This window comes from Rhamphochromis longiceps, linkage group LG3 (genome assembly GCF_057381845.1).
Source record: "Rhamphochromis longiceps isolate RC_006_pf linkage group LG3, R_longiceps_female_GT1.1, whole genome shotgun sequence".
Classification (NCBI taxonomy): Eukaryota; Metazoa; Chordata; class Actinopteri; order Cichliformes; family Cichlidae; genus Rhamphochromis; species Rhamphochromis longiceps.
Window position 1 is genome coordinate 20,361,132 of NC_140559.1, and position 72,089 is coordinate 20,433,220.

Sequence of the window (72,089 nt, forward strand, 5' to 3'; positions counted from 1 at the left end):
AGCCAGGAGAACAACTGAGATAATCCATCCACATATGAGGTTAGTCATTCATATACTGCTGCATGTCTGTTGTGATTTATGAGATGAATCATCATCTATTTGTTAGTTCAAAAAACATGCATTGACCACTAAATAATTTAGAGACCTGGAGTATAAACGTGTCTGACTCTAAAGTGCTTTGGTTTAGCTTTTGTTGTTTAAAAGAATATAAACAAACAAAATAAATTTTCCATAGTGCGTCTTTTGTTTTTAATAAATGAAAATATATATTTATTTAACAGATTTCAGTCAGCTACATGCTGAACTTGTGTGATAGAATCAAAGCATCAATCTTTTAACACTAGTCTTTATTTAATACCAATATTAAGATCGTCATCAAAACTTGAGCTCTAGCGCTGATGTAACACCCAGTTTTACCAGTAGGTGGCAGCAGACCTCATATGTGAATCATTCCCTTTTGAAGCTTCACTGTCATCCCTCACAATCTCATTCACAAGCTGGCACGAAGCGGATTATAGGAGAGAGGTCTGGTCTGGTGTCATGGTGTGAGGACAACAACCTCACCCTCAACACTGACAAGACAAAGGAGATGATTGTGGACACGAGGAAGAAGAGGAGGCCTCCACTCCTTGGCGGCCGCTTATCGGGGCCTGGAGCCTGGGGCTCGCTCGGGCCACTTCGGAGGTGGGGTGCCCCCGGCCTCTCGGCCTGGGGCTCGGTCACTCAGGCACGGTTGGCTGCCGGCGGAGCTCACGGGCGCGTCACTGCAACTCCCCCTGGCTTCTGCTCCGCGGCTGCTGAGTGAGCCCTCATCTGGGACTCTCCTCAGCTCTTTCTGGGACAGTGGCGCGGCTGCCCCTCTGTTGGTCTTCCTTGGTCTCTTGTGTTCTGGGGGCCTCTGGATGTCTGGAGTTTTGATCTCCTCCATACCTGCTTCATGCCCGGGCTGTGGCCCCCCCACACCCTCTAGCAGATCATTACATGAAGGAACCTTTAAAAAAAAAAAACAAGCGCGTCCATGCTCACAGGTGTACACACGGGTGATCACACCCACAAACTACACCCTTTTTGGCTCCTACCTCAAAGCACACTGTGTTCTGTTGATCTTATGTGCTGCACAATAATGTTTAATATTTAGTTTAAAAAAAAAAAAAAAAAGGAAGAAGAGGAGGCCTCTGACATCTTGCTTGAAACCCATAGAACCATATGAATATATTTATCATAGTTGTTCAGGTAAGTAAAAAAAAAATTAAAATAAAGAACAACATGTGGATGTCCTCTGCTCTGAGGTGCTGGGGGACCAGTTAGAGACCAGCAGCTGAATGTCAGTGGTTGGACTGGTGGACTACTTCAGTGAAGAGTAGACGACGTCTGGCTCTGGTTTAAAGTCTGAACACAAACACAGTTCAAACAACAGGAAACATGATTACAAGTTTTGTAGTTCAATCAAGACCTCCAGTCTCCACCTCTCTGCATCACACACAGTCCCAGTTCAGACGTTACTGGGAACCAGCTCAGATACATATGACAAAGGTTACACACTGCTTTCATTTTAACTTAAAGTTAAATTAACAAAACCCAAACCTTAAACCCACAGAGCTGAAACAATCAGATAAGCATTTGCATCAAAACGTCCAATATATGCTGTTTTAGTTCACTTCATTGGTTCTTGGTGACTCCATGAACGATTTTCAAAATACATTTGAAAGACTGTTGACATGTAAAAGTGTGTAGTCCACCCAGACAGCTATGATAAGCTCCAGTTCCCATGTGACCCTTAATTTGACAACTCAAAAAGAACACAGCTTTATTGCTGGCGAGGAGGCGACACAAATAACAATACAAAACTAAACTGGGGAAAACTAATGCACAAGGAGACAGGGGGAGAAACACACAGCTATAAGGGCTGATGCAACAGTAACAATGAAAAACACAGGGCTTAAATACATTGAGGGAAAACGAGGGGATTGTGACACAGAAGGAGAGCACAGTTCTCCTGTCTTAGGCTGGACGAGACAAGGGAAGCAAAAAAAACAATGACATGAGACACGGACCTTCAAAGTAAAACAGGAAACACACTGACTGAACTCTAGACATGTAAACTTAACAGACTGGGGAGACACAACATAGGGACCTGAAACATGGGACAGAAAGGCACAGCAGAAACAACACGGGAAGCCATCACACAAAACCTAAGAACTAAATCCTTGACAACCATAACTGAAACCTAGGGAAAAACAATAATCAAAACAGTACAGCCAAGGACTCAGAACATAAACCATAATATGAAAGTACAAGGCTGGTCACAAGGACCCAGAATTTTTAGGTTTCTGTGTGGATGTAAAAATGCAGCACACTACACTTCACTGTGCCCTACAGCAAAGTTTAATAAAACATGTAGAAAGAGACATGGTGTTATTGACTTGTATTTGTTCATTGAAGCTTGTATATGATTTGTACTATGCTTGAATGAGAAACTGCCTGTTTCCACTCTGGAAGGAGATGACAGATAATCTATAATATCTATAATAATCTATCCATATTTACAGTGAAACTCTTCATTTTCAGAGGAGCGTTACATGATACAGGGTTTAAAATAATCATTCTTTATCTTATACTGAACCTTTGTACAGCCTCTGGTTTTATTCTCTGCCTGAAACAAGGTGATTTAATATACCCTTGTTCAAGAAAACATTGTTTTAATTGGCTATTGTGTTTTGTTTTTTGTTTTTTGTTTTTTGCCTGAGATAAGCATATTAGGGATATATCACCTCTCTATGATACTATCCATACAGATTATTGGGAAAAACAACCCGTAAGCAGGCTGCAACCTCAGCTTTTGGCACACAGGAATTACTGTTCACACAATCACCTCATCATTTAAAAGGTTTGATGTGAGCATGGCCTTTCCAAACCAGTAAATGAATGCTTGGCTGCATTTGAATGGAAAGCAACTGTACCTCTTTTTCTCTTTGGTGTGGCAGCATAATTGTTCATAACTGATGTTTCCTGTTCTCAGTACTGAGTAGCCTGCAGCTGAATAAATATCTGCAGAAAAGAAAAACACAGAAATTACTTCACAACAACAACAGTACAGTGAAATAACGTAGCCATGATGGTTATAATGTATGCAGATTAACTAAACATCACCTCTGTCTAAAACTTCAGAGTTAAAGTAAATAAAAAGTGGGGAAACTGCAGTTTAATAGTTTAACTGCAGATTAATGCAAAGTTATGCCACTTTAATATTTTCACATTTTCATAATTGGTGCAAATATGTAAAAAACAAATATGCATAATCAAGGTGTTTGTAAAGTGTTTTGTATGTTTGCGTGAGATTCGGTTTCCTAAGTCCTGATTGGTTGGTCAACCATATTGGAGAAAGGAGGTGGGTGTGGTCAGGCCACGGTGGCCCGTGCTCAGGCCACGGTGGCCCGTGCTCTCCTGGACTGGAGTAAGCTGTTGGATGTCTACAGGTAACAACTAGCTGACAAAGCTTCAGCGACACCCCTGCTGTGGTCTATCCCCACAGTAGCCTCAGTGAAGAAAAAGCCTACTGCTGTGTTTTTCCCGAGGCAGACAGTGGCATGTCTAGAAAATTTTTGTTGGGGGGGCCAGGTAGGGGCACAGAGTTGGAGAAGGGTGGCAGATGTAATTGGCAGATAATGTTAAAAACAATTCTACCAACCGTTAACCATAATTCAATAACCCTATAAACCTAATAACCGAATGCGCTTTTAACTCTTATTAGAATGAGATTTTAACCACTATGGTGCAAAGTTTTTAGATACTGCGTTGATAAAGTACAAGAGATACAATCAGTCAGTGTTTATTCAGCATTCAAGGACATCAATATTTGCATAGTATTTTTACTGACATATAGTGCACATATGTTTTGGGCAAAAACATTTTTGAATATTAAAATACGAACATTTGTAACAAACAATTGACAAATTAGCCAATGCCAATGCAAAACCAATGCCAATGTAAAACTTTATCTGCCTGTTAAAAAAAGAAGATAATCTTCTCACAAACTGGTGTTTGATTTTGAAACAGGAAAAAGTGTGGAAACAAATGAAAAGACTAACATTTGAATAAAACCTGAAAGCAAGTAAATACTTTCTATGCTGCCTTATGGTAAAGCTGGACTGGGACAGAAAATCTGGCATTTTGACTACAGACCGGCCCACCAGGTATTAAAGCCATAAAGCCTTTGAATGAAAACAAATGCTGTTGTGACAGTGATGTACGCTGTCTTTTTGGTATATGTATGATTTCTATACATTTTACGTCAGATAAAAACTTTGTTCGCAAGATTCAGATAATTATTTAATAAAAGCTAGATATTTTAAATGAGAATAAAAAAGAAAAGTATTTCTTTGTGTCCCCCTCTCCCTGTTAATGCCCTACTTGGCCCCCTGGAAACACTTTGCTAGACCCGCCCCTGCACAGTTGCCAGCTGTCAGCTACCTAAAAAAGGATCCTGGTGTTATTTATCTCTCAGAAACAGTTCATAACTTCCCTTCAACTCATTCATGTCACCTAAAAGGTAAACCTGTTCCTCCATCACCTGTTCAGCTCTGATGATTCAGTAAGGACATCTCCTGGTTTCATCTTCATGTTTACAGCTGTGGCTCCAGCTGATACTAGAAATTAATATTAAATAAATTCTAACAACAGCTGATCAAGCTTAAACGTGCTGCTGTTGTTTAGCGCGACATCCGCTGGTTTCCTCTTTCTGGTGCAAAGTGGGCGATAAACAAACAAGAGAGACGATCAGCTGATCATTGATCAGTTTCATGATTGAAGTAGCAATAGAAGAGGCAGCTGTAAAGACAGAATAACTCCAGCTTTGTGTCTTTTTCCATCCTAGCTGAAGTCCGGGACAAACTGCGTCTCTTCTCAGCTCAATACGAAACGTGTAATATTTTCTCTGAATGAGGGACCATTCCATTTTTTAAGGAGCTGTTGGCAACTCTACTAACTAACCTTATGAATAAAATAAAGTTCACTATCAGTACCATCATAGCAACCGAACAGCTGTATAAACTCTCATGCAAGCTCACGCAGTATGAGGTATTGTAACTGACTGTAAAAAGTCAGCATAACGAAAATAAACTCCACATAAACTTGGTTTATATCTGACCCAGAGAGACTGCAGGTCATAACTTCTTACCTGAAGCTCAGTTCACCTGACACTCGGACCGGCGGCTGCCTCAGGACTCTCCTCCTGCCTCACCTTCCCTCATCCACCTGTTGCCTCTGTGGAAGCTCCGCCATAGCCACCACCAAACAACTGAGTTATTTTTACACATCGGCCAGCATCTGGCCAATCGACCACCTCTCATTGTTCATGCCGTTACAAAAAAAAAAAAAAAAGTCATTAGCCCACCATGCAAACGTCCGATGGCTAGTCCAGCTATGTTAACTAGTTAATCTTTCGCCGAAAAAATGTTTTCTGCAGTGCCGTCTTTCGTGCTTGGCTCTCCTACCTTTGCTAATGTAACAGAGTCATAAATCACATTGTTATAATTACACAAAATGTGTTCTAAACCCCCAAACTGCTCCTTCTATACCTGACTTTTAGGACCTCCAAGCCTGTAGTTGTGTTCATTATCAATTAGAGCCCCTCCTCATTCTTTTCTTCTTCTTCTTTGGTGCAATACTATAAATACAGTGTACCCCTTTTGCCTCTCCCCTTTTCCTACAATTCCCCTGTGGGAGAGGTGGGTGTCATTTCTTTCCAACACCCTGAAACACACATAATTCATATTTAGCCACCCTGATGTTTATGATTGCGATGTTAGTTCAGTTATTGTCATTATTAAGCCTGTTTTTGTAAGATGTTATAAGTGTGTAGTATGTGTGTATCATAAATGTGTTTTAGGCGCCATAAATGCTAGCATGAATATATACTCCTTGCTAGCTTGGGAGCTGTGGTGGGTTGAGCTAACCCTCTTCCCCACTGTTTGTATTTGGTCTAGGAGCTGGAGTGGGCAAATTATTTACTTGGAGGTCTTTCTTTCTTTTACCTTTTTTATCAGGTATGTCGGATTTCATGTTGTTGTTTTTGTTTTATCTTATGTCAAATATGTTACGTGTAAATGCATATTTTATGTTTAATGTAAAAATAAATGCCAGCCCCTTTTTCTACAATTCCCCTGTGGGAGAGGAGCTGGAGTGGGCAAATTATTTACTTGGAGGTCTTTCTTTCTTTTACCTTTTTTATCAGACACAACGCAGAATCATACCGGTTACACTTGGTGGCGCTGACCCGTCACATCGCCAATCCGCGATCCACCCCTCCTCCTTCTGCTGCCGCTGTTTTCCCGCCTCCTCTCTGCAGCTGTGTCCCAGAATCCTGTGCCCTGCGCTTTGACTCACAGGTTTTTATAACGATTGTGTGATCGATGCCCTACAATTTGGCTTGCAGGCATCTCTGTCACGTGTGAACTTAAAGGGCAAATACGTAGGTGATCATTTCTGTCACTGTTTCATATTGTTGCTTCAAATTGTACAGGCACGGATTGTAATTTATTTATTTATTTTCTATTGATATTGGCTTTTACAGCCTGTTTTAATTGAGAGGAGAAAACAACATTTTATTTTATTTTCTATGGTGTTTTGATTCCTTGATGTTTTTTTTTCTTCTCCCCACATTTCATTGTTTTGTGAAGTTTTGCATAATTGTGTGTAGGGGTTAGGCTCGTTTTTTTTTTTTTTGCTGTTAAACAGTGATATCTCACTTGGGCCAACATGTTAAGTGAGGAAACTATGGATAGCCCTTTGCCTGATCTGTTCTCTGTGGGGAGTAATATGACCTTTGGTTTGGGGAGGGGTCATCAGATTGCTCCAAAGTGTTTTGGGAGGGGTAGGCCAGTAGTCCCGGGTATTGGTGCCCGCACTGTAGACCAGTCAGTGATGCACTCACCATTAATGCCAGCAGCTAGCTCCACACCAGCTGCTTGCGAACGCCAAACACACACCCAGGCTGTCACTAGTGACATGTTGAGCAGCTTGATCACTGACTTAGCAAAGCAAATTGGGGAAAATATCACATCCTCTCTTAACTCTATGCACCAGCCAGCCCCCACCCAGCCACAGTCTCCCCAGAATGTGCCCTCGAGCTGCAATGACCAGTCCCAGCTGAAGGTTGTTGTTCAGTCAGACACCAAAGCTCCACCATACTTCAAGGGTGACAACACAGATCTATTTCCCATCGGTGAATGGGAGGACATGATGAGATGTTATCTGCACAGAATCAGCTGTGACACAGATGAAGAAATGTTTGCCATATTAATGTCTAGACTGACTGGCAAAGCCAGAGATGTGGTCAAGGTGTCACTTCGTTGCCGCCCTGAGTTGAATCGGAATGATCCTATTACTGCTGTGTTTGACATACTGAGGTCTAACTTCAGCGACTTGACATATTCCAGCCTGCCCATGAAAGATTTCTACAGTACTGTGCCACGTCCAGGTGAGAACGCCATGGATTACTGGATCCGGTTGAACAAGTCTATTGACGCTGCTGATGAGTGTCTCCGCAGGCGCGGCAAGCTGGTAGAGGACCCCAGTAGTGAGGTTGTTTCGATGTTCATTAATCACTGTCCTGACCACAGTCTTGTGTTGTCTTTTCAACTGAAGGCTCCTGAGGAGTGGACTGCAGCTGAGGTTCAGAGCCGTCTGGACAACTATGTGAGGAAAATGAGACAGTCTAGTGTTTTGTCTCATAATACAGCATGTCTGTCCATCCCACAGAGCCCTGTTGCTGTTAACAGCCAGCCCCACTCCAGCAGTGCTCAAGCAGTCCCAGTAACACGTGAGCCAGCCTCGTATCCTATGCCCTCTGTTCCCTCTGCAGCCACATGTCAGCCTCTCTCATCTGATGGCATGGTAAGTGTGCAGCAGCCCTCTGCTTGTCCTCCTTTGACTCCTCATGTCATGCCCCCATCTTTGCCAGTTTCCGGCCCTCCTCCAGCTGAGCCAGATGTTCAACAGATGGTAGCACTGTTTGACAAGGTTCTGTCCATGTGCACTGCATCACTAGACACTGGTCCTAGGTGCCCACAAGCCACAGGTCATTCCCATGGGCACCGCAGTGCTCACCGTGCAGAGTGCAGAGTGTGTGGCTCACATGAACACACAACCCATGTGCATTGTAGGCTGTACAAGCTATGCCACAGCTGCTTTGACCCTGGACACATGAGGCGTGAATGCCCACAGTTGCGCCAGAAACCAAGCATTTCAGTCCCTCCTTCCACCAATGCTGCTTTAAACTAGCCAGCCCATGTAACGAGAGGGGTAGCATGGGCAGTGTTGATGAAACCCTCACAAATGCAACAGACCCAGAAGCCATATATGTTAACTGCTGTAGTAGCCTCTCTGATGAGAAGACTGTTATTATGGGTTCACAAAGAGTTGGCAGGGCTAGTGAGTTGTTTTACACTCCAGTGTCGGTCAGTGGCCGGTGTTCCCTGACAGGCATGCTTGATTCAGGAAGTATGTCATGCACACTAAGTGAAGAGGCTGATAGCAAGCTAAGAGCCGCTGGTGTTGCTCTGATTCCGCAGCATGCCCCTGAAAATGTTATTTTTTCAAAGACCCCTCCACAGCAAAGCGTTCTGACTGCAGGAGACCCGAAGCCTAATTAACTTTCAACTGCAGCTTTGGCAAATGACATCAGTGAGACACCTGACCTCTTGTGCTTAATTTAACCGTGTTTGTTACTGTTTGGGATTTGCCTACGATGAGCCTACAGAAAAGTGTTCCCAGTCTCTGCAAATATGTTCCTATACAGTGCTACCAAATCCCAAGTGCACAATGATTGACGTGGATGACACTGTGCAGTGGATGAATGCTGATTGTTTGACAAATGGGTCCAAACTGCGAGGGTGAAACAGCAGATTTTACAGAGAATGGGACAAACATTTCATTGTTTTAAACACGGTTTCACTTCAGCTGTTTGTATGTTATAAGTTTACCTTTATCTGCAGCTCAGTGAAGGACCAACAACAGCACAAGCATGAGTGGCCCACGGGCAAACTGTACCACATAGATATCTATATCTATCTAGATATCTCGTAACAATATATCTCTTCCAATTAATATTGTGCAAAAGATTGAATAACTCACATCAGTGTCTACTGGTGGTCTACTGTTTACTATCATAGTGTGAGCGTGGATGTACGCATACATGTAGCCTACATATACACATATATAGTTTAGAACTTTGATAGGTTATGTTTTATCCTAAACATAACCTATCAACCCTGATTATGTCATAGTCAGGGTTCACCAGCCTCTGAGTTTAAGATTAGGGCCAGCAATCCTGAATAAAACATATATACACACGTACACACATACGTATATACACACATACACGCATACGTATATACACACGTACGTACATAGATACATACACACATACACATACACATACATACACACATACAGTGGGGCAAAAAAGTATTTAGTCAGCCACCGATTGTGCAAGTTCCCTCACCTAAAATGATGACAGAGGTCAGTAATTTGCACCAGAGGTACACTTCAACTGTGAGAGACAGAATGTGAAAAAAAAAAATCCATGAATTCACATGGTAGGATTTGTAAAGAATTTATTCGTAAATCAGGGTGGAAAATAAGTATTTGGTCAATAACAAAAATACAACTCAATACTTTGTAACATAACCTTTGTTGGCAATAACAGAGGTCAAACGTTTACTATAGGTCTTTACCAGGTTTGCACACACAGTAGCTGGTATTTTGGCCCATTCCTCCATGCAGATCTTCTCGAGAGCAGTGATGTTTTGGGGCTGTCGCCGAGCAACACGGACTTTCAACTCCCGCCACAGATTTTCTATGGGGTTGAGGTCTGGAGACTGGGTTCTCATGATCATTTTGACCCCACGGGATGAGATCTTGCGTGGAGCCCCAGATCGAGGGAGATGATCAGTGGTCTTGTACGTCTTCCATTTTCTGATGATTGCTCCCACAGTTGATTTTTTTCACACCAAGCTGCTTGCCTATTGTAGATTCACTCTTCCCAGTCTGGTGCAGGTCTACAATACTTTTCCTGGTGTCCTTCGAAAGCTCTTTGGTCTTGGCCATGGCGGCGTTTGGAGTCTGACTGTTTGAGGCTGTGGACAGGTGTCTTTCATACAGATGATGAGTTCAAACAGGTGCCATTCATACAGGTAACGAGTGGGGGACAGAAAAGCTCCTTACAGAAGACGTTACAGGTCTGTGAGAGCCAGAGATTTTCCTTGTTTGAGGTGACCAAATACTTATTTTCCACCCTGATTTACGAATAAATTCTTTACAAATCCTACCATGTGGATTCATGGATTTTTTTTTCACATTCTGTCTCTCACAGTTGAAGTGTACCTCTGGTGCAAATTACTGACCTCTGTCATCATTTTAAGTGGGGGAACTTGCACAATCGGTGGCTGACTAAATACTTTTTTGCCCCACTGTATCATTAAAGTGAAAAATGCTTACAAGGGGCTGAAGTTAAAAAAAGACCCCCAAAATTAATTGTATGAACTCAAAATGGTATTCAGTAGTTTGTATGACCTCCACATGTTTGTATCGATCTCTGACAACATCGGGGGATGCTTCTAATTACAGTGTCCTGGTGAAATTCTTTCTTTGTTATAGCTCAGGGGATGAAGCTTGTCATCTAATTGGAAGGTTGTGCGTTCGATCCCTGGCTGTTCTAGTGTGCATGCAAATGTGAATGGGTGAATGAGGCACGTTGTATAAATACTCCTCAGAGTAGAAAGGCACTAAACAAAAAACACTCGATTTACCATATCCAACACTGAGCTCCTGTCCTGCAAAGTCAGAGAGTGAAACATAATGTCCCAGAGCTGTTCTGTTGGATTAAGCAGGAAGGCGTGAGGCCAGTATTGTCATGGTCCTGAGTCTGAGGACTCAGTGTTTTGTGTTCCTTATGCTTTTGTTCATTCAGAGTGTGTATTCTGTTGTGATTTTGCCATTTGTTAGGTTTCTGTTCTTTGCCTGCCTGCTTCCACTTCTCTGTGTTCCCTCTGTCTGTCCATGGTGTTATTGTGTCTGCTCATGAGTCTGCCTGTCAAGTTCAGTGTCCGGTCTGGTTCTCTGTGTCTGTTAGTTTCCTGTTTTATTCTGAAAGTTCATGTCTCATGTCAGTGTGTTCAGTTTTACCTCTCCCCTGTCTCGTTAGCCTTATTGCTCCCAGCTGTGTCTCCCTCCTGTGGCCCATTCCCTGATTACTCCCCGTGTATTTAAGCCCTGTGTTTTCCTGTGCTCTCTGTCGTGTTGTCTGTTTAACTCCATGTCAGTCTGCATTATTCTGTTACCTGGTATTCATTCTGCGTCTCTCTGCCATCTCTCTTTGTGCATTTCGCTCCTCCTCCCGTGAGTGTCTGGTTTAAGTTTTGTTCTTTAGTTTTCCCAGTTTAGGTTTGTTTACTCCCCGCTCTGCTCTTCCTGTTTTGTCACCTTATCACCTCTGCAAATAAATTTTCACTCGCACCCCAGTCAGTGCCTGCATCTTGGATCCTTTTCTCAATTCACCACACGACTGCTGTGCAGCCGTGACAAGTATAAATTCTTTCTTCCTCCTCCAGCAGCTGCCTGCATACTCTCACCACCGCATTGTTGTGCACCAGGACAAACCAAGGACCCACTGCACCAGTGTAGGGTCTGACAGTGAGTCCAAGAATTCCTCTTGATACCTAACGACAGTCAGGGTGCTGCTGACTAACCTGCAGAGGTCTGTGCATCCGTCAGTGGATATGATCTCCATGACCATCACTCACACACCACCAAACCAGCCATGCTGAACAATAAATAACATTCTCTACAGATTCTGCAGACCTTTTTACATCCGTCTCATGTGCACTGACAGGGGCACAGTGTCAGAGCTGCAAATTAACACAATGCAGCTAAAGCTGATTGACAAACCCTGTTACTTAACGAACCAGATCAAAATCACAGATGTTTCACTGACCACAGATCGATAGAAACACACGTGCTGATAATAAGTGAACATAATGTGTGAGAGAAAGCAGCCTCTCATTATAAGACACTGTGAGTCTCTGCATGCTGCCTTTATGGAGCTACAGCTGTTTGTATACACTGAACAAAAAGCTTTGTAGCTGCATACTGACTCCTGAAACTACAACACATCACACTGACACACACATTACACTTTATCTCTGTGCTGGAAACTGCACACAGACACCACCAAACCTCGTGATGTCTTCACACAAGCAGACAAACTGATTAAATATGAAACTAATTGTTTGGGAAGTACCAGGTAAACCAGACTGATGTTTATTCCTCTTCATCTCAGAGGGAAACACCGTTTGGTTTATAAACCTCACCTGCAGAGACAAACACGAACACACCGACAAACAGCAAAGTCGAGCAGAGCGACGCAGTTACAGGAAACATTTCCGTGTTTTTGTTTCTGCTGATCTGACTCTTAGTTTGTTCGAAAAGTCTGAGTCTGTTGGTATTTTCAGTTAATAACAAAACTAGAATTGTAAAACTGCCTACGTGAGGTTAACTTTGAGGTTTAAATAAAGCTGAAACATTAGTTTTTCAGCCACTCGTTCAAACGCCACACTTTCGATATCTCTTAAGGAAGTCGCATTAAAGTCACGTATGTTACGCTGCGCTGTAGGACGACCATAAATAAGTGCGTCATGACTAAAGCAGTGAAATCTAAAGCAGGTCTGAGTGTTTAACAGGTTCAGTTCTAGAATGATCTCCACAGAACAACACAATCATAACCTCTCTCATCATCAACCATCAGCTACATACTAAAGACCATCATCAGCTAAAGGACTTCAACATGACGTCACTGTATAAAAATGTATATTGTACTATGGAAGAGGCAGCATTTAGCTGGAGCCTCCATCAAACCACAGCTGATCTGGAGAACTTTGTCCACCACCTGCAGCTGATGCAGCACTTCCTGTAAATCACATGACTGTAATCAGAGTACAGTGGAGTAACTGAGTACACTTCCTCTTTTTTCTTCTTTATATTGTGTCAGATAAAGTCTGACATCGTTTGGATCTTCAGATTAAATAATAATAATAATAATTTTAATAATGTGTTTTCACAGATGAAACCAGAAAATTAAAATAAAAAAAGAAAATAAAAACCAGTAAATCAAATGCTTCACACTAACTCCAACATTCATCTGTAACCAGTAACCAGTAAAGTGAAGTTTTAATCCTCGTTCAGATGGATTAACATGAACAGTCTGTTAATCGACTGAAGCTCACAGACTTCAGTCAACCTGTCAGATTATCTAAAAGACTGAAAGACGTCATTTTAAACACTTACTGTTGTTCTGAAGGATCTCTGAAATCCTCAAACACTCTTCTGATCATCAGGATGGGAAAATTAAAATTATCCACTGAAAGGTAAAAAAACCCCAAAAGTCTGAGTTCAGTATCAGCTTTTTCAGTATGTAAAAAGGGACACACTGAAGATTTATTCCACTTAATACAATTTTAAAAAGCAAAAAAATAGTTAAGAAATCAAACATTAAAATGTAGCCAGTTAAAGTCTGTGTATAAAGTGGCCTCTGTACCACAGAGCCACAGATCAAACTAACCCACACATCCGTGTGTCATCCTGTTTGGTACAACACACCCTTCACCTGTGTGACATCAGTGCACATAGCAACACCTTAGCAACCACATTCCTATCTTCTCCAAATCTAAGTACACACATGTGACAAACAGCTACCACATATACAAAGAAACAGAGAAGTAATAAAGAAGTGAAGTGTTGCAATAAATCAGGTAGATGTGCAGAGACAACTTCCCACTCCACTCAGTTTATGAAATTAGATCAGCTCAGTCTAATCAATAAAAGTAAAAGGTTGTGATTTCCTCTAAAAGGTGTTTAGGTGCAAAACAAATGAGGACAATTTATTGTTAATAATACACAAACTACATATAAACAAATGTTACGACATATAATTTCAGATGATTCCTTAAATGAAAAATAGAAAGCAGAAGTAAAAAATCAAGCTGATTGTTTACTCAAACTAAAAGACTAAAAATACTTTATAAATGAATCTCCAACAAAAGCTTCTTAAAACACACAGTGTTTATATCCGATACTGTTTTACCTTCATCTGTCGGAGTCATTAATCACTGACATTCTCCCACCTGACTTCCTCAGAATCATCTAACTTTTTGTACAATCCATGCATTTCTTTAAATCATTTAATTAATCCTCTGATCTTCAGCAGCTCTGTGTAAGAGTGTTACGCCCCAGTCTAGGGGTACAGGAACGCAACATAAGTTTGAAAAGACTGCCCCGCCCTGGTCCCCAAAACCATACACAGAGGGAAACCAATTCCTTAGTGAATCGTGTTTTATTATCTACACTGCAAAAATGAAGCTCCAGGGTGAACAAAATAACATACAAAACAAGCTAAGTCAGGAGGAGGTGCTATCTAAAACCCTATGTGAAATCAAACATCAAACAAAAGACAAGCTCCCTAACTGAAATAAACAGGAGAAAACAGTGCAAGGAAAAACAATACGGCAGCTCACCCCTTCTGTTGCAGTGCTATTTACAATGTGCTATGTACAATGAAAGCTAATATACACACTATATACAAAACTCAGAGAAGCCGCACAAATCACAAGCACAAAAGTCTCAGGTTTTGAAGGCCAGGGTCAGATCTGCTGCTGCTGTCAGTGGCTGCCCCGGGACAACAGCCTGCCTCATCAATTCAAACAGTTTGAAACATCAAATTCAACTGAAAAGCATCTGTATTCTTCTCTTTTTTTATTTATATTTTAATAACTTTGTGGATTTAGTGTTCCGTACAAAGTAACACTCATCAGTAACTAACTGCATTTAATCTAGTGAAATTCACTAAAGTTCAACTGTTTTTTTTTTACTATTTTTTTTTCACGTTAATTTATATAGTGGCGTGTTGGGGGAGCAGCTAGTTCTCTCCCATCATGCCTTGGGACATGTGCTGCTGTTTAGATGTTCTTGTTTGATTGTTTATGGTTACATTACTTTTAACTGTTATCTTGAATGTTGTGTTTATATTGCGGCTCAAAGTCACTGACAGTTATTGTTTTATAGAATGAATGCAGTACCATAAGTGAGTTCTGTTATGCTGTTATTGAGGCTCGAAGCACAGTGTAGCATCAGCAGGTATGCAATAAAAAAAAATCTCTCTTCCTGTTTGTGTTGAATCAGCAAGGTCAGTCTTTCTGTGGAGCTTCTTTATTAAGATTTCTCTCCAAGCTGCAATATTGTGTTAACTATAAAAACTGTGGAAACTAAAAACACGAAGACCTCAAATATGGGGATCTTATGCTTTATAGGATGAAACTAAATGATTAAATGTTGAACCCTAAATAACATCAGCAACTACAGTCAACTTTATGTCAGATTTATAGAGAAAAAACAGATTTCATACCTCCAACCCCTCAGAGCGTAGCGGTTGCTTCTTTCCCTGTTTATTCCACTAAGTCGCTTACAGAGACAGAAATACGACTTCAAAGACAACAGGACACATGATGTAAAAAACAAAAGATTAATGGGGAGGAACAAAGTCTGACTGAGAGGAACAATAAAATATTCACTTCCTTTGTCTGGCCTGGTGGTGAGTGAATAGAAGAAAAGAAACTGTCCGTGGTCATCAAACAATCAATAAACAGGGAAGCAGGAACAGTGTTGGATTTTAACACTTGTGCTGACGGCTGTGAGAAGCTGTGACGCTGCAGGTTCAGCAGCACCCTCTGGTGGACGATCGACGCTGCGTGTGACCATAGAGACAAATTAAAAATGGTAATAAATGAACATTTGTCCAGCAGTTTTCAAAATTCCAGTGACTTTAGAAATAATCTTTTATTTATTTATTTTTTTCCTGACCAATCTGTGGTGACCACCATTGTTGCAAGTGTAATTGTTGTTTTCCATCCATCCATTCGCTACAGTTATCTTTATCACAGTCGCTGAGTGATAGCTTTCCTTTTCAAACCACTAGGTTTAAATCTGGGACTCTCCACCATTTGACCTTAGAACTGAAGAAGCTTCTCGGATGAGAGGTGAAACGTCTTCAAGCAACTTAAAGAAGTCCAGACACTTTTCTTTGCAAGCTCCTTTGACTACGATGACCTGGATGACTGAGAACCTTCACAGATATCTTTCCTTTTCTTGTGAATATAACTTATGTCTATCATCACCATATTAAATATTTCTGATCAGTCACTGCAAATCTGCTGTGTAATTTTTGTGTACTCATTGTGTTTCTGTCATCAGTCAATCAGCCTATTTCTGTTGCTTTTTTAGGATTATTTAGATTATTTAGATTATTGTTTTTGTATCATTGTTATGATTGGATAGATATTAGAGTTTTCAATTTAATTTACCACAGATAAAAACATCCATAACAACTTTATCTAACTCTATCTAAGAAACGATAGACCTAACAATAAGACAACACAGTCACCATGAGGGTAAACTGGAACATTGCTCTCAATAATTAAACCATCAGTGGCAATCCAACCACCAAAAAGCCAATTAAGGGAATTTGAAGTCATTTCCAACTCTGGCTCGCCATGGCCAGTACTTTTAACACTTTATTTATTATCTATATCTTAAAAGCAGCAACAAAAACAGAGTGAAAAAAAAAACACATGACATGACCATCAGAACCAACAACCACACAGTTGTAAAACTGTGTAGCTTCCTCTAATAACCTACATCTCTGCCCCTAATGCCACATATCCCCACACAAGGGATGTAAAAGTAAAATAATTATAGGAGGAATACCCCCCCGTCCCCCAAGGAATATCTGACAAACAGTCTTCCACATATCTTTTCAAATCAGCTGTTATTCATCAGGAGAGATGGGCAGTACGCAGCCACTGTAAAGTGCAATTCACAGACAAACTCCCGGATTCTTCCACTGACGTGACCTCTGCGACACACCTGCACCAGGGCAAACCTCCGCCTGCCCCACTCCTGCTAAACACGTGACAACAGAGCAACAGGACCACCGAGTCTTTTATTTTATTTATTTTCTGCTGTGTTTTACTTGCATCTATTTGAAAGAGTGAGTGTAAACTAAAAATAAAATACAATATTTTATTTTATGTGCTGGAATGTGCAAAAAATAAGTTTAAATGTTCTTTCAGTCAGAGAATGTTGCATATAATTTAATTGTTGCTTGATGCATAAAGTTTAAAGATTAAAACTAATAAAATAGTTTTAAATAAATACTTTTTCATTTGATTACATTTTATATGATGGATTATGCAGAAACAGAATTGGGCTGAAAGATCTATCGCCTTATTACCTATTCAGGTTGTAAATCGTGTTTTAAAAAGTAACTAAGTAACTACGGTAAATACTTTTGAAAATAAGTAATCAGAGGGCACCTAGCTCAGCAACCAATCAGAGCCTGCCCAGGCCGCATTGACCCTGTCAGCCAGGAAGTGAGGTGAAGGTGAATGGAGCTCCCGGGTTTTTTCTCATCTCAACAAGAGGAGTGGAGGCATCTGCTACTCAAACCAAGAAATCCACAGACAAAAGAGAGGGAAAACTCAGAAAACTCTGCACTGAGACAAGTTCACAACTGAGACAACTGAGCTGAGAGAAATTAAAATACAGTAGTGTTGCTCCACCATCATCAGCCAGCAGGCCCAGCCAGGCTCCACCACCAGCCAGCAGGCCACAGCCAGGCTCCCCCATCAGCCCCATCAGAGGAACTGGAGGACATAAAGAAATCTTTGAACTTTTTGTCAGAAGAAATTACAACCATTGCAAAACAACAAAAACTGATAATCAACTTAATTGAGGATATTAAAGAATTAAGAAGGCAAAGTGAGGAAAAGGACAAGAAGATTGCTATGTTGGAAGTACGAGTGGCAGAGTTGGAACAATATTCGAGAATAACAGATGTAATAGTAACGGGTCTGGAAACCAAGCACCAGACATATGCATGAGCAGCAGCAGAAGAGAGAGGGGAGCCGCCTGAGCAAGAGTTGCGCTCCCTGGAAGAACAGGTAATGGCCTTTTTCAATAGTAAAGGCATTGAAATAGATAGTAAGAACATTGAGGGGTGCCATACTCTTCCAAGGAAAAACAAGAATCAAAAACCTGCCATTATTATAAGATTTGTTAATAGAAAGCAGAAGAAAGAGCTTCTGAAGCAAGGAAGAAAGTTGAAAGGAACGAATGTGTATGTTAATGAACACCTAATCAAGAAAAACGCAGATATTGCAAGACAAGCAAGATTATTAACAAAACAGAAGAAAATACAGTCAACCTGGACATCAGATTGTAAGGTGTTCATTAAGTTAAATGGAACATTGGAGCAGGCAAAGGTCTTAGTCATTAAAGAGCTGACAGAATTAGAAAAATATGGCTCATAAAATGTAAGGCAAAGCATTGGGATGGTCGATGGTACTTTCAATGAATTGTCAAATTGGTTGGTACTTGGCTTAGACAAAGTATTGTTAAAGGTGATGGTGTGTGGATAAGATATATAATAAAGTCAGATGTCTGACAGATTTCAAGTAACAAATCAAATGGATGTTGAAACTGGGACACTGGGGTATGATAGCAATATAGATCCTGACTGTAATTTTTTTTACCAAAATGTTAAAGGACTGTAATTATTATACAATGGAACAATTTAATAGGAACCTAGAGCGGGGTAAGAATATAGCCATGGTTCATTTCAATAGTAGAAGTCAGTAGAAGTCTATATGTGTTAGAGATTTTCTAGATTATACAATATAACCAAATCTCTATAATACAATATAATCAAGTAAGCCTTATATTCTAACCAAGTTAGCCTTATATTCTAACCAAGTATGCCTTATATTGTATGTGTGTTCATATATTTTCACACGGCTAAAGCTTATTGTTAAAGAGAACATAATGCATTCCTTACTTAAGTGTTTGAGATGTTTGACAAGTAATGATATACCTTGTATTCCTCACCTCAGTATGTGATGTCAGATAAGCATGATATACTTCTGTATTGTTATTTTCAGTATATGTGTGCAAGGTTAGATAAGCTGAGATAATGCCTGACCTCTGCCCTGACAGTTAAAAGAGGAAGTACTATGTAACCCATTTTTGCCTTATAAATAAAGCAAGCAAGCCTGCGCTCAGTGTGTGTGTCTTCTCAGAGGCATTCACCCGTGCGCACGTTTTCTAATACTCTCTGAGTCGGTCTGCAGTTGTCTCATTTCTCTTATTTGTGTTTGAACAAATGTCAACCCCTGACAATATGCAAACTTTCAATTTATTAAAGAATATAGAGCACAGTTTAATCAACCATTTGGTGTGATAGCAATATCAGAGACTTGGATAAACACTGGAAAAGAAGAGGATTTTGAGTTAGAGGGATATGAATTCCTCCACTTAGATAGGAGTAATAAAAAAGGAGGTGGGGTGGCACTCTATGTTGATAAAAATTTAAGGTTTGAAAAAATGAGAAGAATGACGAGGGTGGTAGATGGAGTGATGGAATGTATAACAGTGGAAATAAATATGAAAAAACAGAAATATATGATTGTCAGTTGCATATATAGAACACCAGGGTCAAAGATTGAGACTTTTAAGGACATTACTTGTATACAAATCTGATTGAGAAAAGAATGTTTATCTGTGGAGATACCCAAATCATAATAAGAGTATTGAAGAATTTATTGATTCAATGTATTGTATGGGATTATTTCCCCTGATTATTTCCCCCTGATAACAAGACCGACGAGAATAACCACTCATGGCGCAACTCTATTAGATAATATTTGAATCCATTTGAAGTAGTAAATGGATTCAATGCATTTTTTGTAAATATAGGGCCAAAACTGGCTGCGGAAATAAAGGTTGATATGATAGAAAGGGAGACTGGAGGAAACATCGAAAGGAATGCAAGTTCAATGTTTTTAAGAGCAGTGGAAGAGAAGGAGATATATGATATTGTCAGTGGACTTAAGAACAAAACGAGTACTGACTGTCATGATATTGATATGGTAACGGTAAAGAGAGTAATTGATGGTATTGTAAAACCACTAAAATATATTTTTAATTTGTCTTTCCAGGAAGGGGTTTTTCCACAAAAAATGAAAGTTGCAAAAATGATTCCTATTTATAAATCAGGTGAAAAGCATTGTTTTACAAATTATAGACCAGTGTCGGTACTCTCCCAGTTTTCTAAGATACTGGAAAAACTATTTCTAAAAAGATTTGATAGCTTTGTGGATAAACATGACTTGTTGGCAAATTGTCAGTATGGGTTTAGAAATAATAGATCAACAGTTTTGGCATTGATGGATTTAATGGAAGACATAACAGAATGTATGGATAACAAGAAGTATGCACTTGGAGTCTTTCTAGATCTAAAAAAAAGCATTTGATACTGTTGACCACGAAATTCTAAAAATCAAACTGGAAAGATATGGGTTCAGGGGTGTGGTACTGGATTGGATAAACAGCTATGTGATGAATCGACAGCAATATGTACAAATAAATAAGTTTAAATCTAAATTGATGGATATTGAATGTGGAGTACCTCAAGGATCAGTATTGGGTCCGAAAATGTTTATTATGTATATAAATGATATTTGTAAAGTATCGAAGATACTAAAGTTTGTAATTTTTGCAGATGATACCAATATACTTTGTTCAGGTGCGGAATTTCAACAGGTTTTGGAGGTGATCACACAGGAGTTAAAGATAATAAAGAAGTGGTTTGATAGAAACAAATTGTCCTTAAATTTAAATAAAACAAAATTTATGTTATTCGGAAACTATAAGAAAAACATTAACATTGAAATTTGTGTCGATAATATGTATCTAGAAAGGGTTAATGCCATAAAATTTATTGGTGTGATCATTGATCAAAAGGCCTGTTGGAAATCACACATCACTTATGTGAGGGGAAAGTTAGCACGGGGCATTGCTGTCTTGGGGAAAGTAAAAAAAATTCTGGATAGGAAAACATTGTATATGTTATATTGTGCTTTGCTATTACCATACATGAGTTATTGTGTAGAGGTTTGGGGAAATGCATATAAAAGTAATATTCAGACTATAATCATAATGCAGAAAAGGGCCATTAGACTAATAAATCAGGAGGGGTATAGGGCTCACACAAATGCACTCTTTATTAGGACGCAAGCTATAAAATTCCAGGATCTGGTGAAGTTTAAAACAGTGCAAATAATATATAAGGTAAGGAAAGGGATGCTTCCAATCGAAATAAGTAAATGGTTCTTAGAAAGAAAAGGGAGGTATAATTTTAGAGGGAAGTGGAATTTAAAATTACAAAGAGTAAGAACAACATTGAAAAGGATGTCTATTTCAATAGCGGGAGTTAAATTCTGGAATGAGTTAAAAGAAGAAATAAGGGTCAGTAGTGATATAAACCAGTTTAAAATAAAACTCAAAAAAGAAATATTGAATAAGTATAAGAATGAAGAAAATGCAATTAACCCAAGACAGCAGTCAAACTCATGTTTATTTTCTTCTGCAAATTAGCAAATCTAAATAGTTTTAGTTGAACATGTGAAAATATTTTTTTGAGATGTTATGTTCTAAGTTGAAGGCATTGTACAGTGGGGCAAAAAAGTATTTAGTCAGCCACCGATTGTGCAAGTTCCCCCACTTAAAATGATGACAGAGGTCAGTAATTTGCACCAGAGGTACACTTCAACTGTGAGAGACAGAATGTGAAAAAAAAATCCATGAATTCACATGGTAGGATTTGTAAAGAATTTATTCGTAAATCAGGGTGGAAAATAAGTATTTGGTCACCTCAAACAAGGAAAATCTCTGGCTCTCACAGACCTGTAACGTCTTCTGTAAGAAGCTTTTCTGTCCCCCACTCGTTACCTGTATGAATGGCACCTGTTTGAACTCATCATCTGTATAAAAGACACCTGTCCACAGCCTCAAACAGTCAGACTCCAAACGCCGCCATGGCCAAGACCAAAAAGAGCTTTCGAAGGACACCAGGAAAAGTATTGTAGACCTGCACCAGACTGGGAAGAGTGAATCTACAATAGGCAAGCAGCTTGGTGTGAAAAAATCAACTGTGGGAGCAATCATCAGAAAATGGAAGACATACAAGACCACTGATAATCTCCCTCGATCTGGGGCTCCACGCAAGATCTCATCCCGTGGGGTCAAAATGATCATGAGAACGGTGAGCAAAGATCCCAGAACCACACGGGGGGACCTGGTGAATGACCTGCAGAGAGCTGGGACCAAAGTAACAAAGGTCACCATCAGTAACACACTACAACGGCAGGGAATCAAATCCCGCAGTGCCAGACGTGTTCCGCTGCTGAAGCCAGTGCATGTCCAGGCCCGTCTGAAGTTTGCCAGAGTGCACATGGATGATACAGCAGAGGATTGGGAGAATGTCATGTGGTCAGATGAAACCAAAGTAGAACTTTTTGGTATAAACTCAACTCGTCGTGTTTGGAGGAAGAAGAATACTGAGTCGCATCCCAAGAACACCATACCTACTGTGAAGCATGGGGGTGGAAACATCATGCTATGGGGCTGTTTTTCTGCCAAGGGGACAGGACGACTGATCCGTGTTAAGGACAGAATGAATGGGGCCATGTATCGTGAGATTTTGAGCCAAAACCTCCTTCCATCAGTGAGAACTTTGAAGATGAAACGAGGCTGGGTCTTCCAACATGACAATGATCCAAAACACACCGCCCGGGCAACAAAGGAGTGGCTCCGTAAGAAGCATTTGAAAGTCCTGGAGTGGCCTAGCCAGTCTCCAGACCTCAACCCCATAGAAAATCTGTGGCGGGAGTTGAAAGTCCGTGTTGCTCGGCGACAGCCCCAAAACATCACTGCTCTCGAGAAGATCTGCATGGAGGAATGGGCCAAAATACCAGCTACTGTGTGTGCAAACCTGGTAAAGACCTATAGTAAACGTTTGACCTCTGTTATTGCCAACAAAGGTTATGTTACAAAGTATTGAGTTGTATTTTTGTTATTGACCAAATACTTATTTTCCACCCTGATTTACGAATAAATTCTTTACAAATCCTACCATGTGAATTCATGGATTTTTTTTTTCACATTCTGTCTCTCACAGTTGAAGTGTACCTCTGGTGCAAATTACTGACCTCTGTCATCATTTTAAGTGGGGGAACTTGCACAATCGGTGGCTGACTAAATACTTTTTTGCCCCACTGTATACGTTTTTGTTGTTCAAATTTAGATGATGAGGATGTAAACCTGAGAGGGGTAGGGCTAAATAAGTATATACTTCTGCCTACTCCCTTTCAAACAACTGTATGGAATGATTTTATGAAATGTTGGTGAATGTAAATAAAAAAGAACTGAACTGAAGTAATCAGTAAAGTAACAGGATTACTTTTGGGGGGAAGTAATCAGTAATTAGTTACTGATTACTTTTTTTAAGTCACTTGACCAACACTGTTCATCAGCCATCTTTTCTATTACACATAGCTGATGTTATGGGAAATTTTAGTTAACCCTCACATTTTGGATGTAGGTGGTTAGAACCTTAATATATGATTTTTTTGTATAAACTTATCATGCTTAGATGAAATATGTGTATATGTCAGAATGACCTTGTGAAAAACTCCTTAGCTAGGCCTAACGATGTTTCACTATGTTATCTGCTGTTTTGCTCAGAAGGATGAAACATAGTGTTTTGTCTTGTCATTTAAAGTAAGAGAGTTGGTAAATGGTCTGTATTTGTATAGCGCTTTACTTGGTCCTAAGGACCCCAAAGCGCTTTACACTATACACACACATTCACACACTGGTGATGGCAGCTACAGTGTAGCCACAGCCACCCTGGGGCACACTGACAGAGGCGAGGCTGCCAGACACTGGCGCCACCGGGCCCTCTGACCACCACCAGTAGGCAACGGGTGACGTATCTTGCCCAAGGACACAACGATCGAGACTGTCGGAGCCGGGGCTCGAACCGGCAACCTTCCGATTACAAGGCGAACTCCCAACTCTTGAACCACGATCACCCACAGTTACTGATAACCAGTCTTTGACATCCCTCAGACAATCAAACAGAGGATATAGGGAAGCTGAAACACCCCCAGTCAAGTGGAGGTAGATTTGAATATCATCAGCATAGCAGTGAAAAGAGACATTATGTTTTTTTTCAAAAATGGAGCCCAAGGGCAACATGTACAGAGAAACACAGGACACACAGGACCCAGTACCGAGCCCTACTGAGCATTGTATTCAGTGCATCCTTAATGATACGAGAAGGAATAATGTCATGCAAAGAATTTGAGCTTTTCAGGTTAGTAATTATTTTCTTTAAAGTCAAGAACGACACAGGTTCAAACTGTTGAAAAACCGTTGAACATTCGGAAACTGAAACAGAGGAGGTCAGCGCCCTGACCCACTGGTGTCAAGACAACCATCTCACCCTCAACGTCGCAAAGACAAAGGAGTTGATAGTGGACTTCCGGAGGTGCAGAGAAGTACACACCCCCATCACCATCAACGGCGCTGCTGTGGAGAGAGTGAGCAGCTTCCGTTTCCTTGGAGTACATCTGGCTGAGGATCTTACGTGGTCAGTACACACAAACAAAACAGTGAAGAAGGCACAGCAGCGCCTCTTCTTTCTCAGGAGACTGAAAAGATTCGGCATGAGCCCCCGCATCCTCAGGACCTTCTATCACTGTGCCATTGAGAGCATCCTCACTGGATGCATCACCACCTGGTATGGCAACAGCACCGCCTACAACTGCAAAGCTCTCCAGCGAGTAGTGCGGTGCTCTGAACGGATAATTGGAGGTGAGCTTCCCTCCCTCCAAGACATCTACAGGAAGCGGTGCCTGAGGAAAGCGGGGAGGATCATCAAGGACTCCAGTCACCCCAGCCATAAACTGTTCAGACTACTTCCATCAGGAAGGAGGTTCTGCAGCATCCAGTCCCGTACCAGCAGACTGAGAGACAGCTTCTTCCACCAGGCCATCAGACTGCTGAACACTTCATAGACACCTCAGCTTCACTACTGGAACTTTAACATTATGCACTCCATACTGTACAGTAACGCCACTGTTTTGCACGTCTCACTCTGTATATTTTTATATATTTTATTTATTGTTTACTCTATTTAATTTGTAAAATATGTGTACACACACACACACACACACACACACACACACACACACACACACACACACACACACACACACACGTAGAAAAATATTTAGTATACACATCCAGAAATGCATATACTATTATATATTGTACATATATTTATTAGTTTCAGATGTAGCCATTCTTGTATTTTGCTTGTTTACATTATTGTATTTTGCACAACTCTGTTGCTTGTGAAGCTCGCACACAAGAATTTCACTCGCATGTGCTGTACCAATGTACCTGCACATGTGATGTGACAATAAAAGTGATTTGATTTGATTTGATTTGAACTGGGGCTTGATTTACTACAAGAGAATGTGGGGCCCTTGACACTGAGATTTTATCTATAAAATGATTTTGAATTTTTTTTGCAGAGTGCCAGGGAGGCATCCATCGAAACATCAGAGCAAGGATTAACCACTGAGTTAAAGATTTTAAACAGAACTCGAGGATTGTGACTATTAGTTGCAATGATGTTTGACAAAAACGTTTTTGCCATTTTGGCAGCCTTCTGAAATTGAGACTGGCTCATATGCAGAATGTCAAAGGACACCTGAAGTTGATCTTTTTTCCATCTCCTCTCAGCTCGACGACATTCACGTCTAAGAGCGAGGGTGGATTCATTTAGCCAGAGTTGGCGAGAGGTTTTACAGCGTTTAGTCTTTACTGGAGCCACAGTGTCCAAAACAGAAGAGCATGTAGAAATAAAAGAGTTGACTACGCCATCATCCGAGAGAGGTGCATTACTGATGTCATCGTAACAGACAGAGTTAGCAAAGGCCGCAGAGAAATGGGCAACAGCCTCAGAATTAATCAGACGTGATAGGCTCAGTGGACCCTCAGAGTTCAGTTTAATTCAGTTGCATATTGCATAACTGAACATCAGTTATCACAGACACATCCCTTGTGAAGTTGATGTTGCTTTCTGCTTTTATGACTCTTTTGGTGAGCAGGAGTTCACACACACACACACACACACACACACACACACACACACACACACACACACACACACACACACACACACACACACACACACACAAGTTCTTGCACATGCATACAGGTGCTTACACACACACACCCATAGTGCCTTGTCTTTGTAACCAAGAGGGGTCTTACGAGGGGAGGTGCTTTTGCTGTGATGTGTATTGTAACAGTTTGTCAATAAAAAGGCTACGAGGACAGCTGCTCTTTGAAGGATTTGGGTTTGGAGTCAGGTGAGGAGCGTGAGCTCCAAGAGCTGGTTCTGACCCAAAACGTCCCTCGTTAGCGAGTTGGTTGTTCTGTTATGTCTTGTGTTCTTCATGATGAATAAGTCTCTAAACTAGCGGGTTATGTGGAAACACAGACCCAACATTTATTAAGGGCCTGGGAAAAGATAGTGGGAGTCTTCTTTGTTCAGCAACAGCCCAGGTTGGACAAAGAACTGTTGAGTTTGTACGACGTTATAAAAGGGGTGCTGTGACACCCCAAGGTTAGAATGCTCATTACTGCGAACCTGGGGTGTTTTGATGTGTGTGTCCGTTCTCCTGCATGCAGTAATAAATAACTTGACCACAACTTGTTGCAGACTTTATTACAGAAAATTTCCATGACAGATATACATCTCTCCATTAGTCAGAAGACTGGTTTTAAATCAGCTCTAAAGAATTTTACTTTTAATCGTGTTTTAATCGTGTTGATCCAGGATAACAACACTACAACCATGAGTTCCAACTAACCATCCAACTGGAAAATTAGAACTGTGCAGAGACTGATGACTAACTGAATCTTCATCCTAAAAGGTGTTTTTATGCATGTTGTTGTTGCTTTTTCATTTATTTGATTCAGTGTCTAAAATGTAACTGTCAGAAAACATGAGAAGCCAGTGTTGTCTCAGACTGTAACATTACAACCAAAGCTGTGTAGACAAAATGATGACCAACTGGAACACTATGATTCACGTATTAGATTAAATCCATCCTCTCGCGTGGTTTATATATGGCCACTAGAGGGAGATGGTTTACTTCATATATTAACATGGATACAAGCAAATAATCAGTGCTTCCATAGTTTATTTAAAATAATAATAATTAAACTTTTTTGTTGCGTTATAATGAATTTAGAAATCATAAATCTTCTAGTTTCTGCTGATGCCAATAAACTGCACTCTTACCACAAACAAAGCAGTTTTTTGTAAGAGTTGGATGCATTTCATTAATGATTTTGCTGCAAAATGCAAAACAATAACAAATGTTTTATCATTTTGTCGATCTCCTCTGGTCTGAGGTGCTGGGAGGACCAGTTAGAGACCAGCAGCTGGACGTCAGTGGTTGGACTGGTGGACTACTTCAGTGAAGAGTAGACGAGTAGACAACATCTGGCTCTGGTTTAAAGTCTGAACACAAACACACACAGTTCAAACAACAGGAAACATGATTACAAGCTTTGTAGTTCAGTCAAGACCTCCAACCTCCATCTCTCTGCATCACACACAGTCCCAGTTCAGACTGACAAACTGTTGGATGTCAGAGGTTTGAGGACACTCAAAAAAACAACAACAATTGAGTTTGTTACACCAGTAAAGTTAGTGAATTGAAGGAAACAGAATTTGTTTTTCTTATTAGTAAAGTAGAGCTAGAAAAATGACCAATAGATGTTTTTAAGCTTAAAAGCTGTTGCATGTGCTGTATACTGTTTTTTATTTTATTCTATTTATTTAATTATTTATTTTCTGCCTTCGTTGTATATTGGTTTCTCTTCTTCTTAGCACCTTTGTGGTTCAGCTACCCAATTTCGCTGTGCAAGAAACTGCACAATGACAATAAAAAGCTCTAAGTGTACATGTTCAAAATTTGACATAAAAATTTAAACTGGAAATTTGCAAATTCTGACTTCACCTGGAATACACTGATGTGGTTTGGTTAGCTTAACTTGATGATGATGGTTGGAAACAGGGTGAGTAGCTAGCTTGTCTGTGTCCAACATTAAAGAGCCAACCTGATATCATGGCAAAGCCGACCCACTGTGTCTATTTCACGCTTTGCCTCTCCAAAACATAAAATGGGCACGCAAGCAGACGTTGCACTATCAGTGAGGGGGAGATAAAACATTTAAAGGACAGAAATCAGTAGTGAATAAATAATGTATAAAGTACATTTCTGGGTACTTAGTTGCACAGTTGTCTTTTTTGAAATGGACACAGAGGACTAGCATGTCTGTTACATATTTTGCAGCAATACTGGGCTGAAGAGCAGCTGTACCTGGGCCTCCTTGTTCTGATGGTTGTTTGTCCATAACCGACGTCTTCAGTTCTCACTGCTGAGTAGACCACAGCTGAATAAATGTCTGCAGAGGAAACTATTGAAATCACTGCAGGTACAACAGTTCAGATGTTATTACACAGGAGCTAAAAGAGGCTAAAACATTTTTATAATTTGTAATCTTGCATCAAAAAGACAGAAAATAATGATTTTTAGCTCATGAAGACTAGAAAATTTGTCCTGCACTGAGCCTCTGTGAGATCTCAGTGGACCTTAGTTCTTATTAGTTTGCACAAAAATGCATTACTTTACAATAATCACAACTTTAATGATGTTCTGTGTTTTTGAGTTTTGTTCTCGTCTTAACACCTCTGCTGAGAAACACTGAGTGACCACAAAGAACTGGAGGCTGTTTCTGAGAAATATGCAGGTGGACGACCACAGAGCTGACACGTTTTCCACTGCAGGCTGACACTCTTCACCACAGAGCACAAAGCAAACATGTTCTCACAACATGAACACTATTGTAAGACTAACCAGGAACACCTCGGTGAGGACATTCACAGAGACAATAAACTATAAACAAATGTGTATTAAAACTCAGACAGCAAACACATGTGTGTCCAGTCAGAGCTGCTTTGAACACCTACAGCTCACTTACAACACTGATAATGTTTTGTCGGCCAGAAAGTCACAACACACACGAGTCTGAGCCGACACCATCAGTTAAAGTCAAACTGGGCCTAAAGGAAAACTGCAGTTGTGTCACATTTGAACCAAATATACATTTCATATATGAAGCAATCATAACTGTTGCATATGTAAGTGATACTTCTGTGACATAGAGGTGAAATATGTCACATGTTCATCAGAAGATTAAACAAACCAACTCTCCCACTTGGTTTATATGATGAACACAGTAATGCAACATGAACAGTAACTACACTGACCTCTAGATTCACTGTGACACTATGACAACAGTGAGATGACACTTATGAAGAGCCAGAGTCACACGTTTCCTGTTTCAGCTGTTGACTGGCTGTTTGGGAGCAGAGGTGCGGGAATCATCATGTTTTTGCTTACTAGGTGCATTTTACAAACAGACCTTTGACCTCACATTCAGTGAGAAAGAGAAAGCAACACTACCTCTTCTTGGTTTGATTGGCTGTTGTGGATGATTTGATATTTTGATGGTACTGTGTATGATCTCATCTTCTCCATCTTCTTCTTGGAAAAGATAGAAAACGGAGAATAACATATATTAAATATCTAAACAGAGATTATATTTAAGAACGTTGTTACTGTGATCTTAATGAATGTGAACTTTATTCTACTAAACAAACTCAGACATGAAAGATCAGGAAGTCTGAGTCTCACCTTCAGGTTTCCTGTGAACACATCGTCTCACCAGTGGAACCAGTAACACCAGTAGAACCACAACACAGACTGATCCAACAGATGACAACACAGAGAGAACAGCAGGAGAGGTGGATGTAGGTGGAGGTGTGGATGTAGGTGGAGGTGTGGTGGTGTGTTTGTCTAAAATAAAGCAAACACAGTCATTAAGTTGTCGTCACATTGTGAATGTTGAAAGCTGCAGAAACACAGACAGGTGAGTGTGTCACCTGTGACAGTGATCCAGCTGGATGGAGACTCTCCATGACCGCTGATGTCACACTTGTAGAGGCCTTCATCAGACCTGGAAACATGCTGGATGGTCATGTGACCTGTAGGCTGCTTCCTGATGAGGGAGCCATCTTTATAGAAAGCAGCTGGGAGGTTGGAGGGAGTGGTGTCTGTTTTACAGAGCAGAGTGACGTCATCTCCCTCCATCACAGGGAGGACAGGACTCTGCAGGATCACTGATCCACCTCAACACAGAGACAAACTACAGCATTTCATCCATTTACACACAGCTTCATCAACACTAACTCCACACACTCAGCTTACCAGTGACTGTCAGGTTAACCATGTTACTGATGGGACCCTCTCTGGACTCACACCAGTAAACTCCACTGTCATGAGGTGCTGTTATACTGATGTTACAGGAAGAACCAGCTATTCTCCCCCACCCATCTCTTCCACACTGAGTCCTCTGTTGTTTGCTTGTGTTTCTCCTCAGAGTCCATCCAGCAGAGCTGTCGTCCTCCTCACAGCTCAGAGACACAAAGTCTCCTTTAAAGAACTGAGAGCTGCTGGGACTCACAGTCAGACGAGCTGTGAGGGTTAAAAAAAATATGATATGTTAGACATAACACAAGTATGAAAAGTGATCTGTGCTTTATCATTTATCTCATCAGTTTTACTGAGCTCCATTGTGAAACATGAACTCAATCAGGTCATATCAGTGAGCATTTCTCAGGTTTAAACTGTGACAGAAGAAGGTTACTGACCTTGGTTTGTTGTGCAGCTCAGCAGTGAGATCAGAACTAAAGAGAAATGACACTCAGGTTGATTTGAGGTGAACATAAAGAACAACTCCACACAAACAGCTGACAAACACACAAACTCATCTCTGCAACATGTTTCAATTAACTTTGGACAACAAAAGTCTGAAAAATTAAGTCCCATAAAGCAGCTGTGTTGATATAATGAGTGAATGATTTGATCTTTTCACTGCCTGCTGTGTTTCCTCGACTCCTGAGCAAAGATAAAGAGTCAGTTCAGACCTGCAGTTGGTCCTCGTGGTGTTTTGAACTTGAATTCAGCCTGATTTGTTTTTCATGTCTTCTCCTCCATCATCAGTTATCAGGAGAGCAGACAGTCAAAGTACAAGAATTCAAACAAACACAGAGATTCTACTTACAGAGCAGACACAGCACAGATGTTTCCTTCATCGTCCTTCTCACTCATTTGAGCTTTTTTTCATTTCTCTCACTGACACCAAGTAAAGCCCGCCCTCTTCCTCTGAGCACCAGCTTTCTATTGGTTTAAACACAGTGAGGTCAGTGTGTGTGTGTGTGTGTGTGTGTGTGTGTGTGTGTGTGTGTGTGTGTGTGTGTGTGTGTGTGTGTGTGTGTGTGTGTGGACGTCCCCCTCAGTGAGAGAGGCAGATATGAGCTGAAACACAGGAATCAAACCAGGGACGCTGCTGTTATGGAGCTGAACTGGAACCATTCAGACACTGAGGCCCTCTGAACACATTTTAATTACAGCTGTGCAGAGACACACTGATGACTGACTGGAACACTATGATTCACATTTTACATTAACGCCATCCTCACACATGTTTATATTTGGCCACTAGAGGGAGATGTTGGACTTTAAACACTAACATGGATACAAGCAGATCATCAGTGATGCTTTCACAGCTTTTTAGAGAATTAACATGTTGAGTATTTGCATTTAACTGTGGATAAAAATTCTCTTCACTTACATATGTTCTTAAGATGATGATGAAACTGTGTGGAGTGATAAACAGTGTGTCGACAGAGTACTGTGAATATATTTAATAATCACATTCAGCAGAAAAAGTTCTTTCAGCTTACAGTCTGTACTCTGCTGATCAACACAACACCTGCAAAGTAACCTGTGATTACAATATATTTGTCAGTAACTCAATACTTTACTACATTTAATAATCACATTACAGTTACAATTCTGTCATGATTTGTGTTACAAAGGTTCCTTAGGTTTCTCTACGCAAGTCAGAAACATCAAACAAACAAACACGCTTTATGTGCTTTGGTTGCAATCAGCTGATTTCAGTTACTGTGCTGAATAAGCAACATAGTGCAGCAGTCTGGACGTCACTTTTATTTTTATTCCATAAAAGTATCCGATGGTGAGGTAAAAAATGCTTCCAGGACAGAAACAACTGCATTATGCTGCAAACACAACTTCAGCTCTTTGCTAGCACCTGCACAGATAACATGCTAGCGCTAAGCTAAGCCAGACCCTGAACTAGGGTTGCCAACCGTCCCTTAAAATACGGAATCGTCCCGTATTTAGAAACAAAAGTACACGTCCCGTATTGAGCTAATAAGGGACGCACTTTGTCCCGTAATACAGTGAGAATCAAAAGTAGTCTATAAATGTTTATGGAATTAACGCTTTGTTTGAAAACATAATTCCCAGCCCCTCTCCTGCTTTGTGACCAATGAGCTGACAGCACACTTATGACAATTCGAGTATGACAATTCAGATTACCGCTCATCTCATTGGTCGAGGAAAGGTCGCTTGCGGAGAAAATACCAGAAGACAACAGGTGACCACAACAAGAAGCATGGCCAACAGGGAAACAAACGCCGACACTGCGGTGCAAGTCTCGGATGACAGTACACCTAAAGCTGGGCAGACACTGTGCGATTTTTTCAGTCACGTTATTCAGCTCCTGCTCAAACTGCACGATTGACTCGCAGGGGTTAGAAGTTGGTAGGTCATGATGCAGGGTCTCACACTATACGGCCCTATGCTCTAATGCGACCTGAGAGCTCACACTGTGCGTCCATAAAATTAAGGTTATAACAGAAAATCTGTCGCTCGCTCTCTCTGTCTTTCACTCACATAGACACACCACCACCACCATCAACTTTGCTAAATTGCTAATGAAAAACATTGATCAGGCAGCTGTGATTGAGCAGCAGTGTAAATCCAACTGTTTTCACGGTTGTTGTGGTCGTGATAATTTTGTGATGCCACATGGAAAAGGCTCGGATGAGCTTTCCAAAGTTCTACAAGTTGTGCCTCCATCGCTTGTGTCCAGATCACACGCAGCACTGCCGTGCTGCTCCGTCTTTTTCACCGACGTTTACGTGTTTGCGCGCGAGCAGTGTGAGCGGCTGTGGTGAGATCCTCACGAGCGATTGATGATCGGGAGCTGGTCGTGAGGTGTTAATCACTTCTCGTTACTCCACGTATACTACACGACGCACGATGAAGGCCAAAATCGGTCCGATCACCAAAACGGTCGCACGACTCAAAAATCGTCTCAAAATGGGCCTAAAACCGCACAGTGTAAGCCCAGCATTAGAGCAGCAATGTTTGTTCCCCTCAGAGAAAGGGAAGAATGGGAAAAGGAAAACACCTGGCTGGAAAAAGTTAATATGGGCACGTGCAGTGAATATCAGCGCTATGTGGCCAGAAGTGTGAGAATATAACTTATTTTGTGTAATAAACGACTGCAAGGATAGATGATTACAACAAATAGATGACTAATACATAAAAGTAATACATAGATGAATAATGATGATGAGTTATGATGCGTAATCATGGGAACAAGTGGGTTTACAAACAGGAGCAGCTGATTAGCATTAGAAAAGCTGACATAATACCTCAACTGAAGCCAATTGTACTAAATGCACTAAATGTGCACAGTTACAAGAATATTTTTCTTTCTATTATTTTCTATTATTTTAAGTTAAGCAGGACAGAGTTCTTTTAAAGAAAGATTTACTTATATTCTCAAAAGTTAAGCATGACAGGCTTCTGTTTAAGAAAGAGACCTGTTTTATTGTGTTAATGTTGTCATTTTGAGCTAAAAATAAATGGCTAAATGATCACTTGTTTCACATGTGTTCATATCACAAAGAATAGAATATGCATCTACTTAAATCAACTTCAAGTCAAATGGTTAAAAAAAATAATTTCACACACAAAAAAAGAGCTTGAAAATTCACCACACTGGGAAGGGTGAAGACAACTGGGTCGCCCGGCCCTGGCCACGAGGTGTCCCTTATTTATTTTTCAGGGAGTTGGCAACCCTACCCTGAACTTCAACAGGTAAGAGAAGCAGTGATGAGCAGTCAGGCTGTAACCTGACTTTATATGTTTCTGTTTCAAGTTCTGCATTAATGTTGCACTTCTGAGTAATGACCAACTCTAGTAAATGGTTCTTATATAGTGTTTTCTACTTGAGCATTCAGACTGCTTTATACAACTTGTGTCATCAACATACATTTAGGTGCTTTTTTTCTGCAGTGGTTTTTATTTAAGGGTGGAACTGAACTTGGGGTTGGTATCTTGCCCGAGGTTACAGGCACACAGACTGGAGCAGGCAGGGATCAAACCACCAACCTTGTGATTAGTAGATGGTAAATGGCCTGCATTTGTATAGCGCTTTTCTAGTCCCTAAGGACCCCAAAGCGCTTCACACTACATTCAGTCATTCACCCATTCACACACACACATTCATACACTGGCGATGGCAAGCTACATTGTAGCCACAGCTGCCCTAGGGCACACTGACAGAGGCGAGGCTGCCAGACACTGGCGCCACCGGGCCCTCTGACCACCGCCAGTAGGTAAACACGGGGTTAGTATCTTGCCCAAGGATATTTGGCATGCAGCCAGGAGGCAGCCTGGGATCGAACCACCAACCTTCTGATTAGTGGCTGACCTGCTCTGCCACCTGAGCTACAGCCACCCAAGCCACCAAGATGACCTGTTCTAGTAGATGATCGGGGCGGGGGGCTGGGAGGAAAAGTTGGCTGTCTGGTCGTGGTCTGGGATGCTTGGCCTCTCTGCTGCTGCAGGACCAGGGGCGGTCTGCTTGACTCCACCCCAGGGAAAAACGGTAACATCTCCTGGGTCTAGGGGCGGATTGCTCCTCTGGGGACGAAAGTACCTGGACCTGGGCTATAGAGGATGTTTGGGGAGTGTGAGTGTGTGCACAGTGTCCATTTCTGTTTGTTTCCACATTGCGTGAGTGCCGAGTATTTGTATATGTGTGCATGAGGGTGGGAATGCATGTTTGTATCTGTGTGTGCCTGTTTGTCTATGTGTCAGGTCGGGTCTTAGACTCCACCTGTCTGGGAACATCTCAGGGCCCACCGTGTGTGGGGGCCTATGTCCCCCGACCACACTCCCTGCTGGTGGCTTGTGCCCTCCATCGTTGGTGCATTGGTGGTTCTTGGTGTCCGGGGGATGGGCGTACAGGTATGTACCTGTGAGTGAGGGTTTTGTGTTTTCCATAAAGTTTCTTTTATCTCTTTTTAATCCTTTTTAATTTTTAAAATTATTTTTAAGCAGCTAAAAGTCTCAACTTCAAGCCAACTAACACTCATAAGGGCAGGGATGGTCTGATGAACCTGAGGCAGTGGGATGGACTTTCAATGTTGTCTTTTCACAAGGTCAAAGGTCAAACCTAACACTGAAAATCCTCTTTCACTGTTTGACTTGTTTTTTGTTTCCCCAGTTAAAAGATTTATGTTGTTTTTAAAAAAAACTGAGTCAATCATAGAGTAAAGCATTAGGGGAGGAACATTACTTGAATTTATTCACAGAAACGTCAAAGCAAATTTTGACTCAGTCAGCAATCCTCCATCTTGATTTCTTTATACAGTACAACTTAGGTGAAGTTGAAATGTAGACTTTCAGCTTTAATTCACTGGGCTTAGCAGAAAGATTGCATAAAAATGTGAGGAAATCAAGCACTTTTGAACACAATCCTTTGATTTTAGGATCTCAAAAGTAATTGGACGAATTAAATAACTTAAAATAAAATGTTAATTTCCAATACTTAGTTGAAAATCCTTTGCTGACAATGAAGTCTTGAATTCCTGGATGACACCAGATGCTGTGTTTCCTCCCTTTTAATGCTTTCCCAAACCTTTACTGTACAATTTCAGTTGCTGTTTGTTTGTGTGACTTTCTGTCTGAAATGTAGTCTTCAACAAGTGAAACGCTCAGTTGGGTTAAGGTGACTGACTTGAACATTCAAGAATATTCCACTTCTTTGCTTTAATAAACTCCTGGGTTGCTTTGACTGTATTATCCATCTGTATTATGAAACACCGCCCAATCGAAGTGACTGGATTTAGAAGGATTTGAGCAGACAGCATGTCTCTGAACACCTCAGAATTCATACAGCTGCTTCTGTCCTGTGTCACATCAGTAAACACTAGAGTCCCAGTGCCACTGACAGCCATGTACGCCCAATCCTCAGCCTCAGCCGTGTCTTACAGTTGATGTGGTTTGCTTTGGATCATTAACTGTTTCACACCTTCCCCATACTTTTTCTTACCATCATAGAGGTTGACCTTGGTTTCATCTGTTCAAAGAATGTCTTTCCAGAACTTTGCTTTTTTCATGTTTTTTTTTCTGTTTTTTTTTTAGCAAAGTCCAATTTAGCCATTCTGTTCTTGAGGCTTGTGAGTGGTTTCACCACTTTCACTTTCAGTGAAGCCTTTTTATTTACTTCCATGCAGTCTTCACTTTATGGTAGATTTGGATATCAACACACCTACCTCCTCACCTTTCCTTCTCAGTATGATATATTTTGCAACGCCTAATATTTTAGCAATTTATCAGATGTTTTTTTTCGGTGTTCGAATCTTAAGGATGGCTTGTTTCAGGTTCATTGAGAACAAAAAACCAAAAGGATTATTTGAATGTTATTCTTGGTAACGTTTGCTCTTCCTGAGAAATCAGTGGTTTTATTTTTATTTTATTTTTCTTTATTGTCTGATTCCAGCTCAGACAAAATCTGCATCCGCAGGTTCAACAGCTCAGAAAAAGCAACATAGACATTCAATGAAGACTAAAATATTTAGTAACGATGTTTGCAAAGCTTTATTAACAATAAACAAGCAAACACACATAAAAAATAAATAAACAATATGTAAATGACGTTTGACATATTCAAAGTAACAAACAGAATGAAAGGTTTAAACTTTAGTAATAAGAGAGGCAACATCTGACTCTGCAGCTACTTAGAAAATATTTCTTTCTCTGGTTTGATTTCATAATGACTTAATTACAGGTAGCAAATTGATCCCGGACATTATACAACTAATGATCCATCGTCTATAATCCACAGAGCTTCACAGTGTTTGTGTTCTGTGCCTGTAATTACTCTGTAACAGCTGATCTCTATATGAGAATTTGTTTGATTGTCACAAAAAATCTTCACTCATTTTCAGTCCAATTCTTCTTACTTGAACAATTTCAAAGATATTTTTTTCTGTGTTTGCAAAGACACTTAACAGTGACCTATGAATCATTTAAGCAGCTCCACGGCTGAACCAGTGTGTGTCTAAACACAACAGACAACTTGGGCACTTTGTTATTAGTACCAGTCACAAAAACACACAATTTATTTCCAGAAACAGCACAGTTGCATAGATATAAAGTAATATATTTGCACTAGACAATTGAATCCCCAAAAACTTGGTATATCTTGGCATCATGTGAAGTGCGTCCTTAAAATTACTGTGGAAACTGAACAAGAGGAGGACAAAAGAAGATGCAGCAGGCCAGTTTCTGAAAGTCATGTCCTTAAGAACTAGAAACAAAATGGTAAATGGTCTGTATTTGTATAGCGCTTTTCTAGTCCCTAAGGACCCCAAAAGCACTTTACACATCCAGTCATCCACCCATTCACACACACTGGTGATGACAAGCTACATTGTAGCCACAGCCACCCTGGGGCGCACTGACAGAGGCGAGGCTGCCGGACACTGGCGCCACCGGGCCCTCTGACCACCACCAGTAGGCAACAGGTGAAGTGTCTTGCCCAAGGACACAACGACCAAGACTGTCCGAGCCAGGGCTCGAACCAGCAACCTTCCCATTTAAAGGCGAACTCCCAACTCTTGAGCCACCATCGCCCCAAACCCAGCAAAGACCTGACAGAGGACAAGAGATGCATCTGGACCTTCAGACGATTCATTTACTGCGTGCTGAAGTCTAATCACAATCCACATTTGAAAGTTTTGGTTTAAATATTCATCTCTACACCTCTTGTAAAACAGGATGGAGAGTCTGTCAAGGTTTGAAGCTGCATTTCAGGCAGTAGTGTTGGAGATCTTGTTAAAAATGATGGAATTATGATTCAATAAACACAAGATTATAGATAGATATCATTTTATTTCATACATGCAAATATAATTGAAATAACAAGAGAAACAAAAGAAACTTGTCATGTAAATATGTAAATATCTATGTCTACAGAATATGTGTGCTCGAAAAGGAGTAGGATGAAATTTACACTTTTCCTGTTCCCACCCCCTTATTTCAAATTTCATTGCTTCCATTCCAGGATTCAACATTATTTGATCCATATATGTTTAACTATGTACAAGTCTAACACATACACAAATAAAACCATTTTCAGCACATAAACCAGAACAACAAACTACATTTTACATAAACTAATCACCCTGTCTTTAACACCCGCTTAATCTCTGAGTTTACAGTATATTAGAATTTGATCCACGATTAAGAAAGAATTTGACTGAAGTTAAATTCATTACTCAGCATAACAATGATCCCAAACAAACTGCATTTGCAGTAAATCTAAACCATATCCATCGACCATGTAGTAAAAGCATAACTGGAGAGAAAAACACACAGTGGAAAACTATGACTCATGCATCGGCCTCCCCAGAGCCCAGAGCGCAACATTAATTAAGGAGTGTGGGATCATCTTAGCAGAGAACAAAAGGCAGAAACATCCAAAGAAAAGCTTTGAATATCCTGGAGAACTATTCCTGAAGACTACTGAAATACAGGAAAGCTGCCTGAGCGAGTTCAGGCTGTGCTGAAGAATAAAGGCAGTCATACGAAATACAGACTTTCAGCTTATTAGAACTGTACAAACTCTACATGTGTGCTTGTTTCAGTATATCGCTGCACCTACTTCCACTTTTCATAGCAAAATATAATGAAATAAAACTTGGTTTAGGATGTAAGAGTGTAATCTTACTACTGCTAAAAACTAACAATTATTATTATGTATAGTTTTACAAAAACCTGCTCAAAGGTTGAAATAAATTACATGTAAAATGTTGTAGGCGTAAAATCTTAAACTTGATCTAATAGGCAGCATCTTATCTTATTAACCTAGAGAATAAAATGAATGTTTATTCTTGCAGGACGTCATCATGTAGAGTCTAAACCCACAGATTTTAAAGAATATCTGTGTTATTTTTTTAATTGTTGCCAGTCTCAGGCTGCTCAGTCTCTTTTGTCTTTGGGCGGTTTTGCTTTCACCTAATTATTTGCTTCACTGTTATCTAAAAATATGCTCCATTTAATATGAATGAAACCTGACTCGGTTGTTTTTGTTATGTTTTCTGTAGATCAGAACTCCAAATTTCTTAGCAAAATATAAAACCAGTGGTGGAGATGCTGCAGGGTACTTTTCTACTACTATTACTGCTAAGTATTATTATTATTTACAAATTTACAAAATACCGTAAGCCTAATATATTCTTACACTTACTAAAACAGTGTAGGCTTTAACATTTTAAACAAATAATACACAGCATATTATGCTATTAACCTACTGAATTAAAATAAAAAGCTAGAAGTTCAGTCTCAGTGATATTAAAAAAATATGTCTGTTTTAATAAATCTCTGCCAGTCTCAGGCTGACAGATCAGCAGCTCCTGGTTCTCAACCTGCTTGTATTTCTTTTTTAAATTTGCATATTGGGCAGTTGAACTCCATTCTGCATTTTACTGATGTAGTGTAGTGATGCTTCTCTTACCAAACATCATCATCATCAAAAACACTAAAGACATTTCAAATATGCTGCAGTTACTCAGGAGGCTAGTATGGACCCTGACTCTGCTGTTTATGTTTTCTGTAGATCAAAAAACCAACAACACCAGTAAAAAGAAGCAGAGCAGGTACTGTCAGGCCAACGATCATTCCAACAGATCCATCCTCCTTCCCTCCATCTTCCTTCCCTCCATCCTCCTTCCCTCCATCCTGTGTGTCTCCTCCTGTCTGACCTGCAGGTGAGAAACAGGTGTGAGGTGTCAGCTGTCAGGTAGGTGATGAGTGAAGAACAGAACAGAATCCATTTCCTCTTCAAACTGCTGTCAGACATTATCTACTGCACTCTGATCACATCACTCAGACCAGCTGCTTTCTACAAAGTCTCATCAACAACATCTTTAGAAACAAACATCAACAACCAGGAAGCAGCTTCACCTCTGATCACACACACACTCAACTCTACTCACTCACCTGGAGGATCAAAAACTCTCAGTGTGATGATGCTGAATGCGTTTTCATTTAAAATTGGTTCTTTGATTACATTTGATTGATTCTCTCTACGTTTTTTTTCTGTCTTGACACGACACTCGTATGTTCCAGTGTCATTAATCGTCACATTCTTCAGAATCAAAGATACGTCTCCATCCTTCATCTGTCTGTCCTGCAGACCCACCCGGTCCTTAAAAGATGGATGCTGTTCATCTGGATCAAACAGGTTATCTCGGTAAAAAAGCACATATTGTGTCTCCAGGTCAGCTCTGTTCCACTCTACACCTAAGATGTTGTTGTTATTTGGAGCTCGACATGGCAGAGTGACGTTCTGTCCAGACTCAGCTGTGATGATTTTTTGGTCTGAAAGAGGAAACGACACAGAGCAGAGAGGTTAAAGGTCAAAGTGCAACTGATCACTACTTTGGCAGCCAGATGGAGTGAGGAGTGTATGCACATATTAAATTATAGTACATCCGTGCACGATATACATAAAAAAAGAATTAAAAAAAATCTTTTGTTGATGCTAAAGTACACACATGATCATTATGACAGTAAATGCTGTTAATATCACACAGTACCACTGCACCCCACCCTACAGAGATCTGACCTTAATCTATTCCTACTGACACAAAAGTCAGTTACAACCTTCATCACTCTATATTAACAAGATGTCTTCATACAGTCAATTGTGCTGTTATTTTATTTTTATTTACCTATAAAAATTTACTTATTTTTTGCTGCATAGAATTTGAGTAGTGCTTTTTTTGTTAAAGCTCCCAAATCTTATATTATGACAGTATGACAGTCAAAGTTAGTTTAATTTTAAGTCGGAAACTCAGAGGGTTGAAGGGTTGCTGCATCTAGAATAAATGAGTACATTACTGTGGATGACAGTATATAAACACTTATACAGTGAAATAAGTGAAAGTGAACATAATGTGTGAGAGAAAGCAGCCTCTCATTATAAGACACTGTGAGTCTCTGCATGCTGCCTTTATGGAGCTACAGCTGTTTGTATACACTGAACAAAAAGCTTTTTAATACAGGTATTTCTTTACACATATTATCTGTAGAATGCCTTGAAATGTAAACAATGATTCTGACATTTTTTTATTTTATACAACCATTGGGACAGATCTACAGAGAATCAGAATCAGAAAGGGCTTTATTGCCAAATGTTGAGCAGATTTAAAACATTAGGAAATTGCTGCGGTGGCATGTGCCACCCTAAAATAATCTAGGCACTAGAGGTGGTAAGAGATCATTTTAAGGTGGCACATGCCACTCCACCTCTGTAGATCGGCCTCTGGCTGTATGCTGACTCCTGAAACTACAACACATTACACTTTTTTGTCTCTGTGCTGGAAACTGCACCGCTGACCAAGCGGGTAAATTCACTTCTTCGAACCTCATGACATTTACACACAAACTGATTCAATATGAAACTACATGTAAACAGACGCTCTGAAACTAAATGTTTGGGAAGTAACTTGTAAACCAGACTGAAGTTTATTCCTCTTTATCTCAGAGGGAAACACCGTTTGGTTTATAAACCTCACCTGCAGAGACAAACACGAAGACACCGACAAACATCAAAGTCGAGCAGAGCGACGCAGACATTTCCGTGTTTTCTGTTTTTGACGATCTAACCCTTAGTTTGTTCTAAAAGTTTGAGTCTGTCGGTATTTTCAGTTAATAACAAAACCAGAGTTTTAAAACTGACTACATGAGATTTAATTTAAGGTTTAAATAAAGATAAAATATTTGTTTTTCAGCTACCCGTTCAAACTCCACACCTTGGTTTTCTCAGAAAGAAATCGCGTTGTAGTGACGTGTGTTTACGCTGCGCTGTAGGACCAAAAGGTGTGATTTTCTTTTTGTAATAAACTTTATTTAGAACAATAGCAATGTCTCAAACAGACACGCGAAATATTGAATCATTCCGAACAGTATATCACACCTCTTTTTCCTTTTCTCCTAATATATATATATATATATATATATATATATATATATATATATATATATATATGCATGAGCAATATAAATATAAATCCAGCACATAACAGCAGGGTGCAAGATGCTAGCAGGCAAGGCATACATGGAACGCCATAACCAAGTGGCCGGCATAGTGTACAGGAACATCTGTGCCGAGTATAACCTGGAAGTCCCGAGGTCAAAATGGGAGATGCCCCCAAGGGTGGTGGAGAATGACCGAGCTAAGATCCTGTGGGACTTCCAGATACAGACGGACAAAATGGTGATGGCTAACCAACCGGACATAGTGGTGGTAGACAAACAGAAGAAGATGGCCGTAGTGATCGATGTAGCGGTTCCGAATGACAGCAATATCAGGAAGAAGGAACACGAGAAGCTGGAGAAATACCAAGGGCTCAGAGAAGAGCTCGAGAGGATGTGGAGGGTGAAGGTAACGGTGGTCCCCGTGGTAATCGGAGCACTAGGTGCGGTGACTCCCAAGCTAGGCGAGTGGCTCCAGCAGATCCCAGGAACAACATCGGAGATCTCTGTCCAGAAGAGCGCAGTCCTGGGAACAGCTAAGATACTGCGCAGGACCCTCAAGCTCCCAGGCCTCTGGTAGAGGACCCGAGCTTGAAGGATAAACCGCCCGCAGGGGCGTGCTGGGTGTTTTATATATATATATATATACCCTCAGTCCAACTCATCCTTGACTCTCACTATCGTTTAATGTCTTCAATACAATGGTCTCACTGTGTGTAGAGCACAAGGCCCCTCTGTAGTGAACATGCATACAACTAAGTGAAAATATGAAATTATTATAACTAATGTGATATGATTACATACGTGATTAATACATCATGGAGAAAAAGAAATCTGCTAATACAGCCCATAACCGTAGCACGTCAGAGCAGTGTGCTCACATCATAGAGCGGCATTTCATCTCCGAGGAAGTGATCCCAGAGAGAAGTAAAGCAAGTGTGTAAGTTCATCTCTGAATTCCCACGTTAAGCTTAACAACCGATATATGGAGCAACTGCCTCTTCTCTCTCTCTCCCTCCCTCTCCTACTGCTAATTCAATCGTGAAACTGCTTAATGATCAGCTGATCGGCTTTTCTGTCGCGAGTCCGTCTCTCTTGTTTGTTTTTGGCCCACTTTGCACCAGAAAGAGGAAACCAGCGGCTGAACAACAGCAGCACGTTTAAGCTTGATAAGCTGTTGTTACAATTTATTTAATATTACTTTCTCCACCAGGATCCTTTTCTACGTAGCTGACGGCTGGTAACTGTGCAGGGGCGGATCTAGCAAAGTTTAGCCAGGGGGGCCGATAGGGCATTAACAGGGAAAAGGGGGCACAAAGACATACTTTTCTTTCTTATTCTCATTTAAAATGTCGAGCTTTTAATAAATAATTATCTGAATCTTACACCCAAAGTTTTAATCTGATGTAAGATGTAAAGAAGTCCATTGCTGTATATAGTAACTATTAAGTCTAATATATATACCCTAGTAAGCTATAGTACTTTTTCCTTTGGGAAGATACCATCTGTGCAGTCTGCAATTCTGTTGAAGAAAGATGTTGAATCTATTTAATTATTCTTGAAAAATAATTTATTTCTGTGCATTTTTTTTCCAACCTGCATCAAATTAAAGTTGATTACGTCAATTAAGCATCATGAGGTGGAGGGTGGGGGGTGGTTCCCTATTTTTTTTTGTTGGGAGTTTGCAACCCTATTAGTTAGGTTACTTAATATTTCTGCTAAGTTCTCTTTAAAATACCAGAATAGGAAGGATTGAGTAGGTTTAAGTTTATTAGATTGATCAGTTTTGCTGAACTATGAAATATTTTGGGTGCAGTGTATTTTTTTACATACAGGTATAACAGAATAGCTTTAGTGTTGCTGTTTATTTAAACTTGAGTATGAACTAGTACAAAATGCAGCAAGATATAAAAAAAAACTATATCTATATTGGATTCATATCGGTATCGGCAGATATCCAAATTTATGATATCGGTATCGGACATAAAAAAGTGGTATCAATAGGGACATATTGAATATTTATTCCACTTAATACAATTAAAAAAGTTAAAAATAGTTAAGAAATCAAACAATAAAATATAGCAAGTTTAAAGTCTGTGTATAAAGTGGCCTCTGTACCACAGTGTCATGGCCTGGGTCTAGGGACCCAGGGCTCATGTATTTTCAGTGTATGTTTATGTTTATGTTTTCCGTGTGTTGTTTTGGTTTCTCCATGTGTCTCCATGGGCCTGTGCTTCGTACCGCGCTAAGTGAGTTAGCTGGATTAGATTGTTGACGATTTCGCGTGATCCTGGATCGTTCGGTTCCCCGAAGCCCATCCGGGACTTGCTGTCATAGCAACAGAGCCGTAAGCGTAAACCTGCTGGGGAGCAGGTTTACTTTATGTAAACAGGATTAGATCGCGGCCACGCAGGTATGCCCGCGTCATTCATACGAAAGCAACAGCGATATTCCACCACTGTTTCACCATAAATAAATAACATCAATGTAACTAAAGATAATGCAGCACCTGATCCTTGTATTGATTTCACACAGATACATACAGGTCATTTCCTAAAAAAGGGAAAAGTACTATTAACATTCTATTACATGTATGTGATTATTACAGATGTAATTCATATTTCAGAGTAGTAATTGTAAATTACTTCGTGTAATCAAGATGAGAGACCACGGCTATAAAAGCGAAGGTGGATTTGGGAAGTCTGTCGCAGTCATATCCTGTCCGTTTACGCGAGCCACCCATTGCAGAAGGTGCAAGATTGATAAGGAGAGTTTTCGGAATTCAGCGTATATTGCGGGACAGACAGGATCCTTTAGCTCAGCGCGACAGTGTGCTCATAGAGAGATATCGATTTTCCCGTGAGGGTATTATTCACTTAACCAACTTGTTGACGAGGGGGTGCAGGACCACCACCTGTCTTTTTTTTTTGCTCTGCCCTTTTCTTGGTTGCTGTTATGAACAAACAAACAGATTATTCCAGGGTCTCTTTCCAAGAGACGACAAGCAATATAAGTGATAAATATTACCATTCTGTAGAATATTCTTATATTCCACTTTTACTTGTTCCCATGTTCTAGTGGGTCCTGTTGTGGCTCTAATGTGAAAGGGGATATAATATAACATATTATAATATAATATAATGTAATATAATATTGGATAATATAGTGTGATATGATAAATCTACCCTACCGCCTACTGGTGTTGGCCAGAGGAGCCGATGGCGCAATATGGCAGCCTGGCTTCTGTCAGTCTGTCCCAGGGCAGCTGTGGCTACAACCGTAGCTGCCTCCACCAGTGTGTGAATGTGAGAGTGAATGAATAGTGGCATTGTAAAGCGCTTTGGGTGCCTTGAAAAGCGCTATATAAATCCACTCCATTATTATTGTTATTATTGAATTACTTACGAGTTTAATTTGTCAGCAACTTTCTGCCAGCCCTCTCTCCTTGCTTTTGCAGCCTTTGCAGTGTTCCCTTGCGTTTTAATTAAACTCTGAAACTCCTGAAATCCCTCACTCAAGAGTTCTTGCTCTGCTGCCGAAAAATACCGAGCACGCTCCTTCGCCATTTTCGCTGACCAATCAGCGGGTTGCCGATCACTGTTTCTGCTATCGATGCGTATCCCCTTTTACGGCACCCAGTGATCGCACATTACTTCATCCAGCTGTACTAATCGTCAACAGCAGGTGTGTTCGGGGAACCGGATTAGCGAGCTCACGGTTAGCGCGATGATTTGATCTTGGATGTTTCATTTGATCTTGGATGTAGTAAGCGACGTACGAAGCACAGGGCCCATGTGAGCTTCCGGAGGTGTGGGTTCGCTGAGGAGACTGCGAACCCGGAAGTGTTTCTGCTCCAGAGACAGCCACACCTGCCGCTCGTCGTCCTCTGCCAGCTGCAGCAGATTACGCTCGTCAAGGGAACGGCATTTAAGACTGCAGCTGAGCTGAGGCCGACGCTGGATCCTTGAGTCAGAACTCGTCAGTACTGCCGTGAGCTTTTGCGTAACCTCCGAGGAAATAGATCCCCTGCTAACCTTCTGTTTTTTTGTGTTACCAGGAATCTGGAGCGGAGTGTGCTTCTAAGTCACGGTGTGGGAATTGGAGTTTTTTTTGGAGTCGCCACCTTTCTCTTTTACGGACATCTGCACTGTGTGGGATTCAGGGAGAATCACCACGGGACCACAGTGCTGGGATTTTGTATATAGTTGTGTGTTTTTCACCTCCTGTAAATAAATCCACTGTCCTTCGCTAAGAGTCTCGCGCCCTACTTTCACTGCCACTCCATGGTCTGCCATCGCAGCCCGTGACACACAGAGCCACAGATCAAACTAACCCACACATCCGTGTGTCATCCTGTTTGGTACAACACACCCTTCACCTGTGTGACATCAGTGCACATAGCAACACCTTAGCAACCACATTCCTATCTTCTCCAAATCTAAGTACACACATGTGACAAACAGCTACCACATATACAAAGAAACAGAGAAGTAATGAAGAAGTGAAGTGTTGCAATAAATCAGGTAGATGTGCAGAGACAACTTCCCACTCCACTCAGTTTATGAAATTAGATCAGCTCAGTCTAATCAATAAAAGTAAAAGGTGGTGATTTCCTCTGCAAGATGGTTAGGTGCAAAACAAATGAGGACAATTTATAGTTAATATTACACAAACTACATATAAACACATGTTACGACATATATAATTTCAAATGATTCCTTAAATGAAAAGATAGAAAGCAGAAGTCAAAAATCAAAATCATATCAAATCAAGCTGATTGCTTTACTCAAGCTACAAAACTAGAAATACTTTATAAATGAATCTCCAACAAAAGCTTCTTAAAACACAGTGTTTATATCTGTATATACTGTTTTTACCATCATCTGTACACAATTTCTGTCAGAGTCATTAATCAATGTCAGATTTTTTAGAAAAAACCAAGACAAACGCTACTCCAACCCCTCCAAGTGTAGCGGAGGGGTTGGAGGTATTAAATGAGACTTTCCCTGTTTATTCCACTAAGTTGATTACAGGGGCAGAAATACGACTTTAAAGACAACAGGACACATGATGAAAAAACAAAAGATTAATGGGGAGGAACAAAGTTTGACTGAGAGCAACAATAAATTTTTTACTTCCTTTGTCTGGCCTGGTGGTGAGTGAAAAAAAGAAAAGAAACTGTTTGTGTTCATCAAACTATCGATAAACAGGGAAGCAGGAACAGTGTTGGATTTTAACACTTGTACTGACGGCTGTGAGAAGCTGTGACGCTGCAGGTTCAGCAGCACCCTCTGGTGGACAATCGACGCTGCGCGTGACCATAGAGACAAATTAAAAATGGTAATACATGAACATTTTTCCAGCAGTTTTCATAATTCCAGTGACTTTAAAAATAATCTTATATTTCTTTTTTCCCCCTTGACCAATCTGTGGTGACCAAAATTGTTGCAAGTGGCAAAATTACGTTTTGGATTTCTTTATTACGCCATAAGAAAAAAAAAAAAAAAAAAAAGAAACTTAACAGCTGCAGCTAGAGGAGACCTTACTATAGCACAGATACTTCTGCTTCTGGTGAGATGGAGTTTTTGTTGGGAAGATTATGATAGTGATAATAATTGTTGTTATTTTTCATCCATCCATTCTCTTGGGTTACCCTTATCACAGTAACTGGTGAGTGATAGTTTTCCTTTTCTTGTGAATATAACTGATGTCTATCATCACCATAATAAATATTTCTGATCAGTCAATGCAAATCTGCTGTGTAACTGTTGCATGCAGTAATAAATAGCTTGACTTGGGCTGTGCGATATGACCAAAATTAAGACATATATCGTCCGATAACGATATAAATATATATATATATATTTAAATGTATATATTTGTATACAACTATACATTTTTAGACATGGGTTGTAACTGCCGCTGTTTTCTTTGTAGTATTTATTACACGGCGTGCTGCGGGGAAAAGCCTGTTCTAACGTTTGAGTCTAAAGTTTATTTTTTAGAACCTGGCGGCTCTTTTTTGCTTCTCATCCGTAAATACGCTGCATCTTTCTCAACAGGATCTTGAGCTTTATTGTGAAAGGTTTATGTGGAACAAGCGGACACGCTGTGGTTTTACATTCGTTGTTGCTAACGACAACGCATAAAAACAAATGCTTGTATGTCTGTAGTGTGGTTATGTTAAATATAAGAGAAAGAGAGAACTTTAAGAAATGAATATAGCCACTACAGTGACCATCAAAACGATGAAAACATATTGCCGTAAGCAGGTTATTTTGCGACACCACGAAACAAACGATAGTGTAAAATGAAACGATAGACGTTTTTATATCGTCATCCGATATATATCGTTATATCGAACAGCCCTAAGCTTGACCACAGTTTTTTGCCATGTTGCAGATTATTATTATTATTATTATGGAACATTATGCAGAAACAGTAGAATTGGGCTGAAAGATCTATCGCTTTATTACCTATTCAGGTTGTAAATCGTGTTTTAAAAAGTAAATAAGTAACTAATTACTTTTGAAAATAAGTAATCAGTAAAGTAACAGGATTACTTTTTTGGGGAAGTAATCAGTAATTAGTTACTGATTACTTTTTTTCAAGTCACTTGACCAACATTGTTCATCAGCCATGTTTTCTGTTACACATAGCTGATGTTATGGGAAATGCTCAGAAGGATAAAACATAGGAGGGCCAGGTGCTGACCTGGGAAAAGATTGTGGAAGTCGTCTGTGAAGGTTCTCAGTCATCCAGGTCATCGTAGTCTAAGGAGCTTGGAAAGAAAAGCGTCTGGACTTCTTTGAGTTGCTTGAAGACGTTTCACCTCTCATCCGAGAAGCTTCTTCAGTTCTAAGGTCAAATGGTGGAGAGTCCCAGATTTAAACCTAGTTTGAGTGACCCCCCACAGAGGGACAAAAGGACCCCTGATGATCCTCTAATCACATGAGCCAAGGTGTGACAGTGGGTGTGGGTCCCAATCAGCCAGGGTTTCGGGTGAGCTCATTGTGAAACCTGGCCCCACCTTATCATGTGATTTCCTGAGATCAGATGGCCCAGGATGTGAGTGGGTGTTAAAGCGTCTGAGGAGGGATCTCAAAACTGGATTATAGATGGCAGAGAGTTGGTGTCGTAAACCCCCGCCTCTGTTCAAAGATGGTCGCTCACAGTGGACGTAAATGGCTTCTTTCACTCCTCTTTCAAACCATCTGTCCTCTCTGTCCAAAATGTGAACATTGGCATCCTCGAAAGAGTGTCCTTTATCCTTAAGATGCAGATGGACTGCTGAGTCTTGTCCTGTGGAGGTGGCTCTTCTGTGTTGTGCCATGCGTTTGTGAAGTGGCTGTTTGGTCTCTCCAATGTAGAGGTCTGGCCATTCCTCGCTGCACTGTACAGCATACACCACGTTGTTAAGTTTGTGTTTTGGCGTTTTGTCTTTCGGGTGAACCAGTTTTTGTCTGAGTGTGTTGCTGGGTCTGAAATGCACCGGGATGTCGTGCTTGGAGAAAACTCTCCTGAGTTTCTCTGATACACCGGCTACATAGGGGATGACAATGTTGTTGCGTCTGTCCTTCTTATCCTCCCTCGCTGGTGTCTGATCTTCTTTTCTGTGCCTCTTTGCTGACTTTATAAATGTCCAATTAGGATAATCACACGTTTTGAGTGCTTCCTTTACATGTGTGTGTTCCTTCTTTTTTCCTTCAGGCTTAGAGGGAACATGTTCTGCCCAGTGGTGTAGGGTCCTAATTACTCCAAGTTTGTGTTCCAGAGGGTGATGGGAGTCAAAGATGAGGTACTGGTCCGTGTGTGTGGGCTTCTGGTAAACTTCAATGTTGAGGTTGCCATTCTCTTCAATGTGCACGGCGCAGTCCAGGAAAGGCAAACAGTTATCCTTTGTGTCTTCCCTGGTGAACTTGATGTTTTTATCCACAGCGTTAATGTGCGCAGTGAAGGATTCCACTTCTTGCGTCTTGATTTTGACTCAGGTGTCGTCTACATATCTGTACCAGTGGCTGGGTACTCTCCCTTTAAAGGAACCAAGAGCCTTTCTTTCCACTTCCTCCATGTAAAAGTTGGCTACAATAGGTGACACGGGGGAGCCCATAGCACAACCATATTTTTGTCTGTAGAAACCCTCGTATTTGTATTTGTGAAAGTCTTCTCTGTTCAGCAACAGCCCAGGTTGGACAAAGAACTGTTGAGTTTGTACGATGTTATAAAAGGGGCGCTGTGACGCCCCAAGTTTAGAACCCTCATTACTGCGAACCACTACGTAGCAGGTGGTGAAGAGGATGGCAGAAAGGTGGCTGCAGGCAGATGAGAGAGCGGTGGTACAGCCACGGAAGATGGTGAAGCCGCGAGTGGAGTGGAGACCTCTGACTGAGGTAATGCTGCCTGCGCTAACGGCTGGCTAAAAGCAGCGTCAGCTACATCATCATCCACTGCAGACACAGACAAAGATGGTGAGGAAAACAAAATATTCTCTTTATTACTCACCACAGCCGGCTCTTGAGATGCACGGGAATCCGGCTGCGGTGAGGAGCGCCGGCGGCGCGAACATCATTTCCTTGTAGACGCCGGGGCAAACCGTGGGGATGTAGGGAAGGAGGACCCAGGCGCTGAGCTCTGTGTGTAAACAGTGCGTTTATTTACAGTGTATGGAAAAAACAACAATAAATCCCTGTGCTCTCCCCTGGCTCCCGTGTTTTGTCTTTCCCTGAAAAGTCCGTGTCTCAGCACTCCTCATGCTGGCTGCTGTCTGGCACTCCACACTTCTCCTGGGGAAACAACAGAAGCAGACATCAGGACACTTTACAACTGCGGGCATATACACACACACACACACACACACACACACACACACACACACACACACACACACACACTAACTTTACTAAGCTGAAGACTAATGTGGAGTCTCATGCAATGATTCCACATCGGTGGGAGCTCCATCGGTCTCTTAAATAGCTCCCCCGACGAGCCTGATCAGCAGCAGGTGTGTGTGGAGCTTCAGGCGTGGCAAATCCTCTAGCAGGACCAAACCCATCAGGCCTTCAGGTGCTTGACGTCCACACACATACATACGCACACAACCTGCCTACCCATACAATAAGTGGAACACCGAACAGAAGCATAGAATTACAAATACAGGTATCCAGGTAAACCTGTGATTCAGTCAATGCTATTAGTTAAGGAGAATTGTTGTCCACATAAAACTTGACAGATGGCATTATTTCAACTAAACAAGAGATCCTTTAGTTAAGAAGATGAATTAATGAACATTTTTACTAATCATAACATCTACAATATTTCCTGTTTGTTAGATCAGCCCTGTAGAAAAAAAATATGAATTGGCTGATTGGTGTCAGGATGAGGTCGTGGACGAAAGAAGGAGGACCCAAACGCTGGACTCACAGGTAGGTGAAGATTGGTGTTTTATTGTCAACGGAGTGAACAAACAGAACAGAAGTAGGAAACGGCTGGCCGGCTGGACGACTGACTGAATGGATGAATGAAAGACTGACTGACATCTGACCGGCTGACCTGACGGAACTGAACAGAGGACAACCTAACAGCGGCGAGAACAACATCACAATAACATCAATGACACGACATTGGACTGGTTGAACTGAGGGACATAAATACACAGGCTGAGTGATGAGAGATTAGAACCTGGTGAGTACACAGCTGAACATAATGACCTAATGATAAACGGGAAGAGGACGGAACATAATGCACATGGACCAAGGCTAACACAATAAAACAGGAGGTGAAGCAGACAGAATATAAACAGTGAACATGAACTAAGAATACTGGGTCAAAGACCCAGAAACCCTGACAATTGGTCATCACCTATTGACCAATCGGTTCTCAGAAAAGACATCAGGGCAGGATCTCGATGATGTGTTTGGCCAAATCACGAGTTTTCAAGTTTATAAATGTTTCCCAGAAGGAATAACACTAACACTGGTTGGCAGAAAGATATAAAAACTACAGTCAGCTGTCAAAGAAGAAAAACCCCTGATTTAAAATCTCTAATCATTTAAAAATGAGAAAAAAGGGAAAATGTAATTTTGAAACTACTAGAAATTTTTCTCACTTAAACTAAACTGCTGTGTTTCCATCTCAAACAGACAGATCCTGTACTGAAGCTCTGCTGTGCAGTTTACAGTATTAAATGATGCGTTTGCTGTTTCCTGCACTGTTTTTGTTTCCTGCAGAGAAGAGAGATGTGCATCAGTTAGCCACAGGCAAACAAGTTTCCATCCGACATCTCAGTGAAACCCACAGAACCACACCACAAATGTTTTTTTTTTTTTTTTGATAATGCAAAGTTGTAAAATATAGTAACATATGTAAATGGCCGATTAAATTTCAATTAAATTTCCACAGAAAAAAAAAGATCTGTCTTTTTGAATACGTTGATTTGGTTAATTAATTTGGTTAGAAGAAAACATGAAGTATATAAAAATAGTTTCAATGTGTGGATGTCCTCTGGTGTGACGTGCTGGGTGACCAATCAGAGACCAGCAGCTGGACGTCAGTCATTGGACTGGTGGACTACTTCAGTGAAGGGTAGACGTCTTCTTGTTCAATTTAAAGTCTGAACACAAACACACACAGATCAAACAACAGGATAAATGATTACAAGCTTTGGAGTTCAATCAAGACCTCCAATCTCCACCTCTCTGCATCACAAACAGTCTAAAGCCTTACTGTACTGGGAATAACATCAGCTTCAGATTCAAATATTGCTAAGGCTTTATCTGCATCTTAATGAACCATTGAATTCACAAAACACAAACATGGAACCCACAGATTTGTCAGAGAATAAATCCTTTGTTCAGTATTGCATAGCTAATTACTTGTTTGGTGGTCAGTTCCACTATGTGGTCAGATGATAAATAGCAGCTGCTATCTGAGCATCCCACACTTGTTCATGTATTGCTGTACACATCTGTGTTTCTGCTCACCACACTTCCATATTTCTCACAGAAATTGCCTGTGAAGTCTTACTTTATCAGAATGATTCTCTGGATTCTATTCTATGGATTGCAGGTTGTTGCTGGGGAAGCCCAAATTAAGCAATGATTTGATCGTAAGTTTGGGCCTCTTTAATAGCTGTAGATCAGCAGTGTGCTTCTGCAGTAGGGTGGGTGCATTTGATGGTGTTTATTGGATATAGTCATAGTCTTTGGTGGTGGACTCCATGTGTCATGTCATGGTTATTTGTGCTTGTTTAAGCCAATTGAGGCCAATCTCCACCCTTCCTTTCATCTCAAAAATTCTTGAAAGAGTCTGCAGAGGAGTGCCTTATTTCTCTGTGCTTGTTACAAATGATCTTCTTATGGCCTCTGACAGTGGACTCATCTCTGTGCTTGTCCTGCTAGACCTTAGTGCAGCATTCGATACTGTTGACCATAATATCCTATTAGAGCGATTAGAGCACGCTGTAGGTATTACAGGCAGTGTTTGTCAAGTTACTTGAAAAAGGTAATCAGTAACTAATTACTGATTACTTCCCCAAAAAGTAATACTGTTACTTTACTGATTACATATTTTCAAAAGTAATTTGTTACTTAGTTACTTAGTAACTTTTTAAAACATAATTTTCAACCTGAATAGGTAATAAAGCAATACATCTTTCAGCCCAATTCTACTTTTTCTGTATAATCCATAATATAAAATGTAATCGAAAGAAAAAAGTATTATATTTTTTAAAACTTGTTTTATTAGTTTTAATCTTTGAACTTTATGCATCAAGCAAAAATTAAATTATATGTAACATTCTCTGACTGGAAGAAATTTTTTTAAAATTTTAACCTATTTTCTGCACATTCCAGCACATAAAATAAAATAAAATAGTTTTTTGTGTTTACACTCACACTTTCAAGTAGATGCAAGTAAAACACAGCAGAAACCGTTAAGTAATGCAGTAAAGCAGCATGCTTACAGGAAAGTAACAGGAATCTAATTACCTTTTTTGCAATAGTAATCCCTTACTTTACTCCTTACTTGAAAAATGTAATGGGATTACTGCCCATCTCTAGTTACAGGTCATCATCTAATAGACTCCAATTTGTTAATATAAATGGAGAGTCCTCTTCACATTGGAAGACAATTGGAATTGGATTCAAAATCCTCCTCCTCACATACAAGGTCTTAAATAATCAGGCCCCATCTTATCTTAATGACCTTGTAGTACCATATCACCCAATTAGAGCACTTCACTCTCGCACTGCAGGCTTACTTGCTGTCCCTAGAGTATTTAAAAGTAGAATGGGATGGAGAGCCTTCAGTTCTCAGTAGGGATGGGTATCGTTTAGATTTTATCCGATACCGGTGCCAAACCGGTACTTTTGAAACGGTGCCGGTGCTTAAACGGTGCTCAAACCGCTGCTTAAAGAATGGAGAACACAAAATTGGTCCAAAAACCTCTCATGTTCAGCTGTTTTTTTGTAAAAAGATAACAATGTTAGCCTTTTCTGCAGCTATAGGGCATATATGGTATCACTCTTGGCTGGAAGCAGTGCTTAAACAATGGAAAAAACACAAACTCTGTCCAAAAACCTCTCATGTTTAACTGTTTTCCACTTTTTCTTTGGTCATTTTAGCCTTTTTGGCCAGGGTGAAGGGAGTATCTGCCATCAAACAAGAAGACAGCCGCATGTAACTACTAAGGTGTTTGCTAGTTCACCTTACATGCATTAATGTAATAACGTGGTTAGCCTACTCAAAGTAAATTACACACGAACAACATTAAGCTACTCACGCAGAGAAGAACGGCTGCTGCTGCCGTCATCATCCTCATCATTTCTGCTACACTGGCAGGGCTACGGGCCAGGACTCTACTCTTCGTGTTTTTGGGGGATGTTGCTAACTCCGGGTCCGATAACTGGCAACCCACCCGCAGTAGATGTGCTCGGTGTGAGGTCTCGCAGCAAGCTATCAAATACGGCGCATTTCTCGGCTTTAAAAAAACCCACTATGCGTCGCCAGGTGTTTCATCGGATTTGAGGTGTTACCTCCTTTGACAGTATCACAGTATCAGCTTAAAGCACTTGTTGCAGGCTGCTGAGTTTGCATCTTTTGCTGTGAAGTACAGCCAGACTTTCGAGCGCTTCGCCTTGGGCATTTTTAATCTGTAGCTAAAAGAACGTACGTACCTGGCCCCGCCTACTATCCTCGGAAACGTAAAATGATTGGCTAGAATTCAAAGTGTATCACATCTCAGGGAAAAAAAGCACCGAAATGTGCGCTGCTTTTCGGTCTGGGTACTACCGTTTATGTCAGAACCAGTGCCATCATGGCACTGGACACCGGTACCCATCCCTAGTTCTCAGACCCCTCTTCTGTCGAATCAGCTTCTAGTTTGGATTCGGGAGACAGACACTATCTCTACTTTTAAGATTAGGCTTAAAACTGCCTATGCTTAAAAAAGTTAGGGCTGGATGAGGTGACCCTGAATCCTCCCATAGTTTTGCTGCAATAGATGTTTCTTCTTGAGTCACCTTTCTAACTCATTATGTGGTAACCCTTTAAGACCTACTATAGAACCAAGTCCGCCAGAGCTTATATTTATATTTTTACATGCTGTAGTGCCATTTTTGGGAGCATTTCAAGTTGCTTTACATCAATACAACTGTTATAGCCAAAATTGTAATAATATGTATGCAATAAGTCCATATTAACTACATAACTTGCAAAACAGTGCATTAAACTACAAAAATTAAAAAATTAAAAAATCTTTTTTTTTTTTTACATATCTTTCTGGTTAGAGAAATTTAAGAGGTTTATCCCTCAAAACTGTAGATACAAAAAAGATGCACAAAATAGTTTCCCAACACAAGAAAATAGTTTTATTTTTAAGATAAATAAATTTGTATATACACTGCATGAAAAACAAAAATAAATATTATAATGCAAAAAAAAAAAAAAGCATGTGCATCAAAATAAACTATTTCCAGCAGTGCAGTTTGAGTTCAAAGCATCCCAGAAACTATACAGAAAAGCTTAAAGTCAAATGTAAACACGGTACCACCTGACCCCACTTCCGCGAATCCCTTTATTGTGGCGAGAATGAACCCCGTATAAGTTCCGGGTCAATCAGCTGCATGTTCCCTGCTCCCCTGGCTGCTGTTGTCCCTGTGGTTGGCTTTCTTTTTTTTTTTTTTTTTGCCTGTCCCATTTGGTTCTTTAGCCGTCAGAATTGTTGTCTGAATACCAACAATGGATTTATTTTGCCAAATGGATCATCATGGCATTGCCGTATTGGTCCATTAGATCGACCTTTGTTTTTATTATTTATTTTATTTTATTTTCAATTGTTAGAGACGGGACAGACATGAGTGAGGGATAGGAAAGGGAGAAAGAAAGAGGAAGGAAAAGAAAAACAGAAGGGGAGAGGGACAGTGAGAAAGAAAAAAAAATCTCCTGGATCACCTGTTGAGAGAAAAAGAATAGAAAACAAGCAAAAAAAAAACAAAGCAACATACTAAACACAACACCATCGCATTAATCTAGCTAAGTGTAAACAGCAGTAAATACTAAATATTGAATGTCGTTGTGCAGCACGCAGGACAGACAGCTCACAATGTGCTTTGAAGTAGCAGCCAAGAAAGGTGTAATTTAAGTCTACGAGCAGTGAACATCCCATGTGTACACCTGTGTGCACACCTGTGTGGATCAGCGCACTTGTATTCAAATGGTTTCCCCATGTAATGGTCTGCAAGAGGATGTAGAGAGCCATAGCCCCGTCCCCCAGGGCATGAAGCAGGCATGGAGGAGATCCAGGCCCCAGACATCCAGAGGCCCCAGAGTGCGAGAACCCAAGGAGGACCACCGGAGGGGCATCTGTGCCACCCTCATGGGAAAGGCTGAGGATCCTCAGATGAGGCGTCACCCAGTAGCCACCGAGCAGAAGCTAGAGGGGCCTGCACCGGCGTGCCCGCCGGCTCTGCCGGCAGCCAGCTGTGCCAGAGTGGACTGAGCCGCAGGCCCAGAGGCCGGAGGCCCGAGGGCCCCCCGCGCCCCAGAAAAAGCCTGACCGAGCAAAAAAGCGCCAGGCCCCGCCAAGTAGCCACCGGGAGTGAACCACCAATGCACCGACCCCTGAGGGCATCAGTCACCGGCAGGGAGTGTGGTGAGGGGAGATAGGCCTCCACACTTTGGAGGGCCTGTGAGTTCCCAAAGAGGTGGAGTCTAAGACCCGACCTGACATATAGACACAGACAAACGGGCACACACAGACACAAACATGCATTCCCACCCTCAGCACTCACCCAACGTAAGGATTGACATAAATGGACATGTACACACAATCACACTCCCTAAACATACTCTATACCCCGGGTCCAGGTACCCTCACCCCCAGAGGGGGAAACGGCACCCAGACCCAAGAGATGTTACCCTTCCCTCCGGGGTAGAGGCATGCAGACCGTCCCAGGCTCTGCAGCAGCAGGGAGGCCAATCGGACAGCCAACATCTTTTCCCAGCCCCTCCGCCCCGATGGCTAGTAGAGAATGGGGGTGTGTGAAGACCCCATACCTCCCTCCTCCCGCTCATGTGTAGTGTTGCTGCGTGTTGTTCTAAAGTGCATTTAAAACAAGGGAGAGCATGGTGCTGCTGCTAGAGAGCAGCAGGTGTTAGCACGGCCCCTCCCGAGAACCCTCAATGTCTACATGGATTTAAAATTGAGAGGTGGTTGGCGTTCTTGTCAGATATTGACAAATTACAGATTACATATCAGTTGACAGCGTGCAATAACCCGGCCGATTCATTCACCTTTACACCCTCTCTCGATCGACTCAACGGTCAGTTTTTTTTCTCCTGCAATCAGCCCTGATCAGCGCGAACGAAATGGCTCTTAGAGCCGGGTCTTTGACGTGAACGACGCAAGCTGGCTCCTTATCGCAAGTCGTGTTTTGTTTTTTTGTCTCACCCTCTCTCTCGCACTTTTTTCCGCTTCACTCAGCATGCGAGTCTTGTGCTTTACGCTGGGAAGAGGGAGGAGGGGCGGTAGTTATACTCAGTAGCACAGGTAAAGAGCAAGAGGGAGAGGGAGAGAAAGAGCCAGGGACAGCAACGTCACTTTAGAAAGGTATCCGGTGTTCTGGGAATTTCTCCTACCCCGTAAACCGTCCTACCCGTTGTTCCTGAGCATGTGCGCGCATGCGCACAACACAAAAAGGGAAGCTAAGCGCATCCGGCTGTGATTTCACGCTACTCCGTTGTCATATTTGCAGGAGAATAGGTAAGTAGTAAGTATTAGTACTTTTTATTGACGTTGATACTTGATTTTTTAAGCCTTTGTGATTGTTTGTCAATATTAAAGTGAAGTTGCTATCTGCTTTCTGCACAAAACTGTCGAATTTGCAGATTCGGTGAAGTCTGCTGTCAAGTTACTGGACACGTGGTATTTGCACAACACTTTTGAGTCCGCAGCTTCGGTGTTTTAAGGCTGTTTCGGTAATCTCGTTATTTAATAAGTTAAATTATTTGCATTGTCAACTGCACATATTGAAGCTCATAAGAAAATGTTTACTGACATTCGTAGATATGGAGAAGAAGTGGGAAGAGATTTACGCGTTCATTTCTGCGGGCTCCTACCCTTCAGGATACGACAAGGCTCAGAGGCAAAACCTCAGAAGATATGCCTCAAAATTCAACCAAAAGGGTCAGTAATTTACTGTTAATACTAACAACTCATATATGTGGTTAAATTAATTTCTAAATATATATTGTTTTACTGCAGATGGAGAACTCTTTGTTGGAACCAGAAGAGTAGTAAAAACCATGGATGGTGCCAGGAAGATATTTCATGAGTTTCATTCATCTCCAATTGGAGGACACACTGGCACACACAAAACGCTAAATGCAGTGTGTTCCAGATTTTACTGGTTTGGTATGACAGTTGACATTAAAACATGGGTATGTATTAACTGTTTGTACTGTTGTTAAATAGTGTTTAAAATAAGCAATTTTTTTTATATCAGTTAAAAGAGAAACTGAACACTTGCAAAATATAAATAAATATGGTTAATTAGTGATATTACAGTAATAACCTGTAGGCCTGGCAGAGATTTGAAGACGCGCACACAAACTATTGTTGCTAAATAGTTTGTTCGTTAGAGAATATGTCATTAAGTGTTTTTGTTTTTTACAAATGAGAATGTTGAACATTTACGTGAACTCCATAAATATTTTTACCTTAAAGATTCAGGAATGTGACCAGTGTCAAAAAGTTGGGAAACCACTGACTGCTGTGCAACCGTTGCAGTGTATTCAGGTAAATATTATGCCCCGTTTACCCATCAAACTATGCTTGTAGCTCATATTCATAAAGGCAGGAGGGTTTGCCAACTAATTTTAACCATCAATGTTAATGTGTACATTATACAAATTGTTATTCAAATTATTAATTTGTCCTTGATAGGTGTCTGAAGTGTGGGAACTTATTGGTATAGATCTTACTGGACCTCTTCCTAAAACTTCAAGCGGTTTCCAGCATATACTTACTGCAACTGACTACTTTTCAAAATGGGTTGAAGCTTTCCCATTAAAAACGAAATCTGCATCTGAGGTAGCCCAGCACTTGTGCTCCATTATATATAGATATGGCTGCTCCAAAAGGATTTTGTCAGACCAAGGCAGAGAGTTTGTGAATGAAGTAAGTGTTAAATAATTTTCAGTTACATTTTTTAACTTTACTTCACTGGGGTCAAAGATTTTTTCTTGTGTGCTTGTATAAGCAGTATAACCTTGTCCTTATCTGTTGAAGCTCAACTCTGATCTTTGCAAGTTATTGCAAATTGAAAGAAGTGTCACAGCAGCATACCATCCACAGACCAATGGTCTAGACAAAAAGACCAATGACAACATAAAAAGGTATGCCTAATTTTTATCTATCAGTTTTTAATAACATTACTTATGTTATTCAAACTTAATTGTTACTTAATAATTTATTAATTTCTTTACTTCTAATTAAACTTTCTGTCTTACTTACTGTGTTTACATATTTCTATGCCTGCATTTAGAGCCCTCCGAAAACTGGTGAATGACGAGCAGAATAACTGGGATCTGTATCTAGAGCCCACCCTGTTTTCACTTCAGTCAAAAGTACACACCACAACAAAATACACACCTTTTTTTCTGATGTATGGAAGAGAGGCAGTATTTCCATCAGAAGCGCCTGCTCAAGTGCCGGTGAGTGTTTGTCAAATTCTTTCTATGTTAGAACTAAGAATTGAAACCATTTAAGAAAAAACCCCAGTAATGTCTTGCATTTTGCCAAAGTAGGGCAGTTTGTCATATGGCAGCGTAAAATTCTCCTACTGGTAGGTCGTTTTGCCAAAGTAGGATGGTTTGTCAGAACACCGGAGTCGACCAGGAAACGTCTCCCAGACCGCGAGTCTTCTATGAAGAGCAGTTTTTCTTTGTCGCCAGCGATCGCGGCCGCTACAGCGCGCTGGCGGGGTCCATATCCCAGGGTCGGAAAAGCGCACGGCGGCAGACAGCGGCGCGCTTCGGCGCCAAAACGCTGATGGTAGAAACAGAGGTCCCGTCCGTGGTGTCGCTGTGCCGCGATCTTTGCCGTCAGCGAAGGATCGGGTACGTCGTGGCAGGTCAGCGGGGAAGTGGAAGGCGCCGCCGGCGAGGCTGGAATTGGGTCGTGATCGTGGGAAGTGCGGGTAGCCAGGAGAATACGATCCGCGTCCTCAGCCAGGGAGCGATAATCCTTCGTGCCCAGAAGCGGAGAGTTGGCGAGGCCGGCTCTCACGGCAGCCGGCAGCTGTCAGAGGAAAATGTGGGCGAAGAGGAATCCCCCGTCGTCCGGTCTGAGAAAGGATAGCATGTGCTCCATCACTTCGAGAGCCGTACCACCACCCAGGCCTGAGAGGGAGAGGAGCTTCTCGGCTCCCTCTGCGTCGGTGAGGGCATAGCGCCGAAGAAGCAGCTCCTTAAGGGCGGCGTACTTCTCTCGGGTGGGTGGGTCCCAGAGGAGAGTCAACGACGGGTGGCTAGCGGGTCGAGAGAAGCCACCACATGGTGATATTTCGTGTCGTCAGCCGAGATGCCACGAAGGGCGAACTGGGCCTCCACGTGCACGAACCACGACGGGGGATCGTGAAGCCAAAAGTCCGGCAGCTCGAGCGCCACAGCAAACGTAGCTGCGGCCGGAGGCAGAGGGCTGGCGGCTGCTGATGCATCCAGAGCGGAGTCGGCGCCACCATCGGACTGCAGCATGTTCGAGTCAGGGGTCACCAATGTGGAGGTAAACACAGACAACACGAGAGCTCTCGATAAACACTGCTCGTTTATTACTCATCACCACAGAACTGAACACTTTCCCTCCAAAACACAGCAACAATACTTCCTGAGAACTGGGTGTGAGTGGAGCCCTCCAGTGGTCCACCACAATGTCACAATTACAGGATGATCTACTAACAGTGTGCTTTAATCTCTCTATGAAGAAGCCACTTCAGTTCAGTAAAAATCAGCTGGAGAGCAGCTGTGAACAGCTGACTCTTCGATGTGCTAAAGAACAGAAAACATGATTTCCCATCAGACCATGAGCAACAGTCAGGCATGTAACACAGTAACACTTTTATTTTTTACATATTCAGCAGAGAGTTAGCTGTGTGCACCATTAAAAAATAAGAAGCGTAATTCATTTCAGCTTAATATAAACTGTATTATGGAGGAAAAATAAGTGGGGCTCACCTCAAAACACAGCTTGAGGACTGACTGGAGAGTTTTAGGACAGTCTCTTCAGTAAATCGCAGCTCTTTAACATCAAAAGACATGTTTGAACTGCTGCAGATGTTAGTAAATCTGACCCTAACTGTTCGTTCTTCTTTAAAATTCAAACTTAATAATGAAGCAATATTTTTAACAGGCTGTTCCTGTTTATATAACCTCCATAAAACAACAGGGTTAGAACACATTGTGACAAAGTAAGATGTATGTTTTTGTAGTCCATCTTCTGCACAATGTAGTTTCAACAGGCGGACATCCGGTGTCACGTTGTTACAGAGAGGCGAGTGTATGGCTGTTCCAATTCTCAGCACCGCTCCTCTCTTTCCCTGACTTCTCAGCAGTTGTCCTCCCCACGATGACGTTTTCATCGGGGCCAAGGAAAAGAGTTTAGGAAAAGGAGATTGGCGCTACTTTTGAAATAACACTCCACGGGGTTGCATTGTGCAGCTTAGTCACGTGACCGCACAGCAACAAATCACAGCGGAGCCAGATAAAGGGGGCGGAGCAAAGTGTGTGTGCAGGAGAGGAGTCGAGCAGAGAGAGCTGCTTTTTCATGAAACGGGAGTAAAGTAGTAAACTTACTGGAACATATACCACTACCAACGTTTGGATCGATATCTGCATCGATCTGCACACCCTTGTCTCCTGGATCCTAGCTGAGATCAGCGTGAACCACGTGGGTCTCTGCTCCCTGATCTGTTTCCTGTGTTTGGAAAGAGTTCCAGCTTCATCACGGAGTTTCTCTCGGTTTGTGGGCTCGTCTAAAGGTAAGCATCAAGCTAAATTTAATGTGGGTTCAGTTTATGTTGAGTTTAGCTCTGTTGAGAATAATAGATTGCTTGGTAGACATTGGAGTTAGACAGACTGTAGAGTTTGTGATTGCTTGCAACATCATAATATGGCGGTTGCTGGGGGGAAAGAATACATAAAGAAAAATAGTCTTGGAATATGAACAAAAGGATGGGGTGCAGGGCAGGAGAACAACCAACCCCCACCCCAGGACATGAAGCCACAGGTACAAGCCTGGGGGAGCGCAACCCCAGGGTGAGAGTAGTGGAAGCTTGCTGAGAAGGGGGCCAAAAGGCTTTCGATGCGCTCTGAGGTCATAGTTTTAAACACTTGATGTACTCAGCTGCATGAAGAGCACGCTTGAGTTTCTCAAACACAATTAAATAAAACCTTATGAAGGTCAAAGGTCGTTACTTGTATGTTGAACTACAAACAGTTTTTTGCAGTTTTTTGCACATAGTGTCTTATTTACCATAAAGTGATGCAGAGTTATTCATACCAGAGTAACCAGAGAGGATCATATATTTTTAAATATATAACTTTCTACAGCCTCTGGGGAGTATCTGAGTATTTATAACATTACACAAACCAGAGGTCTCATCACAGTGTTCATGAAACGCTGGGTTTATCCATCTTCTGGGGCGGGCCTAGAGGAGTGCTGAAGATTTCCCTGTGAGGGAGCTGCTGGTGAAGATCATGAGTCCTGCTTGATCAATGCGATGAGCTTCAGTGTTCCTGGTGTTTCTTAAATGAAGCCTCTTTCAGTGGGTCAACAGAACTTCTGGCACAGGACAGCTGTGATGAAAGAAAGGGAAGAAGTTTCTCCAAACCTCTGGACCCAGAAACCCAGCTCGGTCCTGATGGTCTCCCTCACTAATTTCTCTCCAGGGTGAATGTAGCTGTTATACATAATACGGATTATTATTAAATGAAAAGAACACATTAGACTACTCTACTGAAACCTTCTGCTGCTGTTTTTAAAGTTTCCATGTTACCAGGCTGTAGACTAGAGATTTAAACCGTTTTAGATCCATCATACTCAGTCTTAAATGTTAAAATCTCAAAGGACAGCATTATATTTTTGATATTAACAGTAACTCTGGGCCTCTGTGGAGTGTGCAGCTGATCTCATCGCTGTCTAAAAATGGATAAAAAAACATAAGGAGTGCTGAATCCTTCAATAACACAGACTATTAGAGTAACAGGTGTGTAGCATCGCTAACTAGCTAGCAACAAGCCTCCAACACAGTGCATATGCTAGCGGCTAATCTAGCAAACGAATTAACAACAGAGCGATTTTAGAACTATAAGATGATAAGCTGTGTGTCTTTTCTTATAACAGTGACATGGTTGTATTTACCTTAATTAAACGAGTCGTCAGTCGTGGTAAACCAGCAAAAAACTTGAGCCACAGGTGCTACGTAAAAAGTGTAGGGGGCGTGTTTGCGGTCATGTCCAGCGGGAGTGTTACACAGTCGCTCCACCTCAAGTCATTCCCGCGCAGACTCTGGCTCCAAATTTGCAAGATGGCAGCCTCCACAAACGGGATATTTTGGCTTCATTTTTGCATAATGGGAGGAGGCGGTGTCGCGTCGTCCATCTTTTATACAGTCATTGGTTGCAACATGGCAAATTGAACCTCCCCCACCCTCATTCAGATCTGGCCTTTGGAACTATTTTGGTCTTCATGTGACCTATGACTCTGAAGGTATGCGCGTCATGGACAAAAGTAAAACAGTATGTCGGATGTGCCACGCAATGCTCAATTACATGGGTGGAAACTACTGCGTTAGCGCAGTTTGCTCGTTAACGTGTTGACGCCGTCCAGCCCCACGCACGGGGCGATCCGCGGTAGCTCGTTAACGGAGATTTGCCGTGTTGTGGCGTTAACGTCATTTCAGATTAACGCTGACAGCACTAGTGGTAACACAACGAATATGACTGCACATTTACGCCGACATCATCCTAGTGCAAAGACAAGTGGAAGCAGACAAAAACAACAAGCACGCATGCTACAAACTTTACCCGAGTCATTTAGACAGCCATTAGCACATGATTCTCCTTATGGGGACCTGACATGTTTAATATGCTGATGAGAATATAGCCCTGAAGAAGCGTATAGTATAGCTTTTATTTTGGAAAGAGCCATTTCTCTGTAATAAACTCTCTTTTCCAAAGATGAGTGATTTCTCGATCAGATTTATTTTTTATTACTTTATTGTTTCAGCAACATTAAATTTAAAAACTGTACTTTTGAGTTAAAATATATATTTATAATTTTAATAAATGACAAATTAAAAATGCATGAACATTTTTTTGTATTGAAAAAATATCGAACCGTGACACCAAAGTATCATAACCGAACTATGAATTTTCTGTATCGTTGCACCCCTAATATATGTGTATGTGTGTGTATATATACATATATGTGTGTGTGTGTGTGTGTGTGTGTGTATACACTCAACAAAAATATAAACGCAACACTTTTGTTTTTGCTCCCATTCCCCATGGGATGGACGTAGAGACCTAAAATTCATTCCAGATACACAATATAACCATCCCTCCCAAACAGTGGTCACAAATCAGTCCAAATGTGTGGTAGTGGGCACATCTGCTATATTGAGATAATCCATCCCACCTCACAGGTGTGCCACATCAGGATGCTGATCTGACATCATGAGTAGTGCACAGGTGTACCTCAGACTGCCCACAACAAAAGGCCACCCTGGAATGTGCAGTTTTGTCTCACAGCAAAATGCCACAGATGCCACAAGCAATGAGGGAGCGTGCAATTGGCATGCTGACAGCAGGAATGTCAACCAGATCTGTCGCCCGTGCATTGAATGTTCATTTCTCAATCATAAGCCGTCTCCACAGGCGTTTCAGAGAATATGGCAGCACATCCAACCGGCCTCACAACCGCAGACCTCCACATCCAGCAGGTTCACCTCCAAGATCGTCTGAGACCAGCTACCCAGACAGCTGCTGGGACAATTGGTTTCCACAACCAAACAATTTCTGCACAAACTGTCAGAAACCGTCTCAGGGACGCTCAACTGCATGCCCGTCGTCCTCATCGGGGTCTTGACCTGACTCCAGCTCGTCGCCGTAACAGACTTGTGTGGGCAAATGCTCACATTCGATGGCGTCTGGCACGTTGGAGAGGTGTGCGCTTCACGGATGAATCATGGTTCACATTGTTCAGGGCAGATGGCAGCTGAGAATGTCCCAGTTCTTGCATGGACAGCATACTCACCGGACATGTCACCCATTGAGCATGTTCGGGATGTGCTTGACCGGCGTATACGACAGCGTGTACCAGTTCCCACGAATATCCAACAACCTCACACAGCCATTGAAGTGGAGTGGACGAACATTCCACAGGCCACAATTGACAATCTGATAGACTCCATGCGACGATGTGTTGCACTGCATGAGGCAAATGGTGGTCACACCAGATACTGACCGGTTCTGGGTCCCCAGACCCCCAATAGCGCAAAAAACTGCACATTCCAGGGTGGCCTTTTGTTGTGGGCAGTCTGAGGTACACCTGTGCACTACTCATGATGTCAGATCAGCATCCTGATGTGGCACACCTGTGAGGTGGGATGGATTATCTCAATATAGCAGATGTGCCCACTACCACACATTTGGACTGATTTGTGACCACTGTTTGGGAGGGATGGTTATATTGTGTATCTGGAATGAATTTTAGGTCTCTACGTCCATCCCATGGGGAATGGGAGCAGTAACAAAGGTGTTGCGTTTATATTTTTGTTGAGTGTACTTCTTTTTTGCTGAGTAACAGGAGACGAGTCTGGTGGTGCAGCAGAGGAACAATTTCAGCCATTTGGACTCAGCTCAGCCACTACAGTGGAAACAATGTCTTCAACACAAAAGGTGAGAAAAGTATTAGAGTTTTCTGTTAAGAGCAGCTTCCATCCTGGGCTCCTCCATATATACAGAATCTACATTCAAAATCAGAAACCACAGAAGTCACAAGAAAATACAAAGATCATATTTTATCTACACACATTGAAACAAAAATATCATCAGTTGAACTTTGAATTTTTTATGAAATAAAAGATTTTCTCTGCTGATCAATATTTCCTAATGTCATTTTAATTATACCTCTCATTGTGTCACATTATTGTAATGTGACACCATCACCAGAAGGTGGTGGTAACACACCAACAAGGTGTTTGTTGACATGTTTGATTCCACCAATAGAGGGAGTTTCAGTTTGTTCCAGGACTGCATTTCACTCACTGCCTCTGTTTGTATCTCTGTCACTGCAGGACCAACATGGAGCAAGAAGTCAGCGCTCTCAGGAGGCCGACAAACGTCAAAGAAGAAAGGGAGAGAAATCCTACAGCTGTGATGAGTGTGGAAAGTCTTTTACCCAGGCTGGAAGCTTAAAAAGACACCAAGTCATCCACAGTGGAGTTAAACCTTACGGCTGTGACTTGTGTGGAAAATCTTTTGTGCAGGCTGGAAACTTAAAAAAACACCATGTCGTCCACAGTGGAGTTAAATCTTACAGCTGTGAGTTGTGTGGAAAGTCTTTTACCCGGGCTGAAGGCTTAAAAAAACACCAAGTCATCCACAGTGGAGTTAAACCTTACAGCTGTGACTTGTGTGGAAAATCTTTTGTGCAGGCTGGAAACTTAAAACTCCACAGAATCATCCACAGTGGATTTAAACCTTACAGCTGTGACTTGTGTGGAAAGTCTTTTGCCCGGGCTGAAAACTTAAAAACACACCAACGCATCCACAGTGGATTTAAACCTTACAGCTGTGACTTGTGTGGAAAATCTTTTCTGCAGGCTGGAAACTTAAAACTCCACAGAATCATCCACAGTGGATTTAAACCTTACAGCTGTGAGTCGTGTGGAAAGTCTTTTGCGCGGGCTCGAGGCTTAAAAATACACCAACTCATCCACAGTGGAGTTAAAGCGTACAGCTGTGAGTTTTGTGGAAAGTCTTTTACCCAGGCTGGAGACTTAAAAAACCACAGAATCATCCACAGTGGGGTTAAATCTTACAGCTGTGACTTGTGTGGAAAGTCTTTTACCCGGGCTAGAGACTTAAAAAAACACCAACTCATCCACAGTGGAGTTAAACCTTACAGCTGTGACTTGTGTGGTAAAGCTTTTGGTCAAAGTCGAAACTTACAGAAGCATCTAGTTACCCACTCTGGAATTAAGGCGTACAGCTGCGACTTTTGTGGAAAAACTTTCAGTGAAAAAAGGTACCGAAATATTCACCTACGCATTCACACCGGAAATGATCTTTCCTACTGTGATCAGTGTGGGAAACTGTTTACAACAGATGCACAACTACAAATACACATGTTTAGCCACACTGAGGAGAGACCTTATTAATGTGACCTGTGTGAGAAGACTTTTAAATCTCCACATTACCTGAAAAAACACCAACAGATCCACACCAGAAAGTAACTCTACAAGTGCAGATACTGTGAGGAAGTATTGATTTTTTTATCTTGTAATTTTAACCTGATTGTTTGGAACAAGTCTGATCAGTAAACCTATGGAGGTATTCTGAATGAACTGTTTTGGAAAATGAAGAATCATTTTCGCTCGGTAAGCTGAGTGTTATAATGTAAACAGTAAAACGTAATTGGACATTGGCAGAGATCACTTACGCTGTCATTGTTTAGAAGCAGAGCAACACAGATGGATCCAGTTCTCAACCCTGTCGTCACTGTGGTGGTGGGAAAACGTTTCTCTGTGACCTTTGTGGAAAAACTTCCAATCATCAACGGGACCTAAAACCACATCAACGTATCCACACTGGAGACAAAATGAACTACTGCAAAGAATGTGGGAGAGGCTTCCACACACCAAGTGCATTAAAAATACATGAACTATTCCACAGTGTGTTCAAAAAGCACATCTGTGACCAGTGTGGGTCATCCGTCACCACTCCACGTGAGCTTAAAGAACAAGAATAAGCAAATCCACACAGTAGAGACACCATACAAGTGCAGACACTGTGACAAAAGCTTCTCACAATCAGGTCATCGTAACAAACATGAACGTACACACATGGAAGTGAACTTCAGCTGTGACCAGTGTGACAAGAGCTTCAGGAATCTCAGTTCATACTCCGAACACAAACGATCTCACACTGTAAATAAACTGTTTCACTGTTACCAATGTGCAAAAACATTCACTTCATTATCTGCTCTGTGCAAACATCAGCCTGATCATGCAGGACTGAAATCACTGGATCACAATGAATCTGAAGAGAGAGAAAGATCCTCTTCTGGTTTCAGGCTCAGACTTAAAAACCTTGAGATCAGGCTCCACAGAGTTCAGATGGAATCTCCTGTAAAGAGTGTCAGCTGATGTCACACTTGGATCTGATGAGGTAGCTCTGATTTCTGGAGCTGCAGTGAATAATCCTGAATGTTACATTTAGGAAGCTGCATGTATAGATATGTATATCAAGTTTATGTTTTTTCCTTTGAGGGATTTTAATTCTCTAAAATGTTATCCCTGTTACATTTTAACCTTTGTTCCCTTAGGACACAGTAGTGTTTAGTAGTTGTACTATTAAAGTTATAGGAATGTCTTTTCTTTCTTTTTTTTTAACCAAACTGGTATTCTGTCAAAAATCAAATATGGATATGTAAATCATTTCTTTTATTTGAACTTTTTTAGCTTTTCCAACATTAACTTATTTTTTATGTATTCATTGCATGTTTCACCTCAGTTAAATTTCAATCCTTCATTCATATTTAAACTTTTGCTGTGGAAAAATCTTCTCTTAAATCCTTTTCTCCCAAAACAAGCAAATATTTTCACAGCAGTTGCTCTTAAAACTTCCAAAATGAACTAAATCTGTCCACCAGCTTTGAAACAACACCTGCTGTGACTTTATGTCCAGAAAAAAGAAACTCAAGCTGAACTGGTTTTGGGCTGTATTTCCATGTAATACCTTTTTTTTTTTTTTTTTTTTTTTTTACCAGAAGATGGAGCACTGATGCTGTGTAACCTTTATTTAATTAGGCAAAGAACACAATATTCACAGTGGCAGCAAAGAACTGTTAAAAGTTAAAAACAGCAGCACACATCAGAACCATTTTAAAGATTACAGGTGACTACTTTTAGTTAATTCAAATCCTATTAAACATCTATTTTTGGCTCCTCCTTTCACTTTAGTGTATTTACTGTATCCTTGAAGTCCACCTTGTTTTTTTTTAATGAATTCATTTTGATCCACATGTTCTGCAGCTGTTTGCCTTTTGATTTGAAGTTTGCATTATGAAATCCTGATACTGTTAAAGCATCAGTTATAATTGATGAACTCTGTGTAAAGTTTATTAAACAGTTTGGTGTGAAAAATAAAGAAATGGTCTCACAGCAAGTAGGTTGAGCCATGATTTCCGATTCAAACTAATTTAAATGTTTTTAGTGGTACATGTGGAGGTTTATCAGAGGAGGAGACTTGGCTGCTCTCGGCACGGTTCCTGCAGCTCATTAAAAACTCTGAAATGATCTTCAAGGAAAAGATGATTAATTTTTCTTAAAAACAAGATGTGGGCATGAAGTTTTAACATGAGTGTGTTTAAGATGCATTGTGATTAGCATCTCACACGTTCCAATAAAGCAGATGTTCCTGCATTGCAACAGTAGTTTGCAGATGTGGTCATCCCCCGATCATCTGCAAGACTCTCATGCAGCACCAATTTGAAACACAGCCTGGAAAGTGCGTTCATGGCCCTACAGGTTGCCTAAGCACAAGAGACAAATTGTGCAAAAGGAATTGGCTGAAATGGTGAAAATGCTGTTATCATAGGATGAAACGAGGATTTGTTCCTCAGTGTTTGGTCTCCTATGCTTACCTTTTCTCCAGATGATTTGTCACAATTGAGAGAGGCCGGTTGTCTTTAAGGTGCTTTCAGGTAATTAAGAAGTGAGTGCAGGGTTTGTACCATTCATCACGCTTCTGTTAGGTTTGTTTGAAGACTCGGGCATTTTTCAGCACCTCCTGTAGCGATAGCTGCGTCCTCACACTGCATATGCTGTTTGCCACCTGGATGATGTCATTCATAGTGATACCACGGTGGAGCATGTGCAGTGGGTGGTCACAGTCCCTAAAGTGTGTGGTTGGATGGAGGGACGTACAGTATTTGGGTACAATTTGGGAGCTGGGTATGTGCATCCACACATGGATAAAACAGCAGCCATCGCATCCTGCCTGTGTCCCAACGCAAAAAAGAACATCCTGATAATAATGAATTACAATATTCCCGACAAGAAGAAATAAATGCATGAATGAGTTTTTCAGCATCACTCTGGGACAGGATATTTCTGATTTTCAAGATATTGCAGCAATGGAAGAAAGCAGTCATAAATATTTGCTTAATATTTCCATTAAAGGAGAAATCCTGGTCAAAATGACTCTAAGATTCCATATAGTGTTACTGGAGGCCAAGGTATTGCATCCAGAAAAGAATAAAATCCATAGCTGTTGATAAAATTGGCACAGAGCTTCCCCCATGCATTACCAAAGATTCACATCAAACTCATTCTTGATTGCTTTAATGAACATTTTTTTATTGTCACAGTTTGATACTGATGATTTCTTGTGAACACTCCTTTAGTTTAAACCCAGTGACAGTATCAAGTTATTATGTTTGTTTTCATGTAAGTATCTACACTTATATTATCTATCTATACTTCGTCTGCATCCCTCGAGGCCCCATTTGAAGGCTGATTATGTCCCAACATAGGCCAGAATTCATAGCGCAGTGGTGGCTGTGGCTTTTTTTTTCAACAAAGAAAAAACCCCAGCAGATGGCTGAAGCGTGGTGGCCAAAGAATAAACTTTTAAAAGCAAGTATAAAATTTTAGATCACTTATATATCTGCAAAGAACGTTATAACATTACACATGGGTTTTTAATTATCGATTTATCGATTAAAATCGGTTCTGGCTTGGATAATGTGATATCGATTCAGAGGTCAGAGGGCCCGGTGGCGCCAGTGTCCGGCAGCCTCGCCTCTGTCAGTGCGCCCCAGGGCAGCTGTGGCTACAATGTAGCTTGCCATCGCCAGTGTGTGAATGTGTGTGTGAATGGGTGAATGACTGAATGTAGTGTGAAGCGCTTTGGGGTCCTTAGGGACTAGAAAAGCGCTAT

At 41.1% G+C, this 72,089-nt stretch overlaps 2 protein-coding genes across 2 annotated transcripts; one reads left to right on the forward strand and one right to left on the reverse strand.

Moving 5' to 3' along the window:
• Positions 1-38,222: 38,222 nt before the first annotated feature.
• LOC146673351 (coxsackievirus and adenovirus receptor homolog) lies at positions 38,223-42,163 on the reverse strand. Its single transcript, XM_085401963.1, has 3 exons — positions 41,909-42,163; positions 40,329-40,709; positions 38,223-40,090 (listed from the first exon to the last, which is right to left on the reverse strand). Exons 1-3 carry the CDS (start codon positions 41,967-41,969, stop codon positions 39,906-39,908), a joined length of 627 nt encoding a protein of 208 aa, XP_085258089.1. The 5' UTR covers positions 41,970-42,163; the 3' UTR covers positions 38,223-39,905.
• A 20,434-nt stretch (positions 42,164-62,597) lies between these two features.
• LOC146673352 (uncharacterized) lies at positions 62,598-69,971 on the forward strand. The gene is made up of 3 exons (XM_085390056.1): positions 62,598-62,899; positions 66,730-66,821; positions 67,220-69,971. Exons 2-3 carry the CDS (start codon positions 66,804-66,806, stop codon positions 68,303-68,305), a joined length of 1,104 nt encoding a protein of 367 aa, XP_085246182.1. The 5' UTR covers positions 62,598-62,899; positions 66,730-66,803; the 3' UTR covers positions 68,306-69,971.
• The last annotated feature ends 2,118 nt before the right edge of the window (positions 69,972-72,089 follow it).

Coding starts and splice junctions, on each gene's coding strand:
- LOC146673351 (XM_085401963.1), bottom strand. CDS start 41,969: ATGTCTGCGTCGCTCTGCTCGACTTTGATGTTTGTCGGTGTCTTCGTG. Junction 40,710..41,908: donor CTTCGTGTTTGTCTCTGCAG/GTGAGGTTTATA, acceptor TTCCTCTTTCAG/ACCAAAAAATCATCACAGCT. Junction 40,091..40,328: donor GAGAGTTTTTGATCCTCCAG/GTGAGTGAGTAG, acceptor TCTCACCTGCAG/GTCAGACAGGAGGAGACACA.